The 56,828-nt window shown below is 32.5% G+C and overlaps 7 protein-coding genes, 4 non-coding genes and 1 pseudogene across 13 annotated transcripts; 3 read left to right on the top strand and 9 right to left on the bottom strand.

Moving 5' to 3' along the window:
- Positions 1-249: 249 nt before the first annotated feature.
- On the bottom strand, positions 250-3,376 carry LOC127243289 (uncharacterized). Its single transcript, XM_051263235.1, has 3 exons — positions 2,704-3,376; positions 1,225-1,769; positions 250-637 (listed from the first exon to the last, which is right to left on the bottom strand). The coding sequence occupies exons 1-3, from the start codon at positions 2,882-2,884 to the stop codon at positions 386-388; spliced, it is 978 nt and encodes a 325-aa protein (XP_051119192.1). The 5' UTR covers positions 2,885-3,376; the 3' UTR covers positions 250-385.
- An 812-nt stretch (positions 3,377-4,188) lies between these two features.
- LOC127243290 (haloacid dehalogenase-like hydrolase domain-containing protein Sgpp) lies at positions 4,189-6,578 on the bottom strand. The gene is made up of 5 exons (XM_051263236.1): positions 6,432-6,578; positions 5,585-5,699; positions 5,036-5,187; positions 4,690-4,951; positions 4,189-4,601 (listed from the first exon to the last, which is right to left on the bottom strand). Exons 1-5 carry the CDS (start codon positions 6,464-6,466, stop codon positions 4,431-4,433), a joined length of 735 nt encoding a protein of 244 aa, XP_051119193.1. The 5' UTR covers positions 6,467-6,578; the 3' UTR covers positions 4,189-4,430.
- A 4,427-nt stretch (positions 6,579-11,005) lies between these two features.
- On the bottom strand, positions 11,006-18,694 carry LOC127243565 (pre-mRNA-splicing factor ATP-dependent RNA helicase DEAH1-like; annotated as a pseudogene).
- Positions 18,695-20,624: 1,930 nt separating this feature from the next.
- LOC127243179 (glutamine-dependent NAD(+) synthetase-like) lies at positions 20,625-27,410 on the top strand. Of its 2 annotated transcripts, none has more exons than XM_051263069.1 (13): positions 20,625-20,973; positions 21,417-21,722; positions 22,334-22,557; positions 22,856-22,959; positions 23,250-23,384; positions 23,666-23,834; positions 24,373-24,508; positions 25,208-25,346; positions 25,518-25,694; positions 25,834-26,001; positions 26,168-26,263; positions 26,678-26,806; positions 26,983-27,410. In XM_051263069.1, exons 1-13 carry the CDS (start codon positions 20,780-20,782, stop codon positions 27,199-27,201), a joined length of 2,196 nt encoding a protein of 731 aa, XP_051119026.1. In that variant the 5' UTR covers positions 20,625-20,779; the 3' UTR covers positions 27,202-27,410. The 2 variants fall into 2 exon arrangements, with proteins under 2 accessions (XP_051119026.1, XP_051119025.1); XM_051263068.1 differs by having other exon boundaries at positions 25,518-25,720; positions 25,845-26,001.
- Positions 27,411-28,631: 1,221 nt separating this feature from the next.
- Positions 28,632-28,725, bottom strand: LOC127243685 (small nucleolar RNA Z101). Its single transcript, XR_007837018.1, has one exon. It is a non-coding gene; the product is annotated as a small nucleolar RNA Z101 (small nucleolar RNA).
- Positions 28,726-28,853: 128 nt separating this feature from the next.
- Positions 28,854-28,948, bottom strand: LOC127243686 (small nucleolar RNA Z101). The gene has a single exon (XR_007837019.1). It is a non-coding gene; the product is annotated as a small nucleolar RNA Z101 (small nucleolar RNA).
- Positions 28,949-29,076: 128 nt separating this feature from the next.
- LOC127243688 (small nucleolar RNA snoR14) lies at positions 29,077-29,160 on the bottom strand. The gene has a single exon (XR_007837021.1). It is a non-coding gene; the product is annotated as a small nucleolar RNA snoR14 (small nucleolar RNA).
- A 50-nt stretch (positions 29,161-29,210) lies between these two features.
- LOC127243687 (small nucleolar RNA U61) lies at positions 29,211-29,292 on the bottom strand. The gene has a single exon (XR_007837020.1). It is a non-coding gene; the product is annotated as a small nucleolar RNA U61 (small nucleolar RNA).
- A 790-nt stretch (positions 29,293-30,082) lies between these two features.
- On the bottom strand, positions 30,083-36,832 carry LOC127243180 (AP-2 complex subunit mu). Its single transcript, XM_051263070.1, has 13 exons — positions 36,515-36,832; positions 34,861-35,038; positions 34,394-34,484; positions 33,853-33,947; positions 33,627-33,716; positions 33,454-33,502; positions 33,136-33,274; positions 32,301-32,417; positions 31,730-31,820; positions 31,513-31,655; positions 30,991-31,105; positions 30,662-30,706; positions 30,083-30,586 (listed from the first exon to the last, which is right to left on the bottom strand). The coding sequence occupies exons 1-13, from the start codon at positions 36,595-36,597 to the stop codon at positions 30,506-30,508; spliced, it is 1,317 nt and encodes a 438-aa protein (XP_051119027.1). The 5' UTR covers positions 36,598-36,832; the 3' UTR covers positions 30,083-30,505.
- A 3,023-nt stretch (positions 36,833-39,855) lies between these two features.
- On the bottom strand, positions 39,856-41,083 carry LOC127243376 (abscisic acid receptor PYR1-like). The gene has a single exon (XM_051263361.1). The coding sequence runs from the start codon at positions 41,024-41,026 to the stop codon at positions 40,385-40,387; it is 642 nt and encodes a 213-aa protein (XP_051119318.1). The 5' UTR covers positions 41,027-41,083; the 3' UTR covers positions 39,856-40,384.
- Positions 41,084-42,953: 1,870 nt separating this feature from the next.
- Positions 42,954-47,236, top strand: LOC127243374 (uncharacterized). Its single transcript, XM_051263360.1, has 9 exons — positions 42,954-43,437; positions 44,552-44,703; positions 44,796-44,891; positions 45,311-45,373; positions 45,476-45,544; positions 45,781-45,883; positions 45,966-46,037; positions 46,654-46,742; positions 46,830-47,236. Exons 1-9 carry the CDS (start codon positions 43,101-43,103, stop codon positions 46,980-46,982), a joined length of 1,134 nt encoding a protein of 377 aa, XP_051119317.1. The 5' UTR covers positions 42,954-43,100; the 3' UTR covers positions 46,983-47,236.
- A 3,865-nt stretch (positions 47,237-51,101) lies between these two features.
- Positions 51,102-56,186, top strand: LOC127243634 (GATA transcription factor 27-like). Of its 2 annotated transcripts, none has more exons than XM_051263750.1 (8): positions 51,102-51,588; positions 53,039-53,410; positions 53,636-54,062; positions 54,440-54,518; positions 54,938-55,041; positions 55,206-55,413; positions 55,492-55,615; positions 55,702-56,186. In XM_051263750.1, the coding sequence occupies exons 1-8, from the start codon at positions 51,549-51,551 to the stop codon at positions 55,947-55,949; spliced, it is 1,602 nt and encodes a 533-aa protein (XP_051119707.1). In that variant the 5' UTR covers positions 51,102-51,548; the 3' UTR covers positions 55,950-56,186. The 2 variants fall into 2 exon arrangements, with proteins under 2 accessions (XP_051119707.1, XP_051119706.1); XM_051263749.1 differs by having other exon boundaries at positions 55,203-55,413.
- Positions 56,187-56,828: the final 642 nt, after the last annotated feature.

Raw genomic sequence — 56,828 nt, 5'->3', positions numbered from 1 at the left:
AAGGAGACTGCATTGAAAAGAAAATTTCTAGCAAGATCAAAAATGTACTTACCTAACGACAATGTCGCGGCTAGAATGAAATCGACTCACCATCACATGCTGTCTTGAATGGCGACTCCAGCCGCATTTCACCTGTAGCTTCTGAGTTAAATATGCGCTCAATTCATGTTTAAGCCGTAGAATAACTCATGACTATTTCGAAGTTCAGCTCGGCTTCTGTGGAGCTCAACTGAAACTTCTCACCCCAAGTTCAATAGAAACAAATATATATATATATATATGTGTGAAAGCTGAAAACAATATAGAGCAGCCGACAATGGAAACTAGTAAAACATCAAATATGGTTTTCTATGGACATTAGAGGCAGCATCGACTCAATAATATATTAGATATCATCGAAATACTTCTCTTCTGCATCTTGGTTGGCTTCTTTCATCCAATGATCATCCAAGGTCTCGTCCTCGTCTATCTTTGAATAGTCCATATACTCATGATCTTCCCCCGACAAGAACTTCTGCTGCATTATGTAAGTGAACTGTTCCATACGGTCTTGCATCTCTTCAGCGGACAAACTGTTACCTTCCATTTCTATAGTTGACAACCCCCTACTTTCGCCACCGCTATTATCCACATGCCCCTAGAGAATGTGAAACAACACAACATATGTCATTAGATGCGTCACTTAAATTGAAACTGCGGCATTTTCAATTTACATCATAAAAGCATGAGTATGTCATAACTGAATCGAACACAACCAGGATAAAATTACATGACCTTGTCTGGTAGCATGGAACAATTTGAACAGAAAAGGAAGTTATTCTGATAACTCAGTTTTGTGGAAGCCAATTTGTGTTGCAATGTAGAATATTAAAAAACATTATTGTCGGTAATTCACAACATCAACTTCTGCAAATTGCATCAGCCTATTTGCAGACAGCTTGAGTTGAGCAAGATGTAGAGGAAAACCTTAACTTTCTAAAATATGTCAACCAAATGAAGGACGGAAATGCCAAGCTACTGCTCTAGCAAGCAATAATTCATCTAACCTCAAATTTCGGCAGTATCGCAGTGATGGTATGTAACAAACAGCATGACCTCAAACAATAACGAAAACTTGGCATTGTACTTGCAAATATTTTTTCTTCGCTAATGATTTCCAAAACGTAAAATAATGAGTTAATAATCATAACAACGAAGCATTAATTCATGAAGAAAAATAATTACCTTAGGAATTTCGGAACTTCCGGAAGGAACCGCATCTTCCTCTATTTCGTTCTCCACAGCATTTTCTGTTTCACTCTCATCTTCTTCCTCTTCTTCTTCTTCTTCTTCTTGTTCTTCCTCGTTGGGTCTTTCTATTTCATTTCCAACCCAATCACTCTCAGCTACACCTAATCTTTGCTGCTCCCCTCTGATTCTCTCCACCAACACGGCCTCTTCCGATCGCCTAATGAGTGTCTCGAACCATCGTTCACCAGGTCTCGCCATTCTCCTCCCACTCAGGTCCTGAAACTTCCCGACATACTCATGATGCAAAAATGGTTCTCTTTCCCTCATTGCATCTTCCGAAAAATATTGTCCACCCATAACTAGCCTATCCATATAGGCCAGTCTCCTATTCTTGATCTTTACTGACTTCGATTTCTTCTGCTTCTCTGTTGGGCTCATTACACTTCGGAGGTTATTTAAGTGCCAATTAATTTCATAATCCTCTTTCAACACATCGAATTGGCCAAGCTCCTCAAGTGTCAACTTCGACCCGTACCGTTCTGAATCAATTAGTGTCAATTAAGCACCAAACATGAACTTAAACCAGAACACTGAAAGCAGGAATGTGCCATTTTATAGCTATACCATCCCCTGATGTAAACTAGTAGATACAAAGATAAGTATGGTGCAATACTTATCTTTACATATAAATTACAATCCTAAGTAGCTTTTAATACACTAAGGGTGTGTTTGGTACACAAAAATGAAAGTAGAGTAATGAAAATTGAGAACATACAATTTTTTTTTCATTTTTTTTTTTGGAAAAATTGCACGAAACACACCCATGATTTCACAAAATTGCGTCAAATCTTCTATATTTTCAAATTTGCCGTCAGACTCCTGATGGTTTCATAAACTCTGGGTCAAACCCCTTTAGCTGTCTTATTTAAGAGTGTTTGACTTGTGAATTTCAGAATCTCTGTTTCTAAATATTTGAAATTTCAAATATACCTTCAATAAATAATAAACCATGAAGAGTTTGACGGCAGTTTTGAAAGTATGAGAATCAGTTTAACTTTTTATTTATTTTTACTATTTAAATTTTACTCATTCTCTCGTTTTCCACACCAAACGGTTTTCATTATCAGTTGAATTCCTTTTCACTGCAATTCTATTTTTTCTAAAAATATCATTTCTAAGCAGTTCCAGTATCTGTACCAAACTCACCTAAACACAAAATGAAATTCACAAGCAGCACAAAACATATACAAATATGCAAAAATATAATTAGAAACGAACTAAAAGAACAAAACCCTAAGTAAGAGAAACAAAACGAAAAGAATGAAACGAATTCCACTGTCTATAAATCCTGCAGCAATCCACACTGCAAATACGTAAACCTTACTAAACGAAGCCGAAAAATCAGATAAGAACACCAAAACGCCAAAAACGTGAATATACAAAAAATTTCAAGCAATCAATAGCAAACAATACCTAAAAAGACGGCAGCATCGTTGGAAAGGAGATCGAGAAGGAGAGACTTGCGATGGGAAGGGTCAGCCGAAGCGCCAGGATGTACTTTCCGAGGGAAATACAAGTCGTCGATGAGCGACAACCTCCCCGCCATGCTCTCCTTCGCGACGCTGTCGATCGAAGCTCCATTCGAATTCGCCATTTCTAAAAATTCCTCTCTGCACTGGACACTCTATGTCGGTTTGTAGGATAAGAGATCCTGGACCCCGGTCCGGGATCCGGTGGATTACCGGTAAGTGGAATAATGGATCTGTTTCAGATTGGGCTTACAGGACCACGGACAGCAAAAGCTCCAAAAAAATCATCTTTGGGCCTGAATTAATTTAAGTTAGAACTATTTAACTCCTATATATTATTTAAATAAAAATTCAGAATAAAAAATTTATTTTCAAATTAAAATCAAATAAACACATTAGGCCATCTCCAACCGGATAACAGTTATAACTCTAGTTACAGTAATTTAATTTCAACTCACAACTCTATTTTCAATTCCAAAAAAAATATTCTCTAAATATTCTATTTTATATATTATTTTAAACAATTTTTTATATTAAAAAAATACAAACATATACAATTAAAATATAAAAAATTACAAATTAATTCTTATAGGGGCCAATTTACAATTTAAAAAAGTAAAAAAAAAAAAAAAAAAAAAAAAAAAAAAAGGTAAAAGTAAAAAATGCCGAAATTGGAGTTGTGAGTTGCTAGAGTACAACACCAACACCAAAAATGGTGTTGTACTGTAGCAAACCAAAAATGGTGTTGAATATGGAATTAGGTTGGAGATGTAAAACTCCAAATATAAAGCTGCAACCTCATAAACGCTGGAGATGATGTGCATATATTTATACTATATATTCTATTTTCTGGTAATATTTTTGGTATAATATACTTTAAAACATAAAGGGTATGTTGGTACGAAGGTTTGAATTCTGATTTGAAATTTGAATAATAAAATTAATATAATGTTATATAAATAAGTATTGATATCATAATTTGAATATAAAATTAATTTTTAGTATAATATAAAAAATATTTGTGATTCGATGTTATCGAAAAAAATTAATATATAAAAAAAAATACATCCTAAAGAAACACTCAAGTTTGTTTAGCAGTTATAGTTTGTAATGCTGTTGTAATTAGTCATGAAGAATTATGTAAAGATTATGATGAATAATGATTTTGATTAAATACAATTACTAGCTTTTTATAATAAAAATATAAATTAATATTTCCTCCAGCAAAGTAATACATTCGAGACAACTACAAATAATATAATATATATATATATACATCATTCATTGCAGAATCAAGGTGAGATAACAACATTTAGTATCAAATTATTACAATACATTATATATGATTAAAACTGCAATACTAAATCATTCATCTAATGGTAGCATAGACAACATTTAAAAAAAGAAAAAAAAAAAAAAAAAGAAAAAAGAAGTCCAAATGAATTTTATTTGGAGCAGAATATAAGGTAATGTAATAAGAATTCTAATAATAAATAGAAAAGGATGATGGCTATCTTCTTCACTCTATCATTCTTACTCTAAACTTTCTTTTCGAATATTCAACTAAAACAACACAGAAACACACGGCACGAATCGAATGGAGTTTCTAGCGAACCATGTTCGTCGTTATTCTATTACTTCATGAATCGATAATAAAGAAATCATCGGGGATTAGAAAGACTTATCTAGTTCATCGAGGGCAGCCCAGAGTTTCGGATCCTCATAGTCTTTGATAAGGAAAGAGGGCTTCGCCTGCATCAATAGGTCGGATGGATTCCGAGTTGTCAACCCAATTGTAGGCATCCCGGCAGCAACACCGGCTTGTATTCCTGAAACAGAATCCTAACCGAGCAACGGTTTGAAAAAATAAGTCTGATGTCCAAACTAATAAGGAAATTCAAGAAACAGGGGAATCAATGAAATCTCGAACCTCAAAGACACATGTGTGCTCCTTCGACACCTTGAGCACTTCGAGCGCCTTTAGATAGGGGTCAGGGGCTGGCTTTGCACGTGTGCATTCACTTCCGAGGATGACAGCATGGAAGAAATCCGACAGTCCGAGGACTGAGAGCATCAGTTCGGCGTTTGGTCTGGGAGCATTGCTGACAGCAGCTCGCTTAAGTCCATGATTTTCAATCCAGGCCGTGAGTTTACGTAACCCTTTTATGGGCTCCAGTTTATCCTTAGCTATTCTGTGTGTTGGAAGGAAAGATTGAGAAAAGAAATTTTCTTTTGGGTTCGATTTAGAAATGAAATCAAATGGACAAGAGAGGAACCTTCTGAACATGGCCTCTTTGTCTTCGGTAAATTTGAGACCCCTCTGGACATCATTTGGGAAAAGGATAGCTGCGATGTCGTCATTGTGTTTCCCAGCAATGTTTCTAATGAAGTATTCTTCGGTAATCGGCACACCTCCATTAAAGCCAATCTAATGAAAGGGATCAATGTCAGTTGAGGTCTCAATTTAAGATATAATGGCATGCATTTCAATTTAAGTCTCACTGGAAAAGATTTGGGTAGTTTTATTGATACAATTACTTGCAAAGTATCAAAAATCTACAAAATACTTCAAATGATCTAAGACACAAGTAAATGGATTTTGTTCATTTTGATAGCAAAAATCTTTGTAATATAAGAATCAGTCACAGTTCAACTAAAAGTAGATTTTCATGAAACTAAAATTAGTCAAGTGTGTTTCGGTAGGACTAGAGTTGAGAGAAATTTTGTATTATGGTATCAAACATTTCCAATATTAATATACTTACATCCCACAACAGCCTCTTGAATGCTGGTAGATTTAAAGAACTACAAAAAGAAGATCTTACCTCTTGGAGCATTACACGGAAAGCATCGTAGTGAAGGGGATCAGAATCGCATAATGTGCCATCGATGTCAAACAATACTGCCTCAATAGGAGCAATTTTCTCCAGAGCACGGATTCTGGTGACGACAATAACGGTACTTCAGTTATTTAATGATAGAGAAACTATGGCCACAGGCCATAGAAGGAATAAGGTGCACATTAATATCTGCCATTTATAAGATTTCTGAGAAATCTGTTTAGAAAAGAAGTAATCATGCTGAAACTGAAATTCTAGAAATGGAGATCCACAGCAGTATGCAATATACAAATATAATATATTTAGCCAACATTCAACATCAAATTGAACTTATATATATATATATATATATAAATGAAACCTAACAGTGTGTTGAACATATGTGCGTTGTAGACATAGAAATTTAATAGCAAAAGTCTTATTTTGGAAAAAAGAAATGCCATTGCTTTCCTATCTGGTTCATACCTTAGATTCCGAACCTCCACCTAACAGCGGCCAATGAACAAGAAGCAGATTTTAAAAAGGATAAAACTCCAAATTCAGAGTCTCAAAATTATGGATGAATATTTTGACATTACGCCTAACCGACAGCCAATCTATGTCGCTATAAATTAAAATTAAAAATAAAAAAGCAATCTCAGAATCAAAATCAGAAAAAACTGAAGCACAGCACAGTCTCAGCATAAACACAAGTCACATCTCCAAATCGAGGACACAGAATAACAGCGATCGCAAATTACTTCGTTAAAAAACAAATTAATGGTATTATAATATACTACTAGAAAATTGAACCAAACAGGATCGAGAACTGCATCAGCACATGAGGATTTACCCTTCGGACGTGTCATTGGCAGAAGAGATGGTCATATTACTGTCACGCGTTCTCCGATACTTCTCCGGCTAACGGTTTCCGAATCGCTTGGATGGAATTTGAAATTGGCTCACCTGGGGCGGAAGCCATTTATTTATACACCGGAGATCTGCCACGTGTGAGGACTCGAGGTCCCGATCAATTACTATTAATTTATTTGAGGTAAACAATTTTATATAAAAATATATATATATATTTTTTATTCTTTTGATTTGTCCAAACATACAATATATATTAATAAAATTTAATTATACTATACATTATACTAAATATTTTAGAGTGTGTTTGTGTGTGAGTTTTAGTTTTCGGGTTTGAATTTTTAAATATTAAAAAATTAAATTTTAATAGTTGTTTAATGTGATATGAATAGAGATTAAAGTGATATTTTGAATATAAAATAAATTTATAATATAATATAAAAAAAATTAATTATTTTATTTTATATTTGAAGAATTTATCCCAAATTCTATTATTTATCCAATTTTTTTTTCAAAAATATCAAATCAAACACTTATTTTTTTATTTTCTATATTATACTCAAAATTAATTTTACATTCAAAATATCACATTAATATCTATTTATGTCACATCATAAAATTATTATAATTCAAAAATTTTATTATTTAAATTTCAACTCAAAATCCATTGAATGAAAACAAACACACCCAATGGACTGAAAGAATATGGACAAAGGAGAACAAGGAATATTCTTTTTTTATCAGCAAGGACCGGGGCAAAAAAAGGATGTTGATATTTCATCAATGGAATAATAATAATAATAATAATATTCTATGGAATATTATACTAGACGAAGCATAGTGGAAGTCAATTATTTATTTAATTCGTAATTCTCTTTCTCTCTATATATTTTAATTTATTTAATTTTAATTTTTTATTTTTTGTAAATTATGGCTCAGTTTATTTAAATTTAATAACGTTTTACTATAAAAATCTTATAAAACTATATTATTTGTTTTTTAATATATTATATTAAAATAACTTCTTAAACTAAGCTAATTTTTGTTTTAAAAAAAAAAAAACCGAAATATAAAAGCAAATATCAAGTGAAGAAAGTATTTGGGTTTACTTGCAATATAATTTCTATATTATTTATTATATATTCGATTTTTTTATAAAAATATAATATCTTTTCATAAAATATTATATACAAACTATCATTTAAATAAAATTTCAAACTTTAATTCCAAATAAAATTAAAATAATCATTTTTTAATACAAAATATCACTTTTTATTTTATTTCAAATATGTTAGAAAAAAAAATAATAATAACAAAAAGAGAAATCACTCATAAAGGAGGTGATAAAAAAATTCCAAGCCAATTCCAAATTGAGTTCTATCTTTTTTTTTTTTTTTCAATAAAAACAATCACTGTCTTTTTTATTCGGACTATTGGATTGAAATACATGTTTATATTTCAAATTTTAAATTCAATCTCTATACCTATTTTGTGCATATTATACTCTCTATTTTCTAAATATATGTATAATTCATTATATTCTTTTTAATATTCTTTTTTTTCCAAAATTAATTTTTTAAATTCTAATTTCCGATTGGATAATTTTCTTTTTATTTATTTATTTTTTTTTTTTTTTGAGCAAGAACAGCAATACACCAAATTTGAGTTTAAAATTTCAATTTTTAAATTTATTTAGGTAGGCAAATGTGATTTATTTGTAATAAACACATCATTTTTCAATTACATTATATATTTTAAATGGTAAATCATTTCGCTTTTATTACTAAGGCATGGACTTTAATTAAATTGTGTAACATTTTAGGGTAATTGCTATTAGCTAATGATATATGAAAATAAAATAATTGTCAAAATATGCCAAAAATCAATGAAAAATAGCAAATAAAGATAGCAACAGTCACCTTGTACTCAGACGAGTGAGTAGAGCCCCTCGTCGTCTACATATAGGGCATGTCGGACTTCTATGCAACGACATCAAAATTCATGTGACGTGGAAAACGTGACCACACTTGGTTCTATATATTTCTGCATGTCCAAATTACGTAGAGAAAGTACAATAGTGTTAATAAATATTTAAGGTAAATATTAGAAATATTTACTTCTCGACAAATGGGGCAGGTATCACCCATTTGGACAAGTATGTGTCATTTTGACGACGAAGAAGAAAATTATCGGTTAATCAAGTTAACATTTACAATTATAAATTATTTTTTAATCTATTTATTATAAACATTGAGATTAAAATTGAGTGGCTTACATATACATATATATTTTTTGTAATACTTTTTTGTTCGTATATATATAAATAAATAATGTTTTTAAAATATATTTAGATACAAAATATTTTTTCCTTTTAATGTATATTCATGTTTTAATACGAATATATATTGTAATTTTTATGATATTTATAGATAACTATATCACAAAAAAAATTATTGGAAGAACAAAGTCAATGCTTTTATAAAATGTTTTACAAAAAATAATTTTAGAAAGAACAAATCAAATATTTCTATAAAATTTTCTAAAAACAAAAAGTATTGAAAAACAAATTCAATACTTTAATAAAATCTTATATATATATTAAAAGAACAAATTAAATACTTCTATAAAATTTTTTAAAATATTTATAATGTTCTTCTAATAAAATATTATAGGTTAATATGATATATATATATATAATATTTTTTACTATTAATATATAAATAAAGTAATAACAATGTTAAAATTATTATAGAAAAATATTATATATATAAAAGTATTTAAATATAAAATAAATATTTTTTAAATTTTTATAGTATTTGTTATTAGAAAAAAAATTAAATAAAAAAAATTAGGAAAATAAATAAAATTATAAAATAATAGTATAAGATAACAAAAATAAGTCATAAATATCACTTAAAAAATTTGATATAATTTTAGATTAGTTATTTAATGCTTGTGTATAATGAGAGTATATTTTATTAGTATATATGATCAAAAGAAAATTAAAATATATATTTAAATACTTTTAATATTATATCTTAATAAAATATATAATATTTATATATTTTTATAGGTAATAAAATTTTATTACATATAACAAAGTATCCATAACAAAGTATCTATTTTTTTATTTTAGTCCGTCTCATAACAAAGTATTCATTTTCTATTTTAGTAACTGCACTATCTAGCTAACGTTACAAATACTCTTACAACTTATAATATATTACACAAATGTCATTACCTTTATATCACACATACTAATAAGATTATTTTAATCATTTTTACTTTATTCCTACTATATCCTAATATAATACTAATATTTTAAAAACTACTGCATATTTATTTCTAAAGAGCATAATACAAATAAATAAAAAGTATATTTATTATATATATTTTATATATTGTAAGCCTCTTTAATTTTGAGCCAAGGTAAAAATCGCCCTGGCCTCGGGTGCGAATACTTGTTCTAACGGGTGATGTAAAATCAAATCGATGATGAATTTTTTATTCCAAAATTAAATATATCCCGATAATGCTTTTAATGGTTAGCGTTCAAATCAAAGACAAAACACTTCTCTAAATATTTATTTTTTTTATATGTCACATTAAATATTTTATTTTTATTAAAAGAAAAAGAAAATTACATCCATTTATCTATCTTTATTATTTACACGTTTGATTAAAAATCAATACACTTTTCTTTCCACAAAATGTATTTATGCATTAGAGGTAACAAAGATTGGCACACAATCCAAAAGTCCTATTCAAACCCGACAAGAAAAATCATACTTGAACAAAAAAAACAAAGTTCCGAAAAAATTCAAACCATTTCATCCCAGAACAACACTTAACCGAGCTGGGGCTGAGCCTATTGGCTCGATTTAGTAAATTAAATATATTAAAATAATAACTTCATAAATATATTAACAAATATATATATATATAATTAATGTTTAGTTTAATTGTTTGGTTGTTGACTTATATTAATCATTATAAGACACTAATATAAATATTTTTGTCATTTTTCTTGAATTTGTTAATAAATAAAACCATTGGATAGCCAGACTGAGGAAGTATATGTTAATAAAAGTAATATTGAAAAGTATAAATAAAAAATTATGTAAGAGTGATAATAAAATATATATATATATATATTTGTTTTTTTATCAAAAAAACAAGAGAATAATATTTTATATTTGAAATAATGAGATATTATATACCCTCTGTCTCTTAAGAATATATTATTTTTCATTTTTGTCTGTACAAAGTGTCATTTTCTAATTTAGTAATTGTATTACCTATCTAACATAATTAATACAATTACAACTTTTTTATCACACAATCTAATAAGAGTATTTTTGTCATTTTTACTATAAATCAATATAACACTGACATTAAAAATTCTACATGCAAAAATATTATCCATTTCATGGGAGAAAGATGAGGTAGTATTGATTTTGATTTTGCAAGTTCTTTGCAAAATAAAGAAGTGTAGAATTAACATTTGGTCTGTCTTATACTCGAGTTACAAATGTACAGCAAATATGCACAGCATGATCAAGACAAGTGAATTGCTGCCCGCCCCACGCCGCGAGGCATTTTCTTCGATGTCCCTACAAAGGAAAGGAACATTGTCAAACCTAAGGCGCGGCAGCGGCGCAGCTGTAATGTAAAGTTGGGCGAAAGAGCAAGAGAAAGTATACCGTCTTCGACATCCTTTAATTGATAATAATGTGGAGCGATCTCCACCAACCATTCTGGTTTGAGCTCGCTAACCTACAGCATGTCCAGATGAGGTTCGTAAGGATGAAGACTGTATACTTAAAGGAGTCAAAAGACGGAAGGAAGAGTTTATTACCTGGCGCATGTACTCCTTGGTTGTTAGAACCAATTCATGGTAGAGACCCATCGTGGAAGAACCTGAAAGTAGTAAGGATTACAGCATGAGAGAAGCCATTGCAACAGATTTTGTTGAAAAATTTATTATCCGAATAATTATTACCTGTGCTAAACCGGAGCTCGGGTGAATATGAACTGTCTGGGGGTTTTTGACAGTTCTATAGGTACCGTTCCCGATGTTATTGCTTTCTTTACTGAATCTAAATCATTGGCGTTTGATTTCACCTCAATTTCGACTCTTTCCAGCAGCCCCTCGAGCTGATCCCGGATATCCCTAGCTCTCTTCATGCTCCTCACTTGGATATAATTCTCGTAGCACCACTGAGTTGAATAATTCGTTTCTTTCCATGTGCTATACACCTAACAAAATATACATCGCATGATAAAGCCTTCGAATCGAATGAAATTTTAGCAATAATTCTTACACGCATACCTTCAACAATGCAATATGATCCCCAACGTTTCCCATGTGAAAATTCAGGCGTGCATTGTCTGGGTGAACTTGCTTGTCCTTGGGACGATAAAATATTGAATTTCCGACAGATAGCATAGCAGCTATTGATATGATCTCATCAGAGCACTCGTATTTGTCAGAAGCCACAATCATCTTCGATAGCATGGGATCGAGCGGGAATTCAGCCATCCTTCTTCCAACTTTCGTCAAGTCACCAAGCTTGTTGAGTGCGCTCAGAGCATAAAGAAGTTCCAATGCCTTCAGAAGAGCTTCGGACAGTGGAGGATCCATAAAGTTGAAGTTAAGGAGATCATTGATGCCAAGACTCTTCAGCGCAAGTACTACATTCCCCAAGTTCGTCCTTTGTATTTCTGGAACCGTATTATCATCTAGTTCGTTATAATAATTGTAGGCAGTGTACAATCGAAAGCGTTTTCCAGGACCAGTTCTTCCGGATCGGCCGGCTCGTTGATTAGCTGAAGCTTTCGAGATTGGAGTGATCAGTAATGATTCCATTCCAGTCCGAGGATTATATGACTTCATCTTACAGAAACCTGGATCGATAACATGCTTGATCCCATCAATAGTCAAACAAGTCTCAGCAATATTTGTCGCCAGGACAACCTTGCGTGCCCCTTCTGGAGTGGGTTCAAATATTTTTGCCTGAAGTTCTATAGGCAAGTTTGCATAAATGGGGCATATGATAAGTTCTGCTATTTTGGTTCCCAACCCTCGTGTTCGATGCTTAAGAATCTCTTCAGCAGTTTCTATCTCCTCCTGCACAGTTAAGAAAACCAGAATATCGCCATCTCCAGGGGGTTGGGTCACATGGATTTGCAGTGCAGTAACAATAGCAGCATCCAAATAATCGGCTTCAGGGGCCTTGGTATAATGTATTTCAACAGGATATCTCCTTCCAGGTATATTGAAAGTTGGAGCAGTGTCAAAATAATCACTGAACTTATTGGAGTCGAGGGTGGCACTTGAAATAAGCAATTTAAGGTCCGGGCGGAACCTTGCAATATCCTATCACGCAAAAATGTGTAGCTCGTGTTCTTTAAGGGAAGGAAAATTGGAGGGAAGAGATAATGGTGTAGGGTTTAAGGAAGAGAAAATGTGTAGCTCGTGTTCTTTTTGTGGTATTTTAAAAGATTTTTGTTGTTTTTTTTTTTTGGGAGAGTTGGATTTAACTCCCTGTCAGATAAAGTCACTTACAATTCAGTCCCTATTAAAAATGAATTAGTCTGCACTCCCTACTTTATGGATTAGGTATGTTATGACTCCCCATTTGTATTTATCCCTCAATTATTGTTGTATACGCAATAAGTACTCAAAATAAGTTGATCAATACTTCTAATATTGTAATATATACCTACATTACTTCCCGCTCTACCCCCATTATAATCTTATATACTTCTAGTTAAATATCACGTACTTTTTTCGCGAATTAAAAAATAAATGAAAAAGAAAAAGATAGTTACCCACGATTTAACAGGGATTGATGAAGAAAATCTCTTATAACTTCTCTTACCCCAATTTTGAACCCAATTTTAAATCTCTTCAGGCGAACCGACGCTCTTCAACCCTTGGCAATAAAGTAGCGATCAGTTGGTGCAAAAATGCTGAAGAAAACAGTTGATCGCTCCCATCCCCGAGACAAGCTCGAAGAAGTAAGTTCCTGGCTGGACTTTTTTTAATTTTTTATTTTGTTGATACTAATATTTTGTATATAGTTTGTTTGATTGTTTTGGGTGTAACTCTTGGTCTTGTGTTTGTATGTCTCGGTTTGGTGTTGAGGAGCCCTGTGTGATCGATGTAGTTGTGTTTGTTAATCGGGTTTAAAATTGTTCGTATGTTTGCCCACGTAGACCGGGTTGGATTTTTTATTTTGGTACCGATATTTGGTGATTTTATTTGTTTAATATGTGTTTTTTTGTTAATTTTTGTAGATGTACATTTTGTTTAGTTACCCATAGTTGCATATTTTAATTTTTTTGTTTGATTGTTCGGTAATTAGTCATGTTTGTGGGTTGGCAAATGTGGTATTATTAAGTACCCCGAGTTGCAGTTTTAGGTCTAGTTTGCTAAGTAATATACTTTTAGGGACTAATGTGTACTCGACATGTGTTGTTACGTACTCCTGATAGATTCTGATAAATTTTTAAAAATATTCAGATTTGGGTAATGTACTGATGATATTTATTTACAGATTGTAGGTCGGATTGTGCTTGTTATTCAATTCATAATGCGATCCGTTCGGGCAAGGGAACGCGAAGAAATTGGTACGTGTACAAAATAAATATAATTAATTTATCATGGATAAACCGAATTACGTAACAAAATATTATGTTATTTTTACAATCGTGATTTTTATGCTTGTACCTGAACGTAATATACCTATAACCCATGGTAAGGGAGATGCCCGAGTACGTAAGATGTCGGAATCAATGTGATACTCTCGACTATGGTCTTTTGGTCTGCATGTTTGGCAAGTGTTACGCTCACACGAATCCAACAGTCAATCCCATTGATGGCATCAACGATGAGTTTGATAATGTGAAGAGCTACCACAATAAAATTGCGGGCAAAATAATGAAAGGTTTGCCCTCCGAATCATAGACTTTGATGAGCAGCACAGGTAAGTGAACATTTGTAATGAATTTAGATGGATTTGAGATTGATTTGGGTTATATTATTTGTACTTGATTTGGTTAATGTGTTATTTTCTAATTGAATTGTTGGTTAAATTGGTTTGATTTGCCTCATGTTTGATGAGATTGTATTAAGATTGATAGATGGATTGAATTGTAGGTTGAATTTGGTAAAACTTAATGTTTAGAGTAGTGCTATGAATTGTGCCATAAATGATTGTATGATTAATTGTTCACATGGTTAGAATTGCAGTAATGCATACGTTGTACCTCCACAACGGATCGATGTACCCGTCTAACTAGATCAAAATACCTTCAAACTACATATATATATGCTCATATAAATGTTATCCATCTGTTAGGAATGTTATCCTTGTACGAAGACAATAACCAACCAGAAAACTTATGCATACGAATTTTAAATTGGAATTAACTAATTCATTACAAGACCTTGCAATGGTTGAAATAATGTTTGTAATAAACAAAAGTGCATTCGCGGATACTTAAGTACATTAATGGTGTACTAAAAAAAAATTATATACATGTGCTGCGAAGGTTTATGCTCTTCCAAGTCGCTGCCATTTCTCTCACCCACCAATGAAGTGAAGAATTGCTAATAGAAGAAATGTTTTCACCAAGTTCCTTAATTGCCTTATCCGTCAAGCGATTGACTGAAGTCGACCACATTCAAAGATACCTGCTTTTACATAAATACTACCTAAGCAACCATCAATCATACATTGATTGTCAATGCTCGTACCCAGAATACATATTTATATACCTTCATTATATATCAACTACCCTTAAGTTGTTTTTACTTACATACAATACGATTTCATATGCTCTAGTAATGAGTATTTATGCCCTGGTAACTTGTACTTAAAAACCGATCATTCTCAATTTGAAACATTCAATTGTGTCAGTAACCATGGATGAATTCATCATTATAGTTTCTCGCGAATCCTAGAACTATATGTAAAGGTAAACAACACATATTTACTATAGATGGATAAACAAGACAAAATAGTTAGTTAAATTGTGTTGGTTGTTATTCATACATGCTTTGTTGTCTTCCTATTGAAAAATATAGCATAAGTTGTTAAATATAAATGTACCATGCCCAAACTTTGAATATAAAATTATAACATGTCATTCCTTCACACAGGTTAGCATCAAAGGATACCTAAGTCTCTTACCAATATACCCTGGAACTAGTATCTCATATGCTCTCATAACTAGTAAATCATGCATTGAAAACATGTGCTTGGGAACCAAATCATTCTCGGTTCAAAACATTTAATTATTATCTATAACCAATAATAAATTCATCATTATAGTATTTATGTGAATTCCACAATTGTATGTAAATGTAAACAACACATATATATTATGGATGGCTAAACAAGTCATAAATGACTTAGTTAAATTATATTTTTTGTAGTCCTACATGTTTTGTGGTCTTGCCATTGAAAAGTGTGGCATGAGCTGTCGAATATAAACGTACCGTGTCTAATTTTTTCCAACAAGGCTCAGAGATGAAGTACTCTCACCGAGTTTGTGAATTGGCTTCTCCATCAGTAGATCAACTAAAATCAACCATACTCACGAATACTTGCTACTATACAAATAATACCTAAGCAATCATTATTCATACCTTGAGTGTCGATGTTTGTGCCCGAAGCACATATTTACATACCTGCATCAAATACCGATATACCATGTCACAAATCTTACATACCTATAATAGTGGTATCATATGCTTCAATGACGAGTATATATACTCTGATAACCCGTGCTTAGAAAACAGACCGTTTATTGTTCAAAATATTCACTTGTTGTCGGTAAAAAATGATAAATTCATCGTGATAGTATTTCCGCGATACATTGGTTATATTGTATGATATACGTACAATTATAATCCAACCTCCACTTGTAGATGGTTAAACAAGTCAAATAACTAAGTTAAATTATATTAGTTGTTAGTGTAAATAATTACAGCCACAAATTAAAAATCTTTAGACCTATTACATAGTAATTCACACCATAACACACACAACAACATTCAAGTGAAAACACGAGTTGTAATCTACTACTAGGACTTCAAGTGTTTTTTGTGTAATAGGATAAACACATATTTTCTAAAATATTTTTACCCATAACATAATAATCCAAATTGTCACACACTCACAAACTCAAATATCAATAAGTTAGAAACATTTTAAGAAATAGTGATTCGGTTGAGCAGGCAAGTACTCCAACACAACTCCGATGTACCCCTGTTACATTTTCAGAAACCTTTATTGTCAACAAATCATATATAAAAGACCATCATCACATACCTGCAATTTTCGTTCATCTATCATAATATATCAATTTTACAAAAGAGCTTCAATGCAACAACACTTTTACTGTTCTATATTTACGTACAATATTACATTATGTTTAGCACACCAAAAGTAATTTACAAAGAAATGATTGACAGACATCCTATCAACATAAAAAATTACACCTTAAAATATATACAACAATTGCGTCTGGCTTTAACCAAGTACCACAGACCAAGTTGAGTACTTCTGCGGCTGCAATTAAGATATCAGCTTCATGGAAAATTTGTTCTGAATTTTCGGTAGTGGATGAAGAATAATCACTTTTGTATGATGTTTCTGCCCATAAATGAATAAAATATTAATGTTCAGTAACTTAGGGAAACAAATGTGATTATATAATTAATTGCACAATTAGAGTACATAAATATAATATTTTTACGCACTAATTTAAATCTACTAGACTAAGATCAATTATAATTATATATAAAATATATATCAATACCCGAATAAATAAGGTTGCAGGCAATCCATCAATGTTACATTTACCAATCACCACAACATTTTTTTTACATAATAGCAACATTAGACTGTAGAAGAAACTCAATGCAATCTTTAGAAGTACAAGATATAAACAATATTTTTGATTAATTTATCATAGGATAAAACCCAATTATTTACTTACTGAGCTCATTCTTGAACTACACAATATGAGTTTTCCGTCACCTCACTTCCAATTTGTTGCCATCCATTATCTACGATTAGAAAATGTTGAGGTATGCTTCTTTCAGTCAAGTTGCATACATATGAATAAGTTGTTCCCCAAATTATTTGCATTAATTTCTTTTCATTCACCATACAAAGGTTATGTACTTAAAAATCATAACCTAAAGCATTTTAGTTTTATTTTCTACACAATCAATTGTCACAATAATGTAAAACAACATCCTATATGCACCAATCAAACCAATCCAAAAAACAATAATCTGCACAATTAATTGTGGGGTGGTGTATATACATATCAACATAAATATGAATATTTTAGAGTCCATCATACTTAAGTTCGAAATGTAATCAAACACATGTAATACACCATACTCACCTCCCCAAATACAAAAAAATGAGAAAATAAATAGAAACCAAACAAACACTCGATGTTTTGTGTTTTAATTGTAATTTTCAATTCCAACCGAGACCACAAACTTATTTGGTGAAAATAGATTTAGCAATAATTGTAATTTCAACTTCTTTTTTTAATTACTATATTGACTGAATTCTTCCCAAAAAAATTGCAATTACTTCCGTTCGAGATCAAGCTACTAGGGTCAATACATTTAATTTTACAATAAAGAATCACCTGAGTGCTCCAACTTTTCTGCAAAATAGGATGATCATTGTGAATATATATCCCGGATCGATAAGTTTATTCGAACAAACCTGATAAAAAATACAAAATAAATTAGCGGAAGTAAAATTAAAATAAAATCCAAATCAATATTAATACCGAATCGAAATTAAAATTAACATCGTAAAAACGAAAGGCATAATAGAGAAATCAAAAGAAGAAATGCAAACAAACACATCTAGTTAAGGATAATTTAAATAATTGTACTCACTTTCTCTGGAATTGAATAAATTTTCAATTCCTGCATCGATGAAATCGATCGACTCGGCGGCTTGGCGCGGCTGGACAGCACCGCTCCTCTGAACAGACCCGACCAGCCTCGGACATTGACCGGCAGCGACCGATTCTCCTTACATCTACACAAAAATAACACTGAACAACGACAGACAGATCCATCGGTGGACAGCGACAAAATCGCGCAGAACTTTCTCTGATCTCCCTTCTCGATCTTTATCGCCGGGTTGTGGCGCCAAAAGGATGGGGCTGACAGCTGAAATCAAAGGCTTCCGACATCGTCGATTATCGCCGGAGTTCAATTTTGTGGTAAAAGAATCGCGCGAATTTAACCAACGATTTGAAGTGGGTTTGAGAATTAATTTGGTATGGGCAGGGAGTAAAAATGAAGGAAATTTGTAAAGGGGAGAGTGCAGTGTAAAAAATTAATATTAGGGACTGAATGTAAATCTGTTAATGGGAATGGGGATTTATATTATTTTTATATTATATTATAAATTTATTTTATAATTTTAAAATATAAAATTAATATTTATTTATATCATATTAAATAATTATTTATATTCATATTTTTTACTGTATTATTTAAAAATTTTAAAAAAAAATTCAAACCACGAACAAACAGGCCTTTACTTTTTTTATAAAATTATTATTATATTTTTATTATTATATATGTATTTAATTATATATATAATATTAATTTAGAGTATTTTTTTATTATTTTTATTTGTCATATTTTAAATAAAAAATAAAAAATCATACACTCAAAATATTGTTAATTTTGCTTAAATTACAAAAAAAAAAAATTAAAATTTTAGACCAAAACAGAAAGATACACGGTCGTGTATAATTGTACATGGCCGTGTAACAACATAGCCGTGTATAATTATACACTGAAATATACATGGCCATGTAACAACATGGTCGTGTATAATTGTACATAGCCGTATTCTTTCCAAGTCAACTGCCACGTTACCTCCGTCATGTCCACGTCAGCAATTTCCGTTAGTTTTTTAACGGTGGGACCAAAATTGATAAAAATTGTTTATAATAGAACCAAAATTGATTGAAATTGTTTATATTGGGACCAAAATTGATGAGTTTTTTATATTTGGACCAAAATTAATGAATTTTTTATATTGAGACCAAAATTGATTAATTTTAATTATATTGGGACCAAAATTGATTTTTTTCCTATTTATATAATATAAGCATATATATACTTATTTTAGAATGTCATACAATATATTATTTTTATAATCAAATTAATATTTTATTAATAAATTAATAATTTTTATTAAATAATTTTATTATTTTATTTATATATAAAGACAAATAATAAAATTATTATTATATATATATATATTTTCGTGTAACCAAGCAATTTATTCAATAAAAGGCACTTTGATGATTCCAATTTGATTATCTATGTTTTTTTATTCGTGTTTTTTTTTTTACTTATTTAAATAATACATAGAATACTTTATAAAAAGTAAATAATACTAACATTTTATAAAAATATCTAAAAAAATAATCATATAGTTAAAAAAAAAAAAAAAAAAAAACTAAAGATATTTTTAGTAAATACAAGTATGTATTCAGTTTTTTTGGTGGCTGTTAAAATATGTATTGAAATTCTCAAAAGCAAAATATAATCTCATGGAATCAAATGAACATTTGTTTGTAAAGTATTAATTTTGATGGAAAATTTATCCAAACAAAGTCTATGAATAGTGGTTGCACGTTCTTGCATTTAAAAAAAAAAAAAAGGAAAAAAAAAAAAAGTGAATTGTAAGTAAAAAGCAATAATCAACATTAAAATATTTAGGATAAATATTTTTGTATCTAATATTCTTTATTATTTTAGAATTTCAAATAGATTATGTATGAAAGTAGTCTTATATGATAAAATGTTTTCGCTAAAAAAATAGTCATTTAGTGTTGATTTGATCACGTTTATTTACCTTTACTCAGTTGAAGGTGATACCTCATTGTCCTATAATATCACTTGTTTAATAGTTCAAGGAATTGATAAATTTTTATTTAATTGAAACTAAAATTAATAATAAAATTTTAATTTAATAAAATTAATAATTATGGTATTAAAAATAAGTGCTCAAAGTTCTAACAAACGCAATCTATATTTTATTATTTTTACAAATAACTCGGTATTAATACTATTTACAAATGGTCATTTAAAATCATTTAAGTCAAACTATCCGAAACCGAATATCATCAAACAAGAAACATCACCGAATCCAACGGCCGGGAATACTCCACCGTCGCCACTGTCATCTCCAATTGCATCCGAATTTGTGGTTTCTCGCTTGCCGGCGAGTGTGATTGCAGGTAACTGCGTCGACGATGAGGCTTCTCAGGGTGGCGGCGTGCAATTTGAATCAATGGGCAATGGATTTCGACTGCAATACGAAGAACATCAAGGATTCAATTTCTAGGGCTAAAGCAGCCGGCGCCGTGATTCGGCTCGGACCGGAGCTTGAAATTACCGGATATGGCTGCGAGGACCATTTCTTGGAACTCGACACCGTGAACCACGCGTAAGCCTGCAATTTTCACGTCTATGGACGTGTAGTGATGTTTGGCTGGGGTCTTACTGTTCTATTTGTTTGATTTAGGATTGGATGATAACTGATTAGCAATCGAATTTGGTGGAGTGTGTTATGAACTTATGATGTTGTTGCTGTGGTAAACTTATGCATTTTACAGTTGTTTGTTTTGTGATTAAGCCTTTTGAGGATGGCTGTTTTGTGATGTGATTGTGGTGTGTGTTATGATGTGATTGCTGTGGTAGAGTTGTGCATTTTACAGTAGTTTGTTTTGTGATTAGCCGTCCACGATGATGTTTGTTTCGATTCCATTTCAATAATACGATAGCTATTTATGTATGAAACGACTGCTTCTTGTTATGTTTTTTGACTGGTGAATAGATCATTGTTTTGTTGGTGTTCTTTCTGTGACAGTCTTAAGGATCAAATTGTAGGTGGGAATGCTTAAAAGAATTAGTGCTTGGTGATTGGACAGATGGAATATTGTGCAGTTTTGGTATGCCGATAATCAAAGATTCAGAACGTTATAATTGTCAAGTGCTCTGCTTGAATAGAAAAATTCTGATGATACGCCCAAAAATGTGGCTTGCAAATGATGGAAACTACCGGGAACTTAGATGGTTTACTGCATGGAAGCAGAGGGAACATCTGGACGACTTTCTTCTTCCAGCTGATATTGCCGAGGCTCTGTCTCAAAAGACAGTGCCTTTTGGCTATGGATATCTTCAGTTTCTAGATACGTAAGCAATCGTATCTTCTTAATTCAATTTTTATCTTTCCACATGTATATATGGTTTTAAGTAATTTTCCTTTTTACCAATTATTTAATATAATTCTGGTATTCCCTGCTAATGACCAAATCAGCTAACCAATTTTATTCCTCTCAACACATCCAACTTTCAGATCAATGGTTTCGTAAAGTCTTGAACATTGATCATGTTGTCATAATGGGTGCAATTTATGTTTAATTTCTCCAACATGTTATATCTCGGGTGCAATTTGTAAAGGTTTAAAGAGAGCATGGTTGCTCGTTTTTAATTTAGGTAGAAATGCAATGCATGGAATTTATAAGAGAATAGATTAGTTTAATGCTGATTATGAAACAGTACTAATTTTCTTTTGATGAATTATATTTATGCCTCGTCACCCTTGAGACGACTTTGGTTCTACCATCTACAGTGTATTTTGAATGATTCTCCCACTTCTTATTGCTTAGTCTTCTGTTTAACTGTGACTTTGCGTCATTGTAACCAGGTGGTATGTGGTGCATATTCTGATAACAATGCACTATCTGGCTTCTGGCTTGTGCCAATTGTTATATTTCTAATGTTCAATTTTGACTTTTGCTCAGAGCTGTTGCAGCTGAAGTTTGCGAGGAACTTTTTTGTCCTATGCCCCCTCACGCGGAGCTTGCACTAAATGGTGTTGAAGTTTTTATGAATGCTAGTGGAAGCCACCATCAATTGCGGAAACTTGATCTTCGCGTCCGTGCTTTTATAGGTGCAACACATACCCGTGGAGGAGTTTACATGTATAGCAATCAACAAGGTTGCGATGGTGGACGGTTGTATTATGGTGGGTATGATTTTTGTTTTTACACTGCATATTGTCGCTATATGTTGCATCAAGTACAAAAATAATATATATTGTATATTAATACGTTTATCAACCATATAGTCATTTACCAGTTTCAACAGTGCTCAAATTTTCACATTAGCAGAAGGTGGTTTACTTATGAAACACATCAATTCCCAATTAAGTTATATTAAATACTAAAGAATTTTGCTTTTCTTACTACTTTATGATTATTATGGTACTAGAAAGCGTAGAATACTTGCCAAGGATGTCATATTCAACAACTGTTTGTATGCAGATGGATGTGCTTGTGTAGTTGTGAATGGGGATGTAGTTGCCCAAGGCTCACAGTTTTCCCTTAGGGATGTTGAATTGGCGGTTGCTCAAGTAGATCTAGATGCGGTATGTTCTATCTCAACTGGGCTATAGGCAGGATGTAGGGGAGCGCGGGTTTCTTATTTTGTTAATAACTTGTTTCTGTAAAATATTATGCTTACTTAGTTCACCATGTTCACTCTATGGGTTATATGCTGTTTTTCTTATTTCTTTGGGAATGCTTGGCCGTTCTTAATTATAATATGTTCTTCCAACAGTGCTCATTGCAACTTTAAAGTAATGAGCTGAGAGTATGCAGAATCCATTAATTCTGGAAGGTATGCTGCATGTTATATTCTACTGTAATGTGAGTGCAGGTAGCCAGTCTTAGAGGATCTATCAGTAGCTTTCAGGAACAAGCCAGTCATAAAATTAGAGTTCCCTCAGTTGCTGTTGCTTACAAACTCTGCGAGTCTTTTAATCGCCAGATGTCTCTTTCAAGTCCACTTAAGGTTAGTAAACAAGGCCGTATTGAAGGATCTTTTTGAAATTGTTTGTAGCACTGAGATACTGAATAACATCTCTTTGTTAATTAAGTATATATATGAATGATCACTGTTAAGTCATTCAAGTAGCACTAAAATGAGTTTGATCTTTAATTGTCTTTATGAGATTATGAGTTCTGAATGAATTTTGTATTGTTATTTATAATTTCCGCTTTAAATTTGACATTGTCCAATCAGTATCTCCAACCTATATGTTTGATTTCTCAGAACCATACCATTCTTCTCAGATTCAATATCATTCTCCTGAAGAGGAAATAGCGTTTGGGCCAGGCTGTTGGCTATGGGATTATCTGCGAAGAAGTGGTGCATCTGGTTTCTTACTTCCACTTTCTGGTGGAGCGGATAGCTCAGCTGTTGCTGCCATAGTCGGTTGCATGTGCCAGCTAGTGGTAAAAGGTGAATTTTATTTAACTATTTGATCTCTATTAGATTGTCAACCTACAGGCTTTTGAATGATGTGCTTTGTGGTTGGGGCTTGTATTTTTATTTATATTCAAAAACTTCTTTATGCTTGAAGATGTTTCTCAGAAATTCACTGTTCATCTGCTTGGAAGAAAAAGTTTTTTTTTTTTTTTTTTTTTTAATTTAGCAGTAAAAGAAAGTAAGGAATCTAGTTATTGCACAACACATGTTTGATTCTGTTGGGCAAGTGTTTTCCTACCTTGATATTCCTTTTGAACTTCATAATATTCATGAAAAAATGTAGAAGTCCATAAGACATGTTCGTCTTGTTGAAGTGAAAACTCAGAAATGAAAATGGGCTACCTGCTTTGCTATTTCCTTTCACTATTATTAACTTCTAACAAATTTTAATAGCAAAATTAATACTTAGATTGAGTTATTTGCTCGTGCGCCAATCTGTAGTCACAAATATTCGTAATGTCAGAAATTTTCATAGTGTATATATTGATTTCTGGATCAACTATTACCTCAGACATATCAAATGGCGATGAACAAGTCAAAGCTGATGCTATAAGAATTGGCCATTATACCGATGGACAATTTCCAAAGGACAGCAGGGAGTTTGCTAAGCGTGTATTCTACACAGTATTCATGGGAACTGAAAATAGGTAAGAATAGATTGGGCACATATATTCTTTCGCAAGCTTTTACCCGTGCTAATAGATGAAACATTATTACTATATGCGACCCAAAGCTTTGTAGTAAAAATCTGATGTACACCCTTAAGGAAAAATATATTAAGTTATGGCCTGGATGTAGTTAAAAAAAATTTAATCTATCTTTACCAGTTACTTCGAACAAAATATGGTAATCAATATTCACGCCCTTGTTAGGGTGTCCATATCCGTCTATATAGGCTATATGGCACCTATGTTAAAAAGGAAAAAAACAAATGGAAACAGGAAACTAGTTCCAAGCATCTCCATTCAAAATAAACTCTGACCAAACTATCGAATATCTACAGTGCAATTGGCACCTATGGTTCTGATAAATATATCACTCTCAAACCTTCCACTTTGTTTCGATCAGTTGTGCAATCTCAAACTTATCTAATAAAACTCAACTATGATAATTGATTGTGGTAGATTAAGCCACACTAATTGTAGTTTGAGAAATTCGTTTCACTTCTCTTCTCCATACAATTTTCTTCTAGTCGACAAATAAAGTAGATAATTGCATCTATGGCTCTATGTGGTAAGAAGTTTAGTTTGGCTTGTCTTCTTATCCTGTACATTTTGCCAATGTGTAGTGTGCCTTTTTAGTTAAACTATTTGCTTGTATTTTCATCTTTAAGTTCTGCCTGTCAGTTCTGATGCCACAAGATCAAGGGCAAAGATACTTGCGGAAGAAATTGGGTCATGGCATCTGGATGTCTCGATTGATGGAGTGATTTCTTCCCTGATCTCTCTGTTTCAGACACTTACAGGAAAAAGACCACGCTACAAGGTCAAAACCCAAAGGCTAAAATCTTCAATATATGCTTTTGCCGCAAATCTGTATATGGGATTAGAGAAGTTAATTTTATACAAGTGCATGTAATTATGAGTATGTCGCATGCCATGCTTTGTACGATATCTCTTAACTTCTCCAATCACTTTCTTATTTAATTATCCTCAGGTGGATGGTGGTTCACACATTGAAAATTTAGGACTGCAAAACATCCAGGCTCGAATAAGAATGGTCTTAGCATTTATGCTAGCATCACTTCTGCCATGGGTTCATAGCAAACCTGGTTTTTACCTTGTGTTGGGAAGCTCCAACGTAGATGAAGGATTACGTGGGTATTTAACTAAGGTACTTCTACAAAGGTTCTTAACAAGGTCTATTTCTATTATTTCATGCCATTTAGCTACTTAGTGCATTTCTAGTGGCTTCTTTTACTCGAATCGAAAAACAATGCCTTGCCCCATGGAATAACTGTTATACTACTCAGTATGATTGCAGTTCTGCTGATGTAAACCCAATTGGAAGTATCAGTAAGCAGGACCTGCGAAGGTTTTTGAGATGGGCAGCTGTCCATCTCGGTTATTCATCTTTAAAAGAGGTTGAAGCTGCTCCTCCAACTGCTGAATTGGAGCCAATACGATCCAATTACAGCCAGGTACATATATAGTCATATCTCATTTCGCCTTTCTAGCAATTGTTTATGTTGTCTGTGACATTTTTTGATTGAGTTGTTATACGTACATTGTCATCGTTAAAATAGCTTTACTGCAATCACACGTGTATATTTCAATCTCACAACGTATGTATATCGTTTGAAATAGCTCGATGAAGTGGATATGGGAATGACATACGAAGAACTCTCGGTGTACGGTAGGCTGCGCAAGATTTTCCGCTGTGGACCTGTATCTATGTTTAAGGTCTGTCTGTCTCTATTTTCTTGAACTGCCCTCTCCCTTTAACCACCTTACTTTGATCATGTAAAATTAAAAAGAAAATGTTGCAAATATCATAGAACCATTTGATAGACGAGAGAGCTATTATCGAATATATTAAATAGTATGAGATGACTGTAGTGTGAAAGTACTGCCACTGACATGATCGCACAAAAATCGTACATTGTGTTAAACAATATGGCTTTATACAATGTCTCTAGTACCCTTAGTAGAAATCCCATAGTATGCAAACTCGATAAAAATGCACACTGACAATGTGTTTGTACATTTCTCGACATGAAATCTTAAAAGCTATGGTAGTTTGTACATCTTCTCTTTTGATTGCATTCACTCAATGATCATCTTTCCTATGTATCTTTCCATGTTGTGTCGCTGTAGAATCTTTGTTACAAATGGGGATCGAAGTTGACTCCAGCCGAGATCTCCGAGAAAGTTAAATATTTCTTCAAGTACTATTCCATCAATCGACACAAGATGACAGTCCTAACACCTTCATATCACGCAGAGGTACGCACCTCTTTTGCTATCTTTTCCATCTGAATTGAGTTTTGGTGAGATTTGATTTTTCTCATGTAAATAATAATAATTCATGTTATGTTTTACAAAAAAAGGTATATATTTTTTTTTCCAAGAAACGTTGTATAGATACTCAATAAAATCATTTGATACGCATGTTTTTGCAGAGTTACTCACCTGAGGATAACCGGTTCGATTTGCGCCAATTCCTTTACAACACGAGATGGCCATTTCAGTTCAGAAAAATCGACGAACTCGTGCATCAAATGGATGGCAACAAAGTTGCACTTGTGGAAATAAGTGGGGCAAAAAATGTTGGGGCCACGGTCGAGGGTGGGATGGGTGTTGTAGCTGCAGGTTCGGGCAATCCTTCTGCCGGAGTTTAAACTCATTGACTTTATGGACTCTTTCTCCGGCGACAGCCGCTCCCGGAAACCGCCGCCGGTGAGCTTTGCTTTGTGATGATGATCTTAATCTCAATATAAACAACTAATTTACTTTCAAGTGTTTCATAAAAGGTGTATAATAAAGCTTTTCTGGTCGTCTATTGTGTAATACGCTATCCAATGGTTAATTTTATCTTTCATTACATTTTTGCATGCTCTTATCATTTTTTGATTTGTTTAAAAAAAAATTGTTTACTGTGTAATTGTTACATGTTTTCTATCAAAATGGCGTATATCATTGAATATCCATTCAAACACAACTCAAAACATTTTAAATTCAATAGATGTTATCAATTAATTCTAATTATTATTTTTTTTTATTTGCAATGTGTACTATTTTTATATACCTATTGTTAGCTCCTTAATTCATTCCAACAAATTAACGAATAGATTTAATCAAAATTTGAAAAATTCTTTGGCTTCGTCAAGAAAGAATACAATATCATATAAAATCGTTTAAATAAAATTGAACGAGAAATCAAAATAAATTGTCCCCCAAAAAAATGGCTTGATGGTATCTCATGTTTTTGTACAGTTTGGTTAACTCACTCACTCACGCATGATGATTCTGGATATAAAATAACATTGAAAGAGATATATAACTAATACATATTTAAGAATATAATAATAAAATTAATTTGCATTAGTCAACATATTCAACTCGAGATGTATATAAATACAGAATGTTCATTGTAACAAAATATAATGACAAGAAAAAAAAAAGACTAAATTGAAATAATAATACAACACTCAGCAACCATTGCTTATAGCAAGTAGAACAAGGACCAAGAATACAGATTTCAACACTTTTTTTTAATTATAATAAAAACAACAATATATCATGAATAGAACAATTAGTATCCAATGTAAATCAAATTCATGAAACTGTGAAAGAGATCATGTGCTATCTTGTATGAATACACTTGTGAAAGCTTGTTAGAATCAAGCAGACAGCCACAAATTAGTAGGTAGACAATCAATATAGCACAATTTATGAGCTCCATAGTTTTCTTGAATAATTTCAAACCATGAAACCTTCGATATGTGCAGATATTTTATAAGAGCTTCACAACATAAAATCAAATACCAATGCAAACAAATTTTTTAAGATGAAGATTTTGGGCAATTTCGGGCAAACATTGATCAAAGTTTACAAGGGTGTCTTTGGTTGGTGAAATTTGACAGTCTTTAAAAATCCTCCAACCAACACAACCTAAAACTCCTTTTACACGTAGACTTCTGAAAATTCTAACACAATTATAAAATTTCAAAAACACATGATTTCAAATACTGTAATTTTTTATATTTTCAAATAAATCCAAAATTTCTAGCCACCAGTAGCCCAAACTACTCATCTACTAAGATTAATCTGAGGGCATCAGGTCTCCAAGGTGAATTTCGCATCAAGATTGAATTCAGACGCAAATTACCCATTTTCACAGTAGTTTTCATCATATGCCCGGAAAGGCTTATCTTTAATTGAATACTGTTATCAGGAAAAATCAAACAAGTAAACTACACTATAAAATAGAAATTCGGATCAAATAAGGCAATCAACAGTATCAACCAAACCAATAGCTGTAAACTGGATGGAAAAGCATCAGATCTCCAAAGGTGAATTTAGCATCATATATGAACTTCAGACGCAAATTACCCATTTTGATAGGAAATTCCTCATTTGCTACATCAACCAAAGCATATTCGCGTAACTTGCTAAAACAGAAAACGATTTTTGGAAAAATCAAGGAAGAGAGTCACAGATCTAAACAAGCTTGTACGTATTTACGAATCGGAATCCGAAAACAAGAGAAATCAGCGATCAGAACCTGTCGGGATTCACGGTTAACATCACATGAAATCAGTGGATTGACAGACTCATGAATTTCATCGTCACCTCGCTGCAATTTACCAAATCAAACGCCAAAAAAATATTAACAAAATTAACGACAAAGCTCAGAACTTCTTAGAGGGTTTGAGTGCCGTCCCCGACGAATAACGCCTCCGGCTCAAAAAAAAGATTCATCATAGCATATCGAACAAACTAAGCAAAACAAGAAACTTCAATCAAATAAGCCAAGACCAGGAAATCTTCCATAAAACAAATCTCTAAAAACGATTTCTGTGTAGGCTAAGATCGGATATGGGGAATTTATAGCAATTGTAGGAGAAACCCTAATTTGGAGCCTAAGAGGGCACAGCTCGAAGAGGCGGCGCTTCAAACCCTAAACCGCATGTTTATGTATATATATATATATTATGCTAATTGGAGCAGATTTACCAACCCGGCCCAATTATGCACCTCGTCCGGGATCTGTTTTTATGAAATACTACTATTTATTTTAAATAAATAATTTATTTTTTATTTTTTATTTTAACGTTGATATTTGTGTGAGAAATTACGGTCAAAATAAACACATAATAATATTAATTTAAGTAGACAAATCAACACTAACACATTCTATATTAATTTAAATCATATCATATTTAATTAAAATTGATTAGCTATAATTGAATCATTCTCCACATTTTAACAATAAACCCATTTCTTTTATTTTTAAATAAAACTATTACAATTTAAAATTATTTTAATAGTTTCTAGAATATAAAATATTTCTATTATTTATTTATGCTAAACAATAATTATACTGGTGAGGGATTATTAAGTTAAAACTCCACATGATTTGTAACTTGTATATCGGATCTAATTTGCAAGTATTAGACTCGACCAAAAATTTACACAGTGCGAGCTTTAGGATAGTGACTACCGATTGGCACGTCATAAAAAAACAATAATAAATAAATAAATAATGAAAAGAACATGGAAGAAATATAAGATTAATAAGCACACAAATTTTGAAACGACACTATCAATAATTGGTCCATATTTCACACAATGACAAGCCAGCCAAATATTAGAGAAAGAACAGCAAATGTTCCACTCTATAACCTAATAAAAATCCCTAAAGCTAATCTCTATACAACACCCAATATTTCTCACACCATTTTCGAATAATCCATCAAAAGCACCATAGTCGAAGTAAAAAAACAAAAACTTACCATTCTGTTACTTATTTGTTTTCCCAGTGAATAAATTCTACAACCAAGAATTACGCGTACGCGTAGGAGACTTGCCTGCCTTCAATTTGAAGCCAAACCAAATGTAAGTTGTACAGCAAGAGAATATAGGCATTGCTCTCCCCAAACAGGCCACAGGAGAAATCCCAGGTTTAAATTTAGTTTAGTTTTAGCACCGGATTTCGTATGAACCAGCTTTTGTGATGTAACGCACCCATTCGACAGTGTTGTATCCACTCTTTTCCCACACCTGCCGGAAAGTTACAGGAATGAATGGAAGACAATAATTTGTTAGATGTAAGAATACACGGGGAATGTTGAGTACCTTGAGGAAACGAACGCGAAGTCCGGATGCAGTGAACATAGGAACCTGTCACACATATGGGTTTAGACAATTAGCAAAAACTGAAAAACAGATATATGCAGCACGGTACTATAAACAAATGCAATCTGATGTTGGTACAGATACTTCAATTAGGACTGCCGACTGGAGAACTTTGAAGATGAAAGTTAAGAATAAAGCTTAAATCCATGGCTGAAGTTAATGTTCCAAATATTCACCGCAAATCTTGTATATGCATAATGGCACAGCCTGAATAAATTAATGCTGACACTCTGTAATAGTCCTATATAGTGTACGACTAGATAAGGCACCTGAAATTCCATCTGAATAGGAGGTCGTGTCCAAGATTTCTTCTCAGTCATTGTGGAAATCAACTCTACTTCTGCGCTCAATGTAGGTTCAGTTTGTCCAGGGAATTTTCGTATCCTGCAAAGAATCCAACATGCCAATAATCAGACTTACTAAGACACAAAGTATCTGATTGTTCAGAAACCTAAAGTAGTTCATCAATAAAAATGGTCATGTTGGCCAGCTCAATTCCAAACCAAGACAAAAGTTCCACGGTTGAAGTGCAAAAAGGGCTTCAAAGGCTAGTTGCAGAAATCTTATTCTAATCTAAGAAAAGAAAGATAAGAAAGCAAAAAATGACATTTCAAAATTCTGTAGCTGTCCACCACCAAGTCATGCAACCAGTGCAACATGTTGGAATAAAACCAGCGTATTAATGTGCATATATCTCTTCATTGTAGATTGTGCCTTTGCACTAACTTTGCGGCGAGGAAGTGAACTTGGATGCAAAAAAAATGTAAATGTGTTGCAAAAGAAAAACTTACTTCCAAACCAAACAGTCAATAGAAGGATTATACTTTGCTTTTCCTGATGTCACCTGAAAACTTGTTTTTGCTGTTTGCTTTGGTACTGGAATTTTAACGACCACTCCCAGTGCAAACATTTTTGCTCCAAAAACGCTCTTCACCTACAAGGTTAACGACCCTGTAAAACATGTCCTGGAAATTGTTAACAGTGTATGAAAAGAAATTATATACTAACCTTCACATTCACTTCCATTCGTGTTCGACCCAATTCCTTGATAGTTGGCAAAACCCGAAATGGAAGATTAACTCCCTCCGTAATACGATACCTACGGGTAAGGATCTTAAACTTATGCGACAGAAAGTAATAAATAATATAAACCCATCTGTTTCTAAATAGGTTCAAAAGGATACGCTAAACATAGGAAACTAAGAATGCTTCAAGTAATAAGAAGTTCAAATAATTGCCTCATCCAACTTCAAACATTCTCTGCCATAATGAATGAGTCATTGATCGGGCACACAATTGCCTCTCAAAGAAGGAAAATTATTCTAGAATTCATTATAAAAATCATTGGAAACTGTGGAAGCCAAAACCTGTCCTACTTATGGTCATTTGAAACTATAAGAATACGATAGGGACAAATGAAAATGTTGCATCAGATAACCTGTTTGGGTGTTAGAACTTAACGAGATAATAAAATCGAACTACATGCACTCTTCAATATTTATACAGTGCAGATGCAAAGTTTGGGAAATTCTATTTTTGCACAATAAAAATATAATGGCAATGCAATACATAAACTTACTTCATCAATTCAAATTCACCATCTGGAGGAACAAAACTAACTGTCTTTTCTGAATTGAATCTTGTCAGGTTTACACACTGATGAAAAGTGACATCATCAAGCTCAATAGTTTTACCACTGCACAAAAAAACATAGCAAGCAAATTTATCAAGATGGGATCTTGCATCACTCTCAAATGTGTGTAAACAAACTGCCATAGGGGTTGGTTAGTAGTAACAGCCAAGCCAAAAACCATCTAAGGAATATTGGCTTTAGATGTAACTGGCTTTTAGAGTATAAATGAGTATATAATGCTAACAATACAATGATAAATTCTATTTTATTAAAATATATATCTAGAGAGGAAAATATCACTAAAAAATAAGGTAAAACTTGAGATGAATTTAGATAGCAAAATCTGTTCTAACATATTTCCAAGGTGTATCTCTGTGCGATAAAGATCTGCAAAAGAGTATCTGAATAAAACCTCAAACTAACAACTAATTTATATGAATAAATAATCTACAAAATTTCAAGTGCTTATTAAACCATGGAACAACTAAGAAACTAATCAAAGAGTGGAAAAAGAGGGACCTATCGCCTGATATGTACAATTCTCCAATAATTCAGGATATTAACCAGTTACACCTGGGAGGTAGGCAAACAGTTCATATTCATGAACAAAGTTGTTTGAATCTTTCTTCAAAGCTCCCAGCAAGGGTAGTATATTTGTCACAAAACCCTGTCTTTATTATTCATTTTCATTCAAAAGTACTTATCTAAGCATATTCAATGGCATGTCTTCATTAAATTTGCACTGGCGGATGTTTCGTGAAGGATTCAATGAACATAATACCTTTTAGCAGGACGTGATTTAAGCTGCGACTCTTTCTCAAGTCCAATTTTATCATTTAATCCCAACTTCAAGTCAGGCATCCCAGAAAGGAAGCATTTCATGAGAATCTTCCCAGTAACATCACATCGTAGGACACTACCTACAAAGTCAAATGGCAGAAAGTTAGCAACAATTAAAATGAATAAGAATCATAAAAGCTTAAATAGTAAATAGATGCCACGGGGAAAAAATAAAAATAGAAATAAAAATAACAATAATAATAAAAGAAAGCAGGCATAAACATAAAGTAAAAAAAATCAAAATAAATGGTATGCATACCTTTCGAAGACATAAGAAGGTTGACACTTTCCACAATATCAAGAAACACCTGTTTTGATAAAATAAGAAAATTAAAAAAAAAAATTACTTTAATCCACCTTATACAGTAGCCAAAAAAATAAATAAATAAAAATCACAGAATATTAGAATACTATGATAATGTAAATCACTACCTCATTTTTCTTATAGACAAGTCCTTCTCTGCGCCAACCAACAGCACCAGTAACTTGTAAAGTCGCATTCGGAACAGGTTTCTCGGCAGCCTTGCAATACCATAAGGAAAATTTGAGGAAGATCCACCAATTAGAGCATGCACAAACATATATTGCATGTAGATTTTCACATTATTGCTGTTAACATCTGATTCATTCATAAGATAATTATGATGAAAGATCTAACCTTGGATGAAAATGGAGACCGTACACCTTCTTGAGTTATGTAAAGCTTCAAAATTTCAGGCGAAAGATTTTGAGGGTAGCCAAAATCCATGATTTCTACAAATAAATGCAAACCATGAGAATCTTGTAACATTTATTCAGTCAATTTGATTATTTGACTTCATTAAGATATTATCAATATCCTTTTTAGGTTCTTACAGCATTTTTCCATGACAAAAAAAAAAAAAAAAAAAAAAAAAAAAAAAAAAAGAAGAAGAAGAAGATAAAAGTAATATATATATATATATATATATAAATAACTCATAAAAGTTGACAACTTGTGAAGAGAATTTTATAATTGCCAGTACCATCTGGTTACTAGAACAAGCAAACTAGGGGGAATTAGATGGATGTTTTTATGATCATATCCAAATCCTACATTCTAATTAATAGCCTGTGCAAAATAACAGTATATAAATAGATAAAAGGAGGGAAACATGCAAAAGTCAAGTGTTCTCCAAATCTCTATTAAGGATAAAAAAAATCTTCTCCAAATCCCATACCATCCAAGAGCTCATATATCAAAACAAAATTGTTGCGGATTGCATCTTCATCAAAAGCCCCACCAAAGTACGATTTAAACAATTGGACTGCCTGCACATAGAGCAGAAAGAAATGTCAGCAAACTAAACACTTATTCATAGTATGTTCAAAGTTATAGCAATATAAAAATAGGCAAGCAAGATTACACTGCCCAAAAACTGATTATCTATCTGAAAGTACTGGTAAGGGATAGGAGAAATGAATGACCTATGTTAGAAACCAAAAAACTTATAAGTAGAAATTCAGCAAATACTAGATGATGATGGTTAGAACTACAATGAGTTATTTCCAGTCTCTTACCTAAGCAGCAAATATATTAACTTCTCGAATTACAAAATGTCTTGAAAGAATATCTCCAAGAAGACTAAAGACAGAGAAATTTATAATGGAAAAATACACTAGAAAGTTATCCTGGCAGGAGAGATACCTCAACAACAAACTTGAAAGCGCAGGCAACATTTGCATTGCTGCTCACAACAATGACAATGTAAACATTGCTAATTCTCATGTAAAAGAATGAGCAGCCACCAATCTGCCGTACAGGACAAGTGCCAAGTTCCTTTGTTTGCATTATATGCACTCGGAAAGCATCCACCATGTTGCCTCTGTTGCAATAAAAAATGAAGAAACTTAAGAGCGTGCAGCTTTATTATTTTCATCCAAAAGTTTAAATAATGGAGTTTCAAATATAACTGAAATACTGAATACATAACCAATACAGATGAAATAAATAAACTAAACACTAGCTCAAGAAATGGTGGCAGTGACATGTGAAACAAATTTGCATAGATAAAAATGTTCCATGTATTTGATAGATCGTAAGGAGGACGCTGATTTGATCATGTGATGATAAATTCATATGGTTTTAAAATCATGTGATTAAAGATTCATTTCATACGGCAGTGCCACAAACCAATGGTGAATGTTAGGTCCCATGGGAGTCAAAAGGACGTATACTTTGCATGTGTGATGCAACTGATCTGGCTAGTGCAAAAAATGGTTGAAATTTTCGTCATAGGGTGATGTGCAGTTCAACCTTACAGTGCTACATTGATAATAAAAAAAATTTTAAAAATAAGCGCATAACAAGTTCGTATTAGTTTCATTTTCTCAGTTCATTCCAAATAACCAATTTTTAACCAAAACTTAAAACGATAATTGAAGACAGACTATAGAGCCATCATTTCCTAATGCAAGCTGTCGACACTCCTATTGACCATTTAATCGAAAGGTTGTTGGAAGAATAGGAGCACTTGCAAGATACTAAACAGTACAATACTATCATGAATGCTAATGCTTCTTCTCTGCTATACATCTTCAATTTTTCACGTGTAGTTACTGTATAAAATTCTTATAGAAGATATCATTTGATACACCAGAACAAAATCTAGTTCTGCTCGCCTACAATGTGAACTATGACAAAATTTAAAATCCCTGGAGTTTTTTTCTATTCTCAATCCACTTCAGCAGACTAGGTACTGGTTCGGGGATCACCATATGTCCACATAGACCCAAGCAGTGGATTCCGCAGGCCATGTAGCAATTGAGTTCATTGATTTTGAGAACAAGTATGCAACATTACAAACTCACCTGTCCTTGAGTTTTAAGCTAAAACCCTCTACCTTACTTTTGCCATTTGCAGTTTAAAAGCACCCAAAAACATGCTCTTCTTTTGTATACAGAAAAACAGTCCGAAGAAGAGACTAGTATCATCATTAAGAGCTCGGTGGAACGATTAGTGATAACCTCACCCAACAAAGACTAGTTTAGAAATTGCGTTTGTACCAAATAAACAAATGTTTAAAAACCTCAAAATGTTGTCCACCACATGATTTTCAATAACAACTTTGAACCCGAATTCCATTCAATTTCCAAACAGTACACAACGCCGCAGCTAAACTCTTGCATTCACCGACATCAACTCAAATTCCTCTCAGAGCCTCAAAACATTTTAAAAAAAAACCATAAACAGCATAATTCGACCACGCACTCGAAATTGAATGGAAACTCAAATTCCACAGAAACACAAGCAAATCAACAGGTAAATATACACCCAAAATTTCAAAAGCGGAGTGACTGACCCGACATCGTCGCGGTAGAGACGATTAATGAGGACATCCCCGCGGAGATTGAGAAAGTAAATGGCGGAAGCTGCCACGGGCATGGCTGGGTGGCTAGATCTCGGGAGAGGTCCGATCCAGAGAGGAAAAAGGAGATCTGATCGGTGCGAATACGGTTGATTGGGTTCCTGCGCTTCGATTGGACTGACTTCAAAATGAGTTCCGCTCCAGTCAGTCAGCCATTACAGCTGCGGGTCGGTCGGGGCATACTATTCTATTATATGGGCGACCGAGGACAAAAAGCGTGGTTTTGAATACGCCATTTAGAAAACGTTAAAAGACATGGCGAAAAGCGCTAGACAGAGTAACTGCGCTTTCAACGTCGCACCGTTTTCTTTTCTCTTGTCGCTGGCTGTTGTGAATTTATAAAAATCAAATATGGGATTTTAATATTTTTATATAGAAACGCAGTACAAATAAATAAAAAATTGTAAAAAAGGTTATTTATAAAAAAAATTATATAAATATAAAAATATTTTTAATATTAAATATATTACGCAAAAGTTAAATGTGATTTTAGATACGGACAAATAGAGTAATATTTTTTTATTAGTAAAAATATATAAAATAATTTTGATATTTTTGTTTTTAAATAAACAAATAACATAAATATTTGTGTAAATATTAAGATTATTTTAGTATTTACGTATAAATAATTTTCAAAATAATAGAAATATTTTAAATATATATTATGAATAATAAAAATGGAATAAAACATCTGCAAACAATAAGAATGGCAATGAATTCAATAATAACTTGTGGTGTTTATGCCGATATGGTGCTGAGTATGAGTTCATTGTATTGAATTAATATATATATAGTTGGATCCATTTAAATCCTAATATGATAGCTCATAATGATCAGAACAATTTAAAAATTAAATAAAAAATAATTATTTTAATTAAGAAAAAAATAATAACATTATTTGAAAACCAAATATATCCAAAATATAAAAAATTAATATATTAAATATTAATATAAATTGTATAAACAAACTGAATTGATATTGATAATAAACATATATGTTTCGATAATATAATGTAATATTTTAAATCATAAATCAATAATATGATGGGATGAGTATATAAAAATGATGTAATTTCATTATTACAAAAAAATTTAGTCAAATACTTTTATTCTCTAAATTTTAAAATTAACAATCAAAGAATGTTATTATTTCTAAATATTATTTATAAATAAAATTGATAGTATATCGTATTTGGACGAATGATAATATTTTGATATATTATATCGAACATATACAATATTACACTACAATATATATTAATTTCTTTAGATATTTATAAATTTTAAAACTAATAAATCAACCATTCAAAAATATTCTCTAAAATAAATAGACAACCTTCTTGGACACATGAAAATTGTATGCAAATGGTTCTATACAATCATATGTAATTATTTTCGAAGTATTACATGATGAAAATTTCAGCATGCTAAATCATAAAAAAATACTATCTAAATGTCACATTTACCTTTTACGTCATACTTAACATTAAAAATATCTTTATATTGGTATAATTTTTCTGTACAAATATCTATTATTATAAGATACTAATGGAAGTATTTTTTCGCAAAAAGTAAATGAGACCTCAGAATCGGACGGATGTAGTATATATTTTCTATTTAACAATTTTCAAATAACAAACTCGTCTAAAGACAAACAAAACACACTCTATTCGATACAAGCAATAGGATGATTTGAGATAATATATGATCTACCAAATCAAGAAACAAATAGACTAGCAATGTACAACAAAATTGTGTCCCTCAAACCACCAAAAAGGGGGCTTACTTTCTTGTTCACTTTATCCACAACACATCTTCTTTAAGTAACTATCTTTGGTTATAAATCCAATTACAGTTGGATAACACTAGACAAAATTATCATATCATCTTATTAAATCCTTTAACGTCTAAGTAAATAAAACTAAAACATAAATCTTCAATCCATCGACTTTTCTAAACCATGTATGTAATAAAGGGTACATCGAGGGACAAACTATAAATACAAACATATGAACTGACAATGCATAATAATAGTCCATATAACACATACTACAATTAAACTCGGCACATTTGTGTTAACTTGTGTTGTGTTGACTAAGACCATAACTTGGTAAACTTTACAGTTATGTAGCGGAGGTTCGGCATATAAATACCTTTTTATTTTCTCTTCGAATTTATGTGTAGTAAGTTATGAGCACCAAATAATACAAACAGCCTTCTGTGTAATGGTCACTAATTATTGTCTGCTACCTACCTTGTTCATTCTCATTTCTAAGTCATCAAAGTGGATCAAAAAAGTATGGGACTTTCTAGATAGAGACTGAGCCTATCAAAAAGGTAAGTAATGCTTAGGTCTTAAAATAAACATCTTAATTATGCACATTCAAGATTATCTTAGTTTTAAATTTGATACTTTTCGAATAATCAAGCTCTAATTAGCTTTGATCGAACTCAGAGAAATGTTCTTGGATTGAGCTCCAACATAAAAAAGAACATCATCATTTTTGAACAACCTCAAGCTCTATTCAATCCAATCTATCCCACTTAGTAATAAAGGGAAATACAGGAGGGATCATGGGGCAAAATTAATGATACCTTAAAATAAAACTTAATCTATATATCTAATCCTATAATTCAATCCATTGAAATTGTGTTGCATAAAGTAATGTATCTAAACATAATCCCATCAACTAAAAATGACCAAAGGTGGCAAACTAGTACAAGAAACTAAAAAATGATAAGTGATAGGCTCCAAGTGCACTTTTGAAAAAGTAAAGCAAGCTATAATTTTAACAAATGAATCCATGATCCACACAAGGAAAAAAAAACAAAAAAAAGAGAGAGGCCCCCCCACTTTTGATCAAAGCTCAATAAGCAACCTCAGTTTTCCTTTCTTGGCAAATCAAAACTAAATTCAACTTAGTCCAACACAGTTTGGTTACCTAAAATTGGACTGATTCAAGCCTCTAGATTTCAAGAAATGATTGAAGGTCTAAAGATTTGGACTAACTTTAAATGTTAGGCAGATTTCAAATCAAAAGCATATTTATGAGTGAGATAGCTAAAAGCAATTGTTGAATACAATGAACCAAAGCCACATAGTTAACTTCAAGCCAAAACTCCAAATCAAATCAATGAACCCAAACAGTCAATTGATGAATCAGTAGCTACCACAATCTCAAACTAAATCTGCTAAAGGAGATTCTATGTTAAAGCAGTCCACAGCAGCAGAAAAATAACTGGGAATTTGAAAGTGAAAGTAAAAACTATGTATATGTGGCACAAACTGAACTTTGCATTTCTACCAGAAATTTCAATTCAGGGGAGAAATGGTGTCATTGTGCAAAATAGTATACAGTTATGTACAGTTCACACATTTGATAAATGCACACTCACCTTTCTGTGGAACTTTTCACTCTCAAACCTCTTCTTCTTCTTCTTCAGAAGGTGTGAGAACAGCACTGCCTCGATTTACCAATCAGAGAAAGGGGAAATTGGATCGTGCTTATTGAAAAACAGCATTGATGTTGACGCTGCAAAAAATCGTTGCTCGCCGTTTTGAAGCGTCAATATCAGCATCTAAACCTTTTGTTTTTGTTTTTGGAATATGAGAAAATGGAAGTGGAAACAATATCTCACAGCATCGGAATACACCACCAGGGCACCCATGGCCATTCCCCACCCCAACCAACAATCCAGAAAAAGTAAAATTCCAAGGAGAAACTGAAATCGATGTTTCTACAAGTTTTTTGAGATGATTTTTCGCCTTATTTTGGAAATCGGAAACTGAATAACGGTTACCTGTTATCCACAAGCCATGGATTCGGCGACGGAGGCGAGTTTCTGTAGATTCAGTTTGACAACAGTGTCCGCGAAGAGGCGCGTGTCCTCCTCCGTGTTGCCCTCCGGCACATCCACCACATACGACTCCAGAACGACGGTTACGATCCCGATCTCAGCGCGGTGGACTTGATGCACGGTGGTGACGGAGCGGTAATTCCGAAGCCTGTGGTCGCCGCCGATGATGCTGAATCCAGTCACGCGCCGCTCGTCGTCGAGCACGTCGAGCCTCTCCGTGCTGGTGGCTGCTGGCAATCCGGAGATGACGTTAACATCTCTCAGATCGCCGACCTTGAGGCTGAAGCCGTCTCGGACGCTGCAGCTCTTGATGAAGTGCTTGTATGTCTTCGGCTTGTCGAAGCGGCGGAGGATGGACCAGACGGTGTCCATCGGCGCGTGGACGATCTGCGCGAGCAGGGAGGAGCATTGGCCGGAGTTGACCTGATAGTTGTGGAACTCAGAGACGGCGGGTTTCAGATCTTCGAACTCGTCGTCAGTCAGCCCCGGTGGCGGCGTCAGGTGGTGAGCCGTTTCCGCCGCCATGCCGGCGGAATCTTCGCCCGATTGTGCAGCTGCTGTCGGAATCGCATTTTCAACTTTCTCCATTGGAGAGAAGAAGACAAAGGAACGAACCACAGTGGGGCTCCAGCCTTTCTCTATCTCTCTCCTCTATTAATAACTAAATAAATTATTTAAAAAAAAAAAAAAACTAAATAAAATTATTAAAATACTAATATTTAAATGGGAGAAAAGGAAAGCGTTGAAATCAGGAGGACTGCATTTACTTTCTAAAAATAATTATAATATTGCGTCCACTACATACAGACTACAATTATAATATTAATATTCAATATTGAAAAAACAAAATAAATTATTAATATAGTAGTATTTTAATATACATTTACAGTTGTGACTTATGGGATCTAGTGAGATCCGACCCGCCTTATATTGGGCCCCAATTATAAGTGGGCCTGAGTTGGTTATTTTTTCTTATTTGGGTCGGTTCTCCTTTGGGCCAAAGGCTGGTTGGATGCGCCTTGTACGTATTTTGCAATTTTACATTCTCTCTTATAAAAATTCTTAAAAATTAAATAGTAAACAAAATAAATAAATAAATAATATTCCTTCCGTCCCATAACTAAATATCCATTTGTTTTTTAGTAGGAATAAAATAAAAATAACTAAAATAACCTTATTAGTATTGTGTGATACAAAGCTAATGAATATTGTAAATTGTAAGGGTATTTGTAATGTTAAGTAAATAGTACAATTACTAATTGATACTTTGTTATGAGACGGACTAAAATAAAAAAATAAATATTTTGTTATGAAACGAAGGAAGTATATTGCATCAATATTTAATTCTCTATATTTTGACATATATGATGTAGAAATGAAATTAAAAAATAAAAAATAATTATTTTTTATTTATATGACTCAATCAAATAACAAAATAAAGTCATTTCCAATTTTCCACCTTTGAATTTTTATGTGGAATAATTACTTTAACATAATATAAAAGTAGTAATATCTTATATTCAAATCTCCCATTATCATTTCCATGCAAAATTCATAAATGCAATGAGCATTTAACAAAGTTCAACGAATAATTCACCTAATATATATAAAAACTTTAAATTCCAAACCCATAAAAGTAACTCAGGTGTGTTCGTTTTAAGGATTTTGGAAAAATTTTACTATTCATCAAATTTTTTTTTTCCTAAAAAATATTAAATCAATATATTTTTTTATATTATACTAAAAATTAATTTTAAATTCTAAACTGTCAATACCTATTTATTTCAAATCATACAACTATTACAATTCAAAATTTTTACTATTCTAATTCCAACTCAAAATCCAAACTCCCAAACAAAAACACACTACATACTTAGGGAATGTTTGTTTGGAGGATTTAATTATTCGTCTAATCTTTTTCCCTAAAAAATATTAAATCAAATATTTATTTTTCATTTTTTTATATTATACTAAAAATCAATTTTACATTCAAAATATCACATCAATACCTATTTATATTACATCATACAACTATTTCAATTCAATTTTTTTTACTATTCAAATCTCAACTCAAAATCCAAAACCCCTAAGCAATCACAGTATGTATTTATTTATAAAATTTTGTATTTGATTTGACTATAACAAATTTTTTTTCTAAAAATATTAAATCAAATATATATATTTTTAAATTATATTACATTAAAATTTAAATTTTCACATTAAACATGTTAAAAAAATCAAATTACAAAAAATACCATCTTAGAATTATAAAAATTATAATTCAAATATGCTAAAAAAACAAAAACAAATAAAGAAAAATTGTATATAAAAGTAAACATTAATACTAAAAAAAGCAAAAAGTGAAACACAAAATATTAATAATGATCCAAAAATAATAAAGGCTACAGGCATAAGGCAACTAATAGGGTTGCAATATCCAGACAAGGAAGAAGCTGATTGGTCGCCTGGATATTCCTTCGATCAAAATTACGTTGACCGACAAAACCTCATGTTGACTTTCCGGTGGCGCCACAAAACTCAATTAAACCCAATCCCAAAAATCTACGGCCAAAAAATCTCCACAAACGCCATCCAATCATGCTCTTCTTCCCCCTCACGGCTCACGTGACTCTCGCTGTCTGATCTCCGGCGACCGGATTCCATGGACTTCTCGCTCCTCTCGCTGCCTGCCAAGCCGTCCGCAGCCTGGGGCTGCGGCCGCCGCGGCGGTTTCGCCGGCGGTTTTGTTTTGCCGGGGGAGGCGCCGACGACGACGCGGAGGAGGAGGAAGAAAGAGTGTGCGGCGGTGAGAGCGGAGAGGACTCGCGGCGAGGCGGTCGAGGGCGGGGATAGGGAGGGCGGCGGCGGCGGAGGGTATGCGACGCCGTCGCCGTCGCCGGCGATGGAGGTTACGACATTTAATCAGGGTTTCAGTGATGCCTCTGAGTTTCCGATGTGGGAGAAGATCGGAGCTATTGTTAGACTCGGCTATGGGATTGGTAATTTTTAATTTTAATTTTAATTTAATATAATTTAATTTTGTTTTTCGATTCTTCTTATTCTTAATAAGTTTGAATTTATTTGGATATATATATATATATATAGTTTTAATATTTGTATCTTGTGTTGAAGAATTTGTTAATGTTTTGGTTTCTTTGTAGCTAATTTTTGTGATTTCAATATGATGCTTATAGTTAGGATCTAAAGTTTTTATAATTTTGTTGTATTTGGATTAGACTTCTTGGAATAGCTAAAGTCGAGTTTTCGATTAGTCGCGAAAATATGAACATGAGCCTTGATCGATAATTAGGCTAATTATGTATTTTTGATTCGAAAAAATTTGTAAAAGAAATTATTGTTGATGAATAGTAACAAAAATTCTAAAAGTGTGAATAAATCGAACCATAGTTCGGAATGTGTTTAGCCGAGATTCTATATATTGGCCGTTGTTTGGAGATTCGTTTGTAATGATTCTTGGTATTAGTGATCCTCGATGTGTTTTTTTTACTACATTAGATTCTGTTAAAAATTATTTTTTTTTCTTACAAAACATAATAGTCGGTAACTATTTAAACACAAAGTACAAATACAAACCAGTAAGCCCAAATGTTTTATCTAGTTGTTTTATCTATTTTTTCGACCTTTTAACTGTGATTCCTTATTGGTCATCGAGTGTTTTGTCTAGTTTCCTACTTGGAGAATTGATGAAGAATGTTGAAAGAGGCTTTTCGATGTGTTTAAGGTTGTTCGAACATTCTTTTCAAGGTGGTACGGCTAACGGGAAAGCGAATAGATTTCATACACTTAAAACTTTTCGAATGACGATCAAATGCTACTTTAACTATACCATTCGAAGAATATTCAAGATTTCATTGAGGGAGAAGTTGTTCGATACCCTTTTTCACAAATTTATCGAGTACTTAGGCTGTAAGAGAAATGGTTTGATGTCTGAACAACGTATGCGCGTAGTTTGTTCGATATTCCAAATTATTGCTAGATCCTGTCCCAATGTTAGGATTAAGCTTTTGTAGCTGTGACTTTAGTCTTTCGTCGATTTTGTCTTTATTTTTTCATACTTCCTGATTTTCTTTTCTATTGTTACTTGAACTCCAGGAATATACGGCGCAATGGCTCTAGCGGGAAGATTTATATGCTCGATTTCTGGGATTGATTGCTACGGCGGATTCGATCTATCGTTGGATGCTATTGTTAATGGATTGGGATACGCAGCTCCTCCGATCATGGCTCTTCTCTTTATACTAGATGTACGGTCATTTACTCGTAAAAAAAAAAATTACCGTTCGCTACCTGAAATAACTGAAAATCGACAAAAATGAAGCTCGAATAAACGATGCAGGATGAAGTTGTGAAGCTATCTCCTTACGCTCGAGCTATCCGCGACGTCGAGGATGAGGAGCTCCGGAGCTTTTTCTATGGAATGTCGCCGTGGCAGGTAAAATTGATATTATGTGGATCCATAGCTCATCATTAATTAGTATTTGATATGATATTATGTGATAAAAAAAATATATTTGATACGATGATTTTTTGAAAAAACTATTGTAGATGAATAGCTACAAAAGTTCAAAAAATATCTGTGTAAACAAAAAGGTGTTTGTTTAAAGGATTTTGGCGATTTTTACTACTCTTACAAAATTTTACTCCAAAAGACATTAAATCAAACGTCTATTTTTCATTTTTTATATTATACTAAAATTTAATTTTATATTCAAAATATTTTATCAATACTTATTTATATCACATCATACCACTATTCTAATTCAAATTTTTTACTATTCGAATACCAATTCAAAATTCAAACCCCCAAACAAACACACGGAAAGTGTTAACCTCTCATATGCATTCTTGCAGTTTATGCTCATCGTTGCTGCGAGTTCTGTCGGAGAGGAGCTCTTTTACCGTGCTGCAATTCAGGTTCGCCGCGATTTACAACCTCCATTTGCTCGAATGATGTAACATTTACTTTTAAAAGCGCGCTTTTTTTTTTTTGTAACAATGGTCGACATTTTCAAACAGGGCGCGGTTGCAGAGATTTTTCTTCGAAGCAGTGGTTTAGTTGGCGATTTGCAAGGAATGGCGTCGCTGGTAAAAACCTGTGGATTTTTTATACTCGACGAGCTTTGGCTTTGTTCTTTCTATATTTCTTCCCGCATGTTTTTCTAAAAATATTAATACACTACGTACATTCATTATTTTTATATTCACTGCACAATTCTTATACCTCACATAAAAAAAATTCTTTTCCAATAATCTCACAAAACAAACATACCCTTTATCTTCTTCGCTTTCTTAACTTTTTTGTTTTCTTGGGCTCGACTCAGGCTGGCATGCTGCCTCCCTTTGTCCCATTTGCGCAGGCATTTGCCGCGGTTATTACAGCTGCTCTTACTGGTTCGCTTTATTACATGGCTGCCTCGCCGAAAGGTTGGTATCATGGATTTTTTTTTATATTTCTTTGCATGTTTTGTCGACTTTGTCTGATCTCGGATTCGCTCTTTGTTTTCAGACCCTACTTATGTAGTCGCTCCGGTGCTGAAGTCGCGCTCCGGCCATGAAGATCTGAAGAAGCTCTTTTCAGGTCATTTTTCGATGATTATTTGTATTTTAAGGCAAAAACTAGAATGCGAATACAAGATTATTCGAGCAACGACTAATAAGATGCAAGAACATTTTGATACAAGGTCTATTAGAAATAGGAAAAAATCCGAACGAAAAATAAGGTTCCTTCACATAAGAGTTTTAAAAAATTTAAAAATAGTAAAAGATTTGAGTATTTTATATTCCCTTAGTTCATTTTCTATTGACCTAATTGATGTTTATATGTTTTTGTAGACAATTAATTTTTTGTTATGAGTTGACAAATTTACCTTTATCAATTATCTTGTGTATAAAAAAATAAAAAATAAAAAATAAAATAAAATAGTAAATTTTGTGTAAAAAAAATAGAAAAAAAATAAAGAAATAACATGTGAATGAATAGTGTCACATCTTAAAAAAAAATGTATATATAAATAGGTGTTGGATTTATGCTTTGCTAGAAAAATAGTTTCCTATCTAATATATAAATGATTTTTTTAAAGTACTATAGATGATTAGTATTAAAAAAAGATTTGAAAATATATGTAAACCGAGCTTATACTTTAAAATTTAAATTAGTGTCGATTTTCTTACAATAGTCGCGATTTTACGCGCAGCCTGGTACGAAAGACGGCAAATGAAGAAGATATATTCCCCTTTGCTCGAGGCCCTTTTGGCGCTCTATCTCGGGTTCGAATGGATTCAGGTGAGTAGGCTCGACATTTTTTTGTTTCCTTTGAAAAAGTTAGCGCGACTAAACTCTAGTTCCATTTCATTTCTTGCGCGCCCGCAGACAAAGAACATTCTTGCGCCAATCATCACACACGGCATATATTCCTCGGTGGTTCTTGGCCACGGTCTTTGGAAAATACACGACCACCAAAGGAGACTGCGCCGGCGAGTTCTAAAGTTGAAGGTAGAGAGCAAAGTTTCGAGAAAATTATGAGATCATTTACACGGCAAATATCGATCAAAGGCAAACCTTTGTGAAACAATCTTATCGACTTTCTTATACTTTAAATAGAAGCTCGGAGTATTTGCACGGTGCTGACCCGAATTTAGAACGGAAAAGAAACACACCCTTAGGGTCTTTTGAATCGCATAGTTTGCAAAATTATCGATCTTGTTTGTATATAATGTATAAAGTGAATTTTGATGATTGGGGAAATAAAGTTTGTTTACTTGGGTTTATTAGCTTAATGGTTTTGGTATCACGAATTTTTTTAAAATATTATTAAAAAAATATAATATACACGTATTAATATAATATATATTTTATTCATTATATAAAATAATAATTTTATGTAAAATATTACTTTTTATATTTAATATAAAAAAGTACAGCTATCCAAGTAATATAGTATAATACTTTCATCTAGTTCAAATAATTTTATTTATTATTTATATTTTTTTTATATCACAAATTTTATTTTTATATTTTTTATACAAATTTTATGTACCTCATATAAATTTTTGTATATAGTTTCTATTTAATTATTAATTTATACTTACTCTTGGATATAATATTATTTTTCTTTACTGTTATAATTTTTCTTGAATTTTTTTTTTTGTTCTTCCTTTTTTCTTTATTTTGGACAATTCAAATATGACAAAGTCGCGAAGGTATTCTTTAGTATTTATTTTATTAAAAAAATATGATTCCTTTGTTTTTTTACTATACAATATGTTACAAAGTTTGGAGGAAAATAATGAGATTGTCTTATTAATCATAAAAATAAGGAAATACAAAACAGACTCGACAGACTCACATCTAATAATCTAATTTAGATATAAATCTATTAAATCTAAAAATGAATATCTAAAATATCTCAACATTCCATCAAACTCAAGTGGTATAACAGAAATCAACTTGAGTTTGATAACAAATTTGAATATAAACGCAAAAAGAAAATATAAATAAAATTAGCAGCGGACTCTCCACCCACCGAAGCTATAAAACGAGATGAGTCGAAAACGAGATGACTTTCCACCGGAGCCGAATACGAGATGGCTTTCCACCGGAGCCGAAGACAAGATGATTCCACCGGAGCCGAAAACGAGATTACTCTACCGGAGCTGCAAAAAACGAGATGACTCCACCGGAGCCGAAAACCACATGACTCCACCGGAGGCGAAAATGAGATGGCTGAAAACGAAATGACTCCACCGAAGCCGAAAATCACATGACTCCACTGGAGCCGAAAACGAGATGACTCCACCGGAGCCTAAAACGAAATCACTCCACCGGAGCCGAAAACGAGATGAATATACCGGAGCCGAAAACGATATGACTCCACTGGAGCTGAAAACGATATGACTCTCCACCAGAGCCGAAAACAAGATGACTCTCCACTGGAGTCGAAAACGACATGACTCTACCGGAGCTGAAAACGACTCCATTGGAGCCGAAAACGACATGACTCCACCGGAGCCGAAAACGAGATGATTCCATCGGAGCCTAAAACGACATGACTCCACCGAAGCCGTAAACAAAATGACTCCGCCGGAGCCTAAAATGAGATCACTGAATCTGAGCAAGAAACTCATTAACAGACTGACTAGGTTGCTATCGGGCGGAGCTCAGCGTGGTGCAAAGCTGATAATAATGAGCAAGACCTATAGTCTGAAAACGAGAAGCGAGGAAATCTTATGCCTCATTTGTAGTATCAAAATGAGTCAATTGTACCTGAATCGCAGGTACAAAAGTATTGTGCAACCGAGTAAGAATTTAATGATTCTTACTATCCCAATCTTCCAATTTGGCAACATAATCTTCATGCTCCCGAGAGGTGGGATCAAAATTCACAAAAGGAGATGGAGAGACAGATGGCCGGATATCGTCAGTGACAATTCGCCATAACTTCCTACCAGTTAATAAACTTTTCATAGATTGCATCCAAATATCATAATTATCGCCGGACAAGATAGTAGTAATAGGTAAATGAACGTCCATACGCTCCATAAAAAAAAAAAAACGTATAAAAATATGTGAATCATGAAATCAAAGCCCAAATCACGAAAGTAGATCGAACAATCCAATAGGTAACAGTCGCAAAACGAAATCAACTCCGATGACAAAGCCAACCTCACCACGACGTAGGGAACCAAAGCAGGAGGCGGCGACCAAAAAAACGACGACCGGAGAAGGGCGGACGATGGACGGCGAACAGCGGCGGCGGACTAGGGTTTTGGTTTTGGAAAATCGTGCTTTGATACTATGTTAAAAATTTTGGGGGAAAATAATGAGATTGTCTTATTGATCATCAAAATAAAGAGCCTATATATAGACAATATAAAATAGACTCGATAGATTCAAATCTAAGTAATTTAATTTATGAATAAGATCTAGATATAAATCTACTAAATCTAAAACTTGAATATCTAAAATATCTCTGCACAATACAATCTAACAAGTTACATAAACAAAATAATCTTTCGCCCTATGCTCTTTCGTCATATAAAAAGAGTTCCATTTTTATTTTTATACGTCCAAAAATAAAAGTACTATTTTATTTTTTATTAATTGTACTACTATCTATTAATATAATAAATATTCTTACAACTTTCAATATATTACACAAATTTCATTACTTTTATTAGATTAAAGTCTATTATCACAACAATATCAAAATATTATATATATTGATATTATTTTGATGATATTTGTTATTATATATAATACATTATATTGTTTTATTTCATTTTTTTCATTTACATATATATATATATATTGGTATGACATTCCCATTAATTTTTATTTTTATTTTTTATAATTTTAAACAAGGTTATCAAAAATATATCATCTAAGTTACTTAGGTCAAATATAAGCAAAATATAGCATGTAACATAATGCAAGATGGATTTGGATAGTGCAATCCAAAAAATAATAGTAATAATAATAAAATAAAATTGACCATTCTCTATTATCTATATTCTATATTTGAAAATAATAATAATAATAATAAAAATGGATGGGTAAATTAAAGATAAGCTGAAAAGTCTGTGGTCGGTCAACAAAAGAAGGGCATTAATATTCCTCCAACTGTTAAATTAATTAATTCGTACCTATTATTTAATTAAATATTCTTGCTCCATAAAAATTAATTTAACATTATTAATACACCCTCAATATTTACACAAAGATAAGTTTTTTTTATAGATATTTTGAAAATTTTCATACTCTTATATATATTTCTTTTATAAAAATATTGTATCAATATATTCGTTAATTTAGATATAAAAGTATTTGTAATAATAATATAAAAATAATATTTTTACTATTCGAATAAAAATAAGAATTATATACTTCCAAATCCTCAGTTTAATGATCTATCTATTTTATCATTTTTTTTAATATATATTATAGGATTACTTATATTATACAATACTAGTTTTTTCACTTTATTCTGTTTCAATATAATATTAATATTTTTAAAACTCCATCAACAAACAAATTGATAGATAAATATGAAATAAAAGAATAATTAAAAGAAAAAAAATTAAATATAATATTAATATCTAATATATATTGCATCAATTAATTATAATTTTAAATTTTTAGTAGCTAAAATCATTAATTAATACTAATCAATAGTACTCTCTCTGTCCCATATAACATGGACGTATTACTGTAGACATGATAATTTAGAATTTAGGTAAAATATAATTAGCAAGTAATCAATAAGTATATTAGTAAAAATAATTATTATTTAGTAAAAATAATTATAGATTAAGATAAATAAATAGTTTAATTAAAATTAAAAAAATTATAAAATTTAAAATTCAAAATGTGATTAAAGTGCATAATTATATTTTTAAAAATAATAAAAATAAAAAATAGGAAGAAATTACGTGAGTAAGTATAATAGAAGTGAGCACACCTGTGATATATATGGTGACAGGTGAGAACCAAATTTCAGTTTTTTAAAAAATGCAACAAATAATTAATTAACATTATCAATCTGGTAAGAACTCCGAACGCGCAACCAAAAAAAGAAACAGAAATTAAAAGCAAAAAAAAAAAAAACAAAAAAAAAAATAATAAAAGTAATAAGAGAAAGCTGAAACCCAATACACACAGCACAGCACAAGTCAAGAGGCAGAGGCAGAAACCACTTCCTTTTCTTCCCATTTTTGCTTTGCTTTCCCAACCATTTATTCAGATTTCTCCATGTTCTTTTCATTGGATTGTGCTATTCAGATGCATCAAATCTTCATTTGGCCTTGAAAGAATCTCCTTTTCAATCTTCATTATCAGTTTGCTGTTTTAAGAAGAAAACTGAATTTGTGTTTTGCTTCTTGGTTTTCAATCATCCTGCGAAGGCTTTTTACTCTGTTTTTTAATTGCGGGAAAAAAGTGGTTGGAAATTAATCAGGGCTGTTTGCAAAATTAATCTTGAAAGGGGAATTTTATTTTGGTTTGTAGTTGAGGCCTTGCTTTGTTTTTGGAATTTCAAAGGAATTTTTTGTTTCTTAGAGTTGGGGAATTCAGTAGAGAGAGAGAGAGAGAGAGATGGTGAAACATGGACCTTGCTGTCACTGTGGTGTTACAGGTGAGTTTTTTTTCAGTTTGTTTCGATAACGATTGATTGGTGCTATGCAGTTGAAATTTGGGTGTATATCAAATGCTTGATGATTATTGCTTTGTTGGATAATGAAGAATCTAAAAAAATGTATATGATGTTCTGTTATTGTTTTTCATGTTGTATTTGATTTTTGAATCGATGAAGTTATGGTCGAATGCTGCATTGAGTTGGAGGGTGATTTGCTGGTTTGAATCAATGCTTTTCCATCACTTGATTGGGTTTTTTTCGAAAACTATATTGTTTGAAAAGGCTATAGTTGTTTAGTGTTAGAATAGATGAATCGAAGATTCTTTTTTCGAATTGAGTTTCTTCTTTAACAATTTTGTTTAGTGTTGGTAGCCGGCGCAACTATGCATTCATTACTTGATCGGCGCTGGATCTTCTTTTCGAGGAGTTACATTTAAAAGTTGGTTTATGGTTGTATGTTAATTCCATTGTTTCTTAGCTGATAAAGTTGAATAGATGGCTTTTTTCCATAAGTAATCAATTCGAAAGGCGGTGAGTTATAAACAACTTTTCATGATCGTATTTCTTATGTTTCTTAAAGGCTGGACCATTACGTGTAATCTCATCATGATATGAATGCCGGTGTAATTGTAGTCGTAATCTTGTATCCAGTATAGTTTAGCACGTGGCATGATGTTATATGGTTGTTGTATGCTGGTATCCACATTGACTTTCTTCGGCTCTCTATGTGTTGGTTTTTGATTGGTCGATTGTGCGATAACATGCCTTTTTCGAATATGGGTTCCATGATAAGTGGTGCTTCTTCTTTTTGGAGATATGCCTATTTGCCTTCTTTGCATTATCTGTTAAATTTGTTTCTAGCTGAATGTTCGAGGTTGTTTTATGCTGTTAATCTTCATTTAGTCATGATCATTTCCCCATGTCGATTGGTTACTTTGATCTATTTTGGTTTGTCGCTTACATTTACTAGTTTTCTGTTTGTTGTTATACGTGCTCCTTATGAACATTTAATAAACTTTCTTATATTGAGCTCGACGAGTGCTTGTTCTAGAAGATTAATATTCTTCCACATGTAGAAGGTCATATAATCGATGGACTTTTAGTTATTAATGATTAGAAACTACTTCTTTTGACCGTTCTATCTTACTTATACTCATGTTTATCTATACAATATATGCTCTTCTCGTCAAGATTTGTAAAATGTAATAGGACAAGATAGAAGTTGAATACACTAAATGGCGAAAAATTGTATACATGGAATAAGGCATACGATGCAATAAAGTGAATGGAAAAACTTGTATGGATCACATTTCTGTGCTTATATGCTATAGAAAAATAGTCGTTCAAGATTTTAAAGGCTTTATTACTTTCATTTCCGAGTGATTCGAACATCAGTCATTCTTTCTTTTTGAAAGCATAAATTGGCGCCTTATAAAAGTGTATGTAACAGCCACCCCTCTTTGGCGTAACGGGCCACCCGAGAAGCCGGTGCTCTGCAATGCTTGTGGCTCACGGTGGAGAACAAAGGGTACTTTGGCGAACTATGCACCTATGCACGCCAGGTCTGAGCAGGATGAACTCGAAGACTATAAGATTCCTCAGTCGAAAAACATGTTGGGCGGGAACAAGAAGGCAAAGGGGTTGAAGCGTATGCATCATAATGGTGCTCCTGCAACTGAATTTGTGCATGTTCCTCCTGAATCCAGCCCGGGGTTTCCTAGAGTTGGTGAAGATATGAGTAATAGATCGAGTTCTGGTTCTGCTATATCGAACTCGGAGAGCTGCGCACAATATTCCATAGCCGAGGCAAGCGATATGACAGGTTAGTGCTTGTTCCTCTATAGTGACAGATTTTGCAGAATTCATTTTCTGTTTATGGAATGATGAAAATTATCTTTGAAGAAGACTTTTTTATATTGCATTTCATGTCCTAAAAAACGTATGTTCGATGCTTAATCCAGAAGCTGATTACGAGATCACTTTTGCCTATTTTAATATTACAAGACTTTCTATCACGTTGTGTGATTTCGTTGCTTAACAACTGCAGGTGCATCTCAACCATTGGCATGGGATTCAGTCGTGCCTTCCAGGAAGAGAACCTGTATAACTCGACCAAGGCCATATCCGGTCGAGAAGCTTGCTGAAGATCTTTATACCATATGGCATGAACAGCAGTCTTCGTGTTTGACTGCATCTTCAGAAGAGGACTTGCTGCTTGAAAGCGACAAGCCAATGGTATCCGTTGAGATTGGACATGGAAGTATACTTATTCGGCATCCTAGCTCCATAGCTCGAGATGAAGAATCGGAAGCTAGCTCCCTTTCATTTGAAAACAAGCAGCAACGTTTGGATCCTCAGGTTGAACCTTTACCCAGCCTTATCGAAGAGCCGGCTCATTTAAAAGATCGAGAAGTGAATGTAGTAAAGAAGGATTCTAATCTAGGGAAGGAACAGGAAAAGGATTCACTTAAAAGGTACTACTTATAACGATCTCAATTTTAAATTAAACATAAATAACGAAACTTTATATAAGATGGCCGTTCAATAAGATGTTGAAGTGGGGTGGCTTTGCATTTGAATTTATTCAATTTTCCATTCAAGAGAGACCGTGGTGGTCATTCAACGGGATATGCCGTAGTTATAAGTTTTATTATTCTTCATATGTGACATAGAAAGAGCGAGTAACTGCACGTGTAAGGCATTTCCATTTGAACACCAACAAGTTTGGCATTTTTATGAAATTTCTAGATTTATTGCTCGAGTAGGCTATATTTCCTTGTAATGTTTATTGAGCTTCTTTTTTTTTCGTCTTGTTTCTATGAATTCATTTACTATTGGTTTTTTCATTCAGTTCCAAAGACAAGGACCGGTTAGAAATTGTACAGCTGATGATGTATCACAAGTCGCCGCTCTGTTTTATTGACCTACAAGTAAGTTAGAAATGCATATGTTCTTGATTTTTCCGAGCCAATGATAATATGATGAAAAATTCATTGCAATATAAATGCCTTAGTAACAACTCCCTAGTCATTATAATAAATATGGATTCGTTTTAATGAGAAAGTCCAACACTTTTTTGTACAACATGTCTCTTTTTCGGTGCTTTTGTAATTGCAAGATCAATTCTGTTCTTTCGTTGCCTGATTTTCCTGTGATATGTTATAGATTCTCGGTTTATAACGGGACCAATAAATGCAAGTTTAATTTGTAGTAGCACTTTTGTACTTCTTAATCGCTGTGTTTTAATGATCAAACATACTTCCTCTTATTAGGTGATTTCTAATTAGCTTTGTTTCTTGATTAGTGCAGCCTTTTCGATTTGTTACATTTCTTTAACGTGTATACTCAGGACATTGTAAACCTGGAAAATTTTGCCGGAAATTTTACATATGAAGAGCAACAGCGATTGCTGAAGCTTTTACCTTCTGTCGACACTGTGGCAGCTAAAGATAGGTATCAATGGTTATCTTGTATCACCATAATCGTTAATTGACTATCGCACTTTTTTTTTAATCTTTTTAACCCTTTTAACTATAGCACAAAGTAGAGAGATTGTCGGGTTAAAGCTTTAGATAATCGAGATGTGAGTAGTTTACAGTTTGTCCTGTGTGTAGCAGGGACTCGGCATTTATTTACGGCCTCAGAGGCATGTTTGATAGCCCTCAGTTCAAGGATAGTTTGTTGTGCTTCCAGAACCTTCTTGAACATGGCCTTTTCGATCACACGCTGGTCGGGACCAAGCTGGAAGACTGCCTAGTCCTGAAGAAATTTGTGTTGTGCAACGCCGTGAAGTCGAAGTGGGTCGAGAAGTATAAAACCTTGAAGGTTGTCGATCGAAATCTTACTGTTCTTTGCAATGACACTCCTAAATTACATCGTATTGAGGCGAAGTTTTTCATTCAGGACTCGAAAGGTAAAGATTCTCTCGATCAGCCGGAAGCTGCCGGAGAAACCATTACGCCGCATTCTGCAGCCGATTCTTCAGCGGGAATCGAAAGACCACACGACCAGCACCAAAACTTTTCGGGTACACACTTATTCGAGACATAATTCTTTTCGTACTCGATTTCATTCTTAAATTAGATGTCGAAATGATGATAGTTTCTTCTTCAGTAGCAAAATCGAGATTTGCAGCTACCTATGAAAAGAAATATATGGAGCCAAAATGTCGAAAAGAGCTCTTGTTCGGCCACAATGCCGAAAGCTCCGAACAAGATTTACTGCTCGATGTCCCGTCCAACGCCTCCTTTCCCCAAGCCGAACTCCTCGTCTCGACTTCTTCGTCGAGCGGCGGGATTGGCGGGCAGGCCACAAGCGCTTGTGGTAGCTCTGTGTATCCGAAGTTTGTCAATCCGGGGTGACGATGGAGCGCCTGCCCATCTCTTTTATTGCTTTAATTCTTATGCATCCTTACGTTACACGGGCGTGTTGGGGACAGACATGCCCGTGTTGGCTTAGTTGCTTTGGTTGATAAAATTTTGTATAGATTTTGCTGAAGATGGTCATATTATTGTAGCTCAATGGAGGAAAGTTATACACAGACTACAGCTGTGGATGGATTTTATGTTCTATATTAGTAAATTATAAACTTTTTATTTTGGGTTTGAGTATTTGTAATTTATTTACAATATTATATTTAGGTTCAAATATGAAATTATTTAGGGCGTGTTTGACAGTTAACAATTAGATGATAGCTGTTAGCTGATTCAATTAGCTGGTTTGACTAGCTGATTCAATTAGCGGTTTGTATTAAAATGTTCGATAAAACAACTGTTTGATATTAACTGTTTATCCGTAAAATGACAATTGAGGATATTTTTATTTTATTTTTGTTTCTAATATATTCAATTATGTTTTTTGAATATAGAATGTTTAAAATTTTTTGTTATTAGTTATTGAAAATTGTAAAAGTATTATAAAAGTATATTATTTTTATTACAGTTAGATTTTAAAAAATAATATATTTTTATTAAAATATATAAATAGTTTTTTCTATTGAAAATGATGTAAAATATAAAATAATAAATTTTTCGTGTATATATTTATTATGTTAGTTATCGATTAATTTATTATATTTATAATTTTTAATAAATTTAATTTATTTTTAGTATAAAATTTATATATTGTAATTTTAATATAAAAATAAATTATTTATATTTATAGTTTATATTTTATGTTGATTTTAATAAATTTATATATTTTATAATTAAAATAATTTTTATATAAAAATTAATTATTTT

Source organism: Andrographis paniculata, unplaced genomic scaffold, assembly GCF_009805555.1.
Source record: "Andrographis paniculata isolate CXL003 unplaced genomic scaffold, ASM980555v1 Contig95END, whole genome shotgun sequence".
NCBI lineage: Eukaryota > Viridiplantae > Streptophyta > Magnoliopsida > Lamiales > Acanthaceae > Andrographis > Andrographis paniculata.
Note: the sequence above shows the minus strand (reverse complement) of the source record. Positions and strands in the feature narration are given on the sequence as shown.

Excerpts from the sequence above, each read along its gene's own strand:
- LOC127243376 (XM_051263361.1), bottom strand. The coding sequence starts at position 41,026 with ATGGAGAAAGTTGAAAATGCGATTCCGACAGCAGCTGCACAATCGGGC.
- LOC127243179 (XM_051263068.1), top strand. The coding sequence starts at position 20,780 with ATGAGGCTTCTCAGGGTGGCGGCGTGCAATTTGAATCAATGGGCAATG. Across the intron at positions 20,974-21,416 it reads CTCGACACCGTGAACCACGC|GTGGGAATGCTTAAAAGAAT; the intron begins GTAAGCCTGCAA and ends ATCAAATTGTAG. Across the intron at positions 26,002-26,167 it reads TACGATCCAATTACAGCCAG|CTCGATGAAGTGGATATGGG; the intron begins GTACATATATAG and ends CGTTTGAAATAG.
- LOC127243634 (XM_051263749.1), top strand. The coding sequence starts at position 51,549 with ATGGTGAAACATGGACCTTGCTGTCACTGTGGTGTTACAG. Across the intron at positions 53,411-53,635 it reads CGAGGCAAGCGATATGACAG|GTGCATCTCAACCATTGGCA; the intron begins GTTAGTGCTTGT and ends TAACAACTGCAG. Across the intron at positions 55,616-55,701 it reads CCAGCACCAAAACTTTTCGG|TAGCAAAATCGAGATTTGCA; the intron begins GTACACACTTAT and ends TTTCTTCTTCAG.
- LOC127243290 (XM_051263236.1), bottom strand. The coding sequence starts at position 6,466 with ATGACCATCTCTTCTGCCAATGACACGTCCGAAGG. Across the intron at positions 4,952-5,035 it reads AAAGAGGCCATGTTCAGAAG|AATAGCTAAGGATAAACTGG; the intron begins GTTCCTCTCTTG and ends TCCAACACACAG. Across the intron at positions 4,602-4,689 it reads AGCACACATGTGTCTTTGAG|GATTCTGTTTCAGGAATACA; the intron begins GTTCGAGATTTC and ends TTGCTCGGTTAG.
- LOC127243180 (XM_051263070.1), bottom strand. The coding sequence starts at position 36,597 with ATGCCCGTGGCAGCTTCCGCCATTTACTTTCTCAATCTCCGCGGGGAT. Across the intron at positions 33,503-33,626 it reads TTGTCTATAAGAAAAATGAG|GTGTTTCTTGATATTGTGGA; the intron begins GTAGTGATTTAC and ends TTATCAAAACAG. Across the intron at positions 30,707-30,990 it reads CTATTCAGATGGAATTTCAG|GTTCCTATGTTCACTGCATC; the intron begins GTGCCTTATCTA and ends TATGTGTGACAG.
- LOC127243289 (XM_051263235.1), bottom strand. The coding sequence starts at position 2,884 with ATGGCGAATTCGAATGGAGCTTCGATCGACAGCGTCGCGAAGGAGAGC. Across the intron at positions 1,770-2,703 it reads CGATGCTGCCGTCTTTTTAG|AACGGTACGGGTCGAAGTTG; the intron begins GTATTGTTTGCT and ends TAATTGATTCAG. Across the intron at positions 638-1,224 it reads GAAGTTCCGAAATTCCTAAG|GGGCATGTGGATAATAGCGG; the intron begins GTAATTATTTTT and ends CACATTCTCTAG.
- LOC127243374 (XM_051263360.1), top strand. The coding sequence starts at position 43,101 with ATGGACTTCTCGCTCCTCTCGCTGCCTGCCAAGCCGTCCGCAGCCTGG. Across the intron at positions 43,438-44,551 it reads TAGACTCGGCTATGGGATTG|GAATATACGGCGCAATGGCT; the intron begins GTAATTTTTAAT and ends CTTGAACTCCAG. Across the intron at positions 44,704-44,795 it reads CTCTTCTCTTTATACTAGAT|GATGAAGTTGTGAAGCTATC; the intron begins GTACGGTCATTT and ends TAAACGATGCAG.